This window comes from Cupressus sempervirens, chromosome 4 (assembly GCF_028749045.1).
Source record: "Cupressus sempervirens isolate cs-2001-9-10 chromosome 4, ASM2874904v1, whole genome shotgun sequence".
Lineage (NCBI taxonomy): Eukaryota > Viridiplantae > Streptophyta > Pinopsida > Cupressales > Cupressaceae > Cupressus > Cupressus sempervirens.
In genome coordinates this window covers 442751560-442823648 of record NC_143121.1, presented here as the reverse complement: position 1 = coordinate 442823648, position 72089 = coordinate 442751560, and the positions used below count along the sequence as shown (strand labels likewise).

The following is a 72089-nucleotide window of genomic DNA, read 5'->3' as shown; positions in this document are numbered from 1 at the left end:
TTAAAATACAATATACACAAACCATAATATTAAACTACAAAAATTTAACATCTATTACCAAACCCAAACATTTTAACTAATGTACCCTTACCCCTTCCTAGCACCTAACCCTTCCTACCTACTTCCTAAACCGCTTGGCAAGTGGTTGCCCCCTTCCCCATGCTCATGAGCACTTGTCTACACCAAAACCCATGCTCTTGTTGCATTCCCCAAGGAGAGTTGTGTTTTTGAAGGACATTATTGTGTTCCCCAAGTCTGCATAACCTTTCTTGGAGTATGGTATGCATTTTAGGGAATATGGAATGGAGTTAGGAATATGGGGAGGGTCCACCACCAAAAGGAACCTTTTAACAAGGTTCTGAGGTCAAAAGAATTAAATGCCAACTCAGCCTCATGCCCATTCAACGTACATGCAAGCTTGGTACACACAGAAAGGAGAAGATGGAGTGTTGAAGGAGATGATGAAAAAGGTAGTGGGTCCCACTGAGAACAAAGGGAGAAATTGTAACCGACCAAGTGACATTCAAAATCCAACACCAGGACATAACATACAATTCTCATCCAAGGTATGCACAACAAGATTTATCTTGAACCTATGACAAGGGTGAAGGTGGATCTTTCATATAGGAGAGGCCAATGTCAAAAAATACAAAAACATGCCCCTTCCAAGGCTAGGACCTCACATGGATTCTCATTTTTTCATACTCATTTTCTCTACAAACAAAATCAACATGTGGTGGAAAGCAAGGGCCCATACACCTTACATTTCATCCTTCTTCTCATCATGAGAAGAGACTCTGTACTAGCATGAAGTCTAACTAACTCTTTCCCCTTACATGGTCACTTCTACCCTATCCGAGGGATAGTAATACCAATGCTCCCTTCACAGTTTTCCCAAAAAATCAAGGAAAAGAACATGAAAATAAAAGCAAGTAAAAACCCAAAATACCCATCCCTCACTAGATAACAACACAAAAAACAACTCTAAACATGCAAGAGATTTACACGCACACTAAAACAATGAACAAAATGAACATATCCATGGCAACAGAGAAACCTACCTTCATAGAGGTTATGGAAAGAATGAGTTTTGAGATGCGCTTAATCTTTTCCTCCTTATAATTCCAAAGCTTGACTTCTCTAAAATATAGCGAGTGGGTGAAGACCCTCCAACTCTTCAAAGGGACTCTAAATAGCTTCTAAACTCACCCACCCAAAAATAGCAATAACTCCAACTTTAATCTAAGCCTCCTTTGCTCTCCCCACTTTCCCCTACCATAAAGGCAACCTCTTAGCAAGCGTATAAACTTGGATAACCTCATGGAGATGATCCATTTTAGCAACAAAGGGAAATTGGGATATCTTAGGGGTCATAAATGTTGCAAAGAAATTCTAAAAGGGTGAAAAAGGTTCATAACCCATACCCCTACCACTTGGGCACTTGGATTACATTAAATTTGGCTTCTAGGATCAATTCATAACCTATACAAGTGGCTTGAAATATTTGATCTCCAAAACCTAAGGATGTAACATTTCAACTAAACCATAATCAAGGGAAATTAATTTAGGTTATTAACTAAATTATTCCTAGGTTAATGGGTTACATTGTCAACCTTAATTGACATGTCAGTGCACATATGCATATAATGAGTGTTAAGTGACACCATAAGATTTACTTTTACATAACATTCAACACATCACAAAATACAAAATGATACACATACATTCAGATTATGATACAAATTAAACACTTGACAACGAGGTTAGAATCACCTTATTGGATTAAACTTTGGTCTTATAGTTTGCACATAGGGTCAGATATTGTTTCTTTGATTAATTTCATAGTTAAATTTCTTGTACACTCAATGTGAATATTAGTAGTTCAATAAAATAACATTTATATATAAACCAAATTTACATAATCAAATTGATCAAAATATTATAACTTTTATTTAAATAAACTTTTATCAATTATGCACATAGATTAACATCACTAATCTCACAATCAACAAGTGAGATTTATTGGATACCACTCTAGCTCAATGCTCTACAAATTCTACTCTCGGTCGGTGCTGTTATTCCACTCTATGCTCTAGCCATGGTCCCTCCTAGCATTTCATCAATGGATCCTCTTGTTTTTGGGGATCTGTTTACCCAACCAGCTTCTTCTAGAGTCTGTTCAAGGTTTAGGGTTACTCTTGGTGCTGGGAGAAAATATTTTGCAGATGTGGTAGCTTTCAAGGTTGCAGTCCATGGTTTGGGGATTCCAATTGTGGATCGTCTAATCTTGTCCTTGGTTGCAAATCTCATCTTAGTTTGTAGTCTGATCCATTTAGTTTTGGATGGCATTATCGTTGATGAAATTTCTCTTACGGTAGAGGACTTCTCTCGGAGGGTCACTATCTTTAGATTTCATGGATTTTGGCCTTCACTATAGGCTCTTCATGCTTGGATATCTAAGCACTAGGACCCTTTGATTTCTAAATCTATCTAGATTTTCCCTATGGCTAGGGGTTTTTTCACAGTAAAATTTGATTTTGTTGATAATAGGAGAGCTATTTTATGTAGTTGCTTAGCTGGGAGGATCATTACTCTTTGTTGGCCAAACCTTGGCATGAGGGTTTCGATCTTGTAATGGAATCTTTTTCTCATATGCCTCTTTGGGTTAGACTCCCTAATCTCCCCCTTCATCTATGGTTGGATTTGGTTCTCAAAGCTGTGGGAGATGCCATTGGTGACTTTCAAATGGTGGACTCTAAATCATCTGATGTCTTGCATACTACTTATGCTCACATCCTTATGGTGGTGGATATGTTGAAGGGACTACCTATGAAGATCAAACTTCAGGTCCCTAATGGTTTTGAGATTCAAACTCTAGACTATGAAGGAATTCCTTTCTATTGTAGGGTCTGCTCTAGGTCTGGGCATATTGTTGCGCGTTGTCTTGTGGGAGTTGGGAAATCAAAGAAAATAACTTCTTGGTGGTCTGGGGCTTTGGTTCAGCATTACTTTGTACTTAAAGATGATTCTATTAAGGATGCCCCCTAGTTTGTGGATGCTAATGGTGCCAGCCCTACACCAGCTGAACCATATCTTGATCCACCATTGGATATGGATGATGCAATTACCGCTCCCTCTACAGTTTGAGTTCTGTTGGACAAAGTTTTCGATGTGATCTTTATCTAGTTCTCTGGTTGGGTCAAATGGTGAAGCTTTGGTTTGGGAGAAGGAGGCTTCTCGAGTGGAGGAAGGTTGGACAAAGGTTAAAGGTAAAAAAATACAAACATTCCCAACAATCCTTGGACTGTCTTCTTACATCTCACTCTTTTGGGAGTAGGAAGTCTTAACTGTTTTGAGTTGTAATTGGTGGCAGAAATGTATTGTGATATATGTAGGGCCCTAGTCACCTTTTGTTGATTGGTGACCTATTTCTTCTTTTTGTGTGGTATCTCTTGGTCAGGCTCAATTGAAAATCTTTTGCGTAAAGGGTTTTAGGCACCCTTCAAAACCTATTTTCCTTAATCAAAAACATCACTAATCTCATAAGTGAATCATCAATGGAGTGTACTGAACTATCTGAATGCATATAACATAACCATCAAGGCACCATAAGTAAACATTATCATCATAAGGTGAAACACCTCATAACATCATTAGTACAAATCAATGTTTAAACAATCAAACAATGTAGTAAGTCTTGGATCATGGGGTATCAAAATATAAACATATCAACTAATCTCAATTTCCATTAGGACACCTAAACCATAAATCCTTAATTCATATCCATCATCACAATCATATAAATCCATAACTTTCTATTGCCTAGTTATGCAGATGTATCCTAGAAAACTCACAAAATGTTTATGATTTAAACCATAATGTTCAGTAACCGAATAACTCATCTCAATACAAAAGTATAACCTCTTGCACATGATGCCCTAACAACCTTAACACATCATAATGTGCTTTTCATATTTAGAATTAAGATACTTAAGGGCACTTCCAATGAGTTGAAAATCTTTGTCTTTGAATTTATAATGATTCAAGAGAGGGTAAATATTAATTTATGTTATTACATAATCATCAATTCATTATACGTAAGATAGCCAAAATTTATCATAATGTCCTCCACATGGTTTCCACCAAGAACATCACTATTATCCCATACCATTGTCTTGTCATACTCAAATATCCATTCAAATCTCCTATAAAGGATTCAATAGAGAAATTCATATTTAAATAAATACATATGAGGAGGGGTCTTACACCTAAGTGATAATTTGGATGAGTAGTTAGTCGTGATCAAGATAGATCCTTGCTTCTATATGACATCATAGTACATTCTAGTTGACAAAACCATTGATTACTCAGGGCTATATAGGAAGGGAAGCATGCAAGATGCAAATACTTGGTCCTATGTAGTATACACACAATTGGTAAAGAAGCTTACACTAAAAAGTGTGTAATACAGGGTAGTCAATTAGGAATTTATTTTCACCATCATTAGGTTCATTGAGGGAGATTATCCTAAACGAATGTCAGTAGAGGCAACAACAAGGATAACTAAAGTAGGAGCCTACTACATTCAGTTTAAGACATTCACATATCTCTGAATAGTTGGTACTCTTTTGTGCCCCAAAAATCTCCCAAGGTGCCCTTTAGATTAGCTTATGCTTTTGGAGATAGCCCACCAACATACTCCTGCATATGACAGACAGAGGAAACAACACAAGAAGACCTTGGTCTAGCCAATCACCATCGGGAATTTGAGGTAAAGCAAAAACAGGACATTGCTACCTTTGATTCAAAGTGGGATTAGTATCCCCTAGAAGACTATTAGGCTCCTTGCCTATATTTTGATAATATTGGGATGGTTCAGCATCTTCTAAGAAAACAGTTTGTCCATGAGGAAGCCTGTAACACCCTACTAGGAAACCCAAAAGAAATTTAACCTATAATGTAACTAAGTTTGCTATAAAAAAAATTTTGAAAGTTTAAAACAAGCAAGATATAACATAGAGGAAGCAATAACTCATATACATACATAAGCAATACAATAACAGTAACATCTCTCAAGGGTTCCATGAAGTTGAATCAAACATGAGTTTTATTAAGATTATATTGGATATATAACAAAGTACGCATCACAGAATAACCACATGTACAAAAACACACTTGAAAAATATACAAGTACATAAGATGTCACATAACATAACCAAAATGCATAATCATCCTTTGTACAAGTCACAAGGTATGAAATGCTAAAAGAATATACATCATGATAAGGTACAACGTCTCATAAGACCTCAAATAATCAAAGTACAATAAACTAGAATATAGCCATAGAACAAAATCACAAGATTAGAGGAATGAAAAAAATTGTACAAGTACATCCAGCAACCACATACAGCTATCAGATCTCAATGGTATAAGAAACACTACCACCTGACCTCATGGAACCTAAATGGCTCACTCTCACCATTTGAGGTGATAATCTCAAGTCCCAAATAGATAACAATTCAAAATCATAACAAGAATATAGGTCAAGGAATTTTGATAGCAATCTATGTCAAAGGTACCAAGTACACTAGTAACTTCTAATCCCAAAGGAAACAAAGACACGTAGGAAACCTAATGGGAAAGTGTCATTACATGAGCCAACTCTAAGGTCACCCTGGCACCCTCTTTAGACTCTGACCCCCTAATGATTCTATGCGGCATCAGTATCCTTTCTTATAAACAAGGCATACTAACAAGGCTAGGTTGTAACCAAGCACCCTCTCTACTCTCATCCTAGCATGTACTAGCACTCGAGGCATGGGCGAGGTAAAGAATTGGATTTTGTTAATTCATTTTAAACCATTTAATGAAATGTTTTGATTAAGTAAAAACAAGTTTTAAAGGACCTAAAACCTTTACATCAGCAGAGTTCTAGAGAAAAGCACGAGAGAAGAACAACAGAGAAAAGAAACTAAAAATAACATGAAACAAAACCTCAAAAAACAAACAAGAGGTCATACAAGATAGAGCTAGAAAAGATAGCAAAAGTCCAACAAAGGAACAACAACCGACCAGCTAAGGATTATTTATCAGGTTCACAACCTGGTCCACTAGATTATGCATGGTTTCAGCAGTAGTCTTCACCTCATTTTTCTTACTGATTTCCTCAATATTCTTTGAATGGGCCCAAGTACATTTGCTTGGTTCTTGAGAAGCAACCCCCAGAGGGGAATCCTAGCCCTTATTTGCCTCATTCTTCTTCAGAAAAATAGTTACATTATCCACCAATTGTTTAAGTTGTTTATCGATGTTACCCATCCTGGTTTCAAGTTTGGACACCTTCCCCTGAATGTTGTTGATATCCTTTTCCATTTAATAAAATTTTATTATTACAACTTACAATGGGTTACCTAGGAAGCCTCTTTAGGGCTTTGGCCTCCATTACAAGCCACTTCCTAGCATACACATGGATAACCTATCCTAAGCTCATAAAAAGTATATCTCATAAAACCACAATATTCATCTTAGTCCTATACAAGAAACTAGAAAAAATCAATAGATAAATCACAATATTCACCTTAGTCCTATACAAGCAACTAGAAAGCACCAATAGATAAATCACAATATTGACCTCAGTCCTATACAAGCAACTAGAAAGAACCAATAGATAAATCACAATACAAGCAACTAGAAAGCAACAATAGATAACTGATTGAAAACCTCATAGGTTATACCAAGAAAATCACAATACACAAGCTTACAAAAAATAACTCAATCTCATCACACAAACATGTAGATATTACTCATTGGTTGGGAATAAAATAATCAGGACTAAACAACATCACATAAAAGCATCACAAAAACAACCACTTCCCAAGCCTTTGGCAAACATGCTTATCTAGTCAAACTACTAGGTTTCCTCCAAACACACCACAAAATAAAACATGACCTCTCAACATGCATTTAAAACAAGTGTAGTTATTTAATTTTTTTAAAATATAATTCCATAAAAGTTGATTTGCGTCAAATTCAAGTTTACATTTCATAATCGTATCATAGTTGGATAAAGGTTATCAATTATGCAATATTATCATGTTATTAATTTAAATAATCTCAAATCATGAATGATTTAATTAATAACATAAACGTATATTATTAGATTGAATTTTAATATCAATTTCATTTCTAAAATATAAATTTGACTTTTATTTAAGTCTAATATATTACTTTTCATTTAATTCATAATTCAACTCGAGATAACTCAAACTTATAATTATAATTATAACTAAGTTATTTGCAGTTTCTCTCATAATATTAAATATTCATAACTAAATGATTATTTAGTGAACTCCCCTATATCTTCTCTTAAAATATAACTAAATTACAATTATTAATTTGTTGACTTCACTTGCATTAATAAATATAAAATTATTTATATGCAACTAATAGTTTAACTAAACTTAAAAATTATTTAATACCAACATCCACTTTATTTCTAAATGAGTAGTATTAATTTAATTTTTTAAATTAATAAATATTTTTTTTAAAAATTAAAAATTATCAATTTTTGTCTAAATAAATAAATCCAAAAAGTATATTATATTTTTATAAAATAAAAATAAATATACAATTAGTATTTTTGCATGCATTTGATCTCTCAAATCATGCAACCATACTATACTTAGTTTATTTTTATCTTTAGTATAATTGTTTTCACATGCATGCATAAGTTTAGTTACAACATGCTTTCCTCTCAATTAATCTTTTGCTTTTTTAATAAATTTTGTAATTAAATTATTTTAGATATAAGAAGAATATTTTTCTTTATTTAGAAAACTTATGATAATCACATGACAAATTTAGAGTTCAAAACCTAGCCATTCAATTTGTTATTTTCTTCCAATTTTCTATAATCAAATTAGAAAGGGTTTTTAAAAAATACAGTCATAATAATTTTCTAAAATTTTATGCAATTTTCTTAGAGTCGCGTCTTCTTGATTATTGAGTTTTCCTTTTTTAAAATCTACAACATAATTATTTATCCAAACCACAATTAAAATCTTAGACAATTTGTGAACGCATGCAAATCCAAACCCTCTGAAACTTTCAACAATTCTTTTGATCTAATTCTGAATTTTGATCCCAAAAACTTATGTAGAGAAATGAGCTCTAATCTCCTAATAAAGAATTTCTCAACCTAGGGTTCTGATTTTACGAATATGCAAGAGTCTTTCTTTCTATTAAATTAACTAAACTAATTCTTTGTGCATACTTTTGGTGTTTTAATTATATAAAGTTTATTTAAATTTTATCACTAACATTTTTTAATAAAACATGACATAAATAGAAAGTATATTTATTAATTTAACAAATAATAATATTTAGAGTTCATTTTAAAATAAAACTTCTAAGTTAATTATTATTAAATTAAATAAATATAATTATGTCAAATTTGGACTTTTAATTAAATCTTTAAATGTATTCCCTCTAAATTTCTCAATTAATTAAGTATTAAAAAAAATTATAAATATTTTTGTGAAGGTAAATCATTTAATAACATCTTTAATTGATTTAATTATAATTGAAAATCACAACAGACCCACAAATTGAATAAGAAAACCCATTTAAAAGGCAAAGTATGAATTCAAACTCAAAGGGTCAAAATCTCGAATTCATGTCACTTGACAAATTCAGAAGGATACACAACTCAAATACTTGTCATGTATTTTACAACAATTGGCTCAGAGTTTAGGATTTGGACTTGAGAACTATCTCCCCCCTTTACCATTGAGATGCTGCAATAGGGCACACTCATCCTAGCAATTCAAGGAAGTCGATGTGTGGTACCTACAATTTTCATAAAAGCTGAACATGTACATATATATATATATATATATATATATATATATATATATATATATATATATATATATATATATATATATATATATATATATATATATAAACTAAATAGGAAATGGCAGGGAGTGGCACATTGCGCAGATCTCAACTAGCACTTGACTACGACTCCCTCCCTCAACCACATTAGAAATGTCAAACATAAAGTAAAACACAAATGTACAACATACACATGCAAATATAGGGTAAGTAACCATAAAAATCATATATACATCATTCATCTAACTGTCATCTTGAAACCACTGAAATCACTATATAAAACATACAAAGCATCATCATTGAAATAATAACCATGAACACATGAAATAAACGAGTATCAAGTAGCTCATCAAATAAATAAGTATGAAATAACATCAATCAAATTAGGGAACCAAGTACCACTAAATCAAATCACATAACTATGAAAACTAGCCTAAAAAAATCGACAATACAACCAAAAAAAACTAGGAGTAGGCACTACATGCTCCCCCCAAACTTAGGCATACTCTTGGAAGATGACTATAGCTACTAAGATGACAAAAATGAAATATACAGTGACAAAATAACGTTTGAAACACAAGTTTTTTGAATCCGAATTTTAATATTCATAGTTCCATTATTTCCATTTTTTTGTTTATATTTTTGGTTGATAAGTCTTGTTTAATCGTATTGCAAGTTTAACTATTTTTTAACTAATGGTGCACAGTATGCTCAGAGTTCCCAATGTTGAAACTTAGACTCTGATACCAGATGTAATGCCTCGCCAAGGAACTCAAAAGAAATTTAACCTATAATACCACTAAGTTTGTTAAACATTTATTTTTTAAGATTTAAACAAACAAGATATAACATAGTAGAAGCAATAACTCATATACATACATAAGCAATACAATAATAGTTACATCTCTCGCAGGTTCAATGACGTTGAATCACACACATAAGTTTTATTAAGATTAAATCAAATACATAACAAAGTCCATGTCATAGAATAACCACATGTACAAAAATACACCTGAAAGAATATACAAGTACATAAAATGTCACATGGCATAACCAAAATGCATAATCATCGTTTGAACAAGTCATAGGCTATGAAATATTAAAAGAATATACATCATTGTAAGGTACAACATCTCATAAGACCTCAAATAATCAAAGTACAATAAATCAGAATATGACCATAGAACAAAATCACAAGATCAGAAGAATAGAACTACACAAGTACATCCAGCAATGACATCCAACTGTCAGATCTCAATGGTATAAGAAACACTACCACCCGACGTCGTAGAGCCTAAATGGCCCACTCTCACCATGCTGAGGAGATACTCTCAAGTCCCAAACAAATAACAATCTAAAATCATAACAAGAATCTAGGTCAACGAATTGTGATAGCAATCTATCTCAAAGGTACCAAGTACACTAATAACCTCTAATCCCAAAAGAAACAAAGACACGTAGGAAACCTAATATGCATGTAAACAAGTGTCATCACATGAGCTAACTCTAAGGTTACCCTAGGAGCCTCTTTGGACTCTAGACCCCTAATGACTCTATGCGATATCAATATTATTTCTTACAAACAAGGCATACTAACAAGGCAATGTTGCAACCAAGCATCCTCTCTACTCTCATCCTAGCATGTACTAGCACTCGAGGCATGGGCGAGGTAAAACATTGACTTGTAAATGAAATGTTATCACTTATTATTGCAACTTACAATGCATTACCCAGGTAGCCTCTTTAGGGCTTCGGCCTCCATTGCAAGTCACTTCCCAGAATACACATAGATAACCTACCCTAAGCTTATAAAAAGTATATCGCATAAAACCACAATATTCAACTCAGTCTTATACAAGCAACTAGAAAGTACTAATAGATAAATCACAATATTCACCCTAGTCTTATACAAGCAACTAGAAAGCACCAATAGATAAATCACAATATTCACCTCAATCATATACAAGCAACTAGAAAGCATCAATAGATAATTGATCAAAACCTCATAGGTTACACCAAGAAAATCACAATACATGAGCTTACAAAAAAGAATTCGATCTCATCACACAAACACATGGATATAGTGCATTGGTTGGAAATAAAAATAATCAAGACTAAACAACATCACAAAAACAACCACTTCCCAAGCCTCTGGTAAATATGCATATCTGGTCAAACTACTAGGTTTCCTCCAAACCCATCACAAAATATAACACGACATCTCAGCATGCATTTAAAACAAGTGTAGTTATTTAGTCTTTTTTTAAATATAATTCCATAAAAATTGATTTGTGTCAAATTCAAGTATACATTTCATAATCCTATCATAGTTGGATAAAGGTTATCAATCATGCAATATTACCATGTTATTAAATTAAATACTCTTAAATCATGAACGATTTAATTAATAACATAAATGTATATTATTCGATTAAATTTTAATATCAATTTCATTTCTAAAATATTAATTTGAGTTTTATTTAAGTCTAACATTAATATTCATTTTCCTTTAATTCATAATGCAACTCAAAATAACTCAAACTTAAAATTATAATTAAGTTATATATAATTTCTCTCATAATATTAAATATTCATAACTAGATGATTATATAGCGAACTTCATTATATCTTCTCTTAAAATATAACTATATTACAATTATTTATTTATTAACTTTTCACTTGTATTAATAAATATAAAATTATTTATATGCTACTAATAGTTTAACTAAAATTAAAGATTATTGAATACCAACATCCACTTTATAGCTAAATGAGTAGTATTAATTTAATTTTTGAAACTAATAAATAATACATTCTTATGTTTAAAATAATTTCTTTTAATTATTATTTTATTTTATTTTGAAATTAACAAATAATTCCAAAAAAAGTTTTTTTAAATAATAAATCTGAAAATTGAATTATCAAAATAAATAAATAATCATTAAAAAAAAAATTTAAATAAATAAATCTGAAAAAGTATATTATATTTTTATATAATTAAATAAACATACAATTAGTATTTTTGCATTCATTTGATCTATCAAATTATGCAATCATACTATACTTAGTTGTGTTATCTGTAATATATATTTGTTTTCACATGAATGCATAAGTTTAGTTACAACATGCTTTCCTCTCAATGAATCTTTTGTTTTTCTAATAAATTTTGCAATTAAATTATTTTAGATATATGAAGAATATTTATCTTTATTTAGAAAACTCATGATAATCACATGACAAATTTAAAGTTCAAACTCTAATTGTTCAATTTGTTGTTTTCTTCCAATTTTCTATAATCAAATTAGAAGAGGTTTTAAAAAATATAGTCATAATAAATTTCTAAAATTTTCTACAATTTTCCTCAATCATATTTTCTTGATTAATAAGTTTTCCTTTTCAAAATCTACTACATAATTACTTATCCAAATATTAATACAATAAATTAATAAGTATTATGCAAGTACCCAAGAAGACACAAAGTAGACAGATCTTTTTATAAAATTCTACAATGGGTTTTCAAGCCCTAGTTCAAAACTACAATTAAAATCTAAGACAATTTATGAACGCATACAAATCCAAACCCTCTGAAACTTTCAATTCTTTTGATCTAATTCCAAATTTTGCTCCCCAAAACCTGTGTGTGGAGAAATAAACTCTAATCTCTTAATAAAGAATTTCTCAGCCTAGGGTTCCAGCTTTATGAACATGCAATAGCTTTTCTTTTTATTATTTTAATTAATTTAATTCTTCGTGCATACTTTTTGCATTTTAATTATAATAAAGTTTATCTAAATTTTCTCACTAACATTTTTTAATAAAACAAGATGCAATTAGAAAGTATATTTATTAATTTAACTAATAATAATATTTAAAGGTCATTTTAAAATGAAACTTCTAAATTAATTATTATTAAAGTAAATAAATATAATTATGTCAAATTTGGACTTAATTAAATCTTTAAATTTATTCCCTCTAGATTTCTCAATTAATTAAATTTAATTAAAATTTAATTTTTTCTTTATAATATTTTTGTTAAATCAAACCATTTAATAATATCTTTAAATAATTTAATTATAATTGAAAATCACAATAGAGCCACAAATTGAATAAGAAAACCAATCTAGAAAACAAAGTATGAATTCAAGTTCAAAGGGTCAAAATCTCGAGTTCAAGTCACTTGACGAATTCAAAAGAGTACACAACTCAAATACTTGTCTTATATTCTAGGACAATTGGATCAGGGTTTAAGATTTGGACTTGAGAAATGTCTCCCCTCTTTACCATTGAGATACTGCGATAGGGTGCGCTCATCCTAGCAATTCAGGGAAGTCAATGTTTGGTACCTGCAATCTGCATAAAAGTCAAACATGTACATATGCATATATATCTAAACTAGATAGGCAATGGCGAGGAGTGGTACATTGTGTAAATCCCAACTAACAGGTGACCACAACTCCCTCCCTCAACCACATCAGAAACGTCAAACATAAAGTAAAACAAACATGTACACCATACATACGGAGGTATGGGGTAGGTAACCCAAAAAATGTATATACATCATTCATGTAATTGTCATCATGAAACCACTGAAATCACTCTATGAAACATACAAAGCATCATCATCAAAAGAATAACCACAAACACATGAAATAACCAAGTATCAAATAGCTCATCAAATAAATAACTAAGTATGAAATAACATCAATCAAATTAGGGAACCAAGTACCACTAAATCAAATCACATAACCATGAAAACTAGCCAAAAAAATTCAACAATATAACCAAACAAAAAACCCTAGTCATCTGCGATAGATGACTATGATGTCCACATAAGGGACTATTGTAGGATGAGTCTATATTTAGCATAAAGTGTTCAAAAAATGAAGATCCCCCTAAAGGCCATAGAAAATGATGTCCCAGAAGTAATGGAATTTTTTTATAACAAAGATTAAATCTATGACAGGCAAATTATGAACACAAAAATAGGGCGTGATGTGAATGATGACATAGATCATTGGACTAGACATATAGTAAAGTTGACGAGGGAATGGAATTGATCCAGAAGCCATTTCAAATGGATTTAGTTCCCCGAGCCATACCTTTACAAGTTATTGCTAGGCCTCGAAAAGGAAAAGGTGCTAAGGTCACCATACCAACCTACCTTGCTAAATCACCAATGAGGCTGGAAATAGTGCATCAACATGAGCAGGAGGCTGAGTATTTCGAGGCTAACATGGGCAAAGGTAAGAGGAAGAAGGTAACCTCTAAGGTGAGAAAACAAGCAGTTGAGACCCAAACAGCACAAGCCTAGGAAGAGCCAGAGCCAATTGACAAGCCTCAAGATGAGCAAGAGCAACCACAAGTGCCATAACCAAAGTAGAAAGAGGAGGAAGTTCCAAAGGAACAAGGGGTCCCACCATCAAAAACTTCAAAGGAAGAAGCCTCCCCTTCTGTGCCAAAGAGAGCTAGAACATAAAAAATTGTAGTAGGTGTTTGAAGGAAGAGATTGAAGAAAAAAAATACTCCCTCCCCACAGGTTCCAAAGACCATCCATGAAGCAGAGGATGAGGAGGATGAGGAAGAAGGATAAGATAAGATAATATAGATTTACTAATTTCCAACAGGAGAACAACGAGGGTCTAAGGGACTAGAAATAGTGCAAAGGGAAAAATGCCAGTAGGGGGAGCACCAAATGGTGTCCACAGAAAGAACATGAAAGCAAAAAAACAAAAGAAGCAAGAAAAGGAATAACAAAAACTAAGACTTTTTCCCCTTAAGTGAGAGAACCTACTCGGCCAAGGCAATAGAGAGAGAGAAGGAGAAGTTCTACTCAAACACCTCCATCTGCTCCAAGGGAGCCTATCCACGTAGAAACTTTCGAGGATGAACAAAAAAAGTGGATAGCTGAGATGGAGAGCAAATGAGCTAATGTTTTTGACCTCTCAGATCTTGACTTTATGCTAGTGGGTATCGAGATGGTGAGTGAGAAGATAAGGCATACCCCGAGAAATGAGTCATTAGGAGAGGATTGGAATCAATTGTCTCATCTACCTCAGGGACCACTTGGCATTCCACTACCACCCCCACAAGATATGGCCACCATATTGGATAAAGGGTTAGTAGTTCCACTGCCTCAGTAGGAAATACAAGCAGAACTAGAAAGCCAAGAAATCGAGGAAGGAGAATACCAAAAGCTTCATGTTAGCGAAGTATCTAAAGAAGGGAAAATAGAAGAAGAAAATCAACAAACTCCTCTAGATACAAAGGCTAGATCCTTAGCCCAACAAAGCACAGGCTCCTTTCAAAGATCTTCCTCGGCATGAGAAGAGAGGAGTAATAAGGGAAAGGAGCTTGCTTTGAAACCAACTTCTTCAGCCAAGTACATATCACCAATGGGGACCACACTATCATGGCTAAAGGAGGTTATCTTTTGATAAAGGAAGCAATTGGAGCTAATAGAAGAGGATGGAATGAAGGAATTAATAAAAGAGATAAAGAAGCTTGAGCCACCTAAGGGTGATGCTAGAACACTTGCCTTCATTATCAAGAATCAAGATCAAGACCTTCTAGCCCATATCGCCATTCCTCCTCATGTTGACACCAAAGAACTGACTCCCAAGGATTACCAAATGAAGGAGATCATATTGGGAAAGCCCACGGTAGACATGGCTAAAGTACTGATCATGATAAGCCTCGAGAAAGTGTTCAAGCACTTGGATCAGGATGAACTAGAGTTGATGACATTGCGAAAGAAGAATGAGCTACTAAGATGCTACTTTAATAAAGTAGTGGAACTCATTGATTTGGAAATTCCTGAGATCGCTCTTGGAGATGCATTGGGAAGGAAATAGGCAAGACCACAACTGAACTAGTTTTTGGAAGCATGCCAGCAATGGCGTGACATTTTTGAGGAAAGAAGAGTGCAAATAATATAGGGTAATTTGAATCTTTTGCACAACATCCAATCAAATGCCGACAAGTTGGTTTCCATTGTAAACCAAAATTTTGGGCTAATGGATGAAATACATACCTGGGCGAATGATTTGCAAGCACTCAAATCAATAAAGGGCTAATGGATGAAGTATACTCGGTAGAGGAGCTAGATAAGCTCGATGACTGGATAGAGAAGATATCCTCAGGAAATAAAGTAGTGGAGGGATTACATGAGGAAATCCAATAGATAAAGGACAAATCTTAAGAGCAATTTTTGGAAGTGAAAAGGTACTATAACGGTGATAGCCTTGAGATTTTTGAAGATGAGTCAAAGACCAAGCTTTTTTTGGTGCCATCAATAGTTCAATAATTCATAGATACATTCAAAAATGCTTTGTCAGAAAATGATGTAGGACAAGCATTTAGATCTGAAGAGGCATTGTAAAACTAGACACCAAGCTTGAGGATTTTGTGGAGACGAGAATAGAAGTTAGTAACTACTGGAAAGTATTAAAGAATAAGTATGACGCATTAGATTTACTGGAAGCTACGAAGTTGCAGAGATAATAGAGAAATTCTAGAATAAACATTTGTTGGAAATATAGGAGTAACTGAGAGTGGGGGCGAATTAGTTACCACTAAAATAAATCCCAAATCCCTTGGATGTCAACAATAAAAGTTAGATTGATAAAATTGATCACTGTTATAGCTCGGTAAACAAACAAAAATTGTTGTAACTTGGTAAATGCAAAGTGTGAATTATTTTAGCAGATCTGAAACTGTTAGTAATTATCTTACAAACATTAGAGAAACAACATAAACACAATAGACACCAGAATTTAATGTGGAAACCCAATATGGGAAAAATTACCAATGTAACTAGTTATTGTTTTCCACTTTTCTGAAGTGAGCCGTATTAGGAGCCAACCTGGTTAAAGATTACCAAACACACTATTAAGTGTGACCTTGTTAGAGGATTTTTAATCACCCTGTTAGGAGTGGCCTTGTGAAAGGTCTTAAAACAATTCAATGGAACTTCCACCTTGTTAGAGGATTTACGAACTTGCTATTAAACCAACTATGTTAAGAGATTTTAGATCACTGCTACAATGGTTAGAGAGTAACTAAATTGTTGAATCCAGATTTCTATTCTACTTAAACTTGATCCTTCCTAATCAAATATTACTTTTCTACTCCACAAGGATATCTGCTTATCCTTCAAGCTCACTTCCACTCTTTTCTTTTCAATTCAATCAACAAAGTTGCATACACTTGAAAATCACAAGTTGACCTTATATTTATATCATCCAAATTTTCAAGTTGGCTCAATACAAATTAGAATGACCAATAATCATTACCATAGTCGGCTGAAACCAATACTTGAAATAATTAATCTTCATATGTCAAAACAAGAAAATCCTTCATTAGCCGACCTTGCTCAGTAAACACTGATTCTGAGATGATTTCTTGTATTAACCAATAGAGGCTCAATTAACACTGCGAACTTGCAAAAATCCTTTAGTAACTGAGTGAACCTCATTAGCACTAACTCTGTCCAACTTTCTCTTTGTTAACCAAGTGAGCTTAGTTAACACTCTTTTTTGCCTAAATTTCCTTCAATGCCCGAGTGAGCTTGATAGACACTATCTGTGCAAAATAAACTCAGGAACGCTCGGTAGACGAGAAAAATTGTCTTGTTGACCAAGTGATCTTGGTAAGCACTAACTGTCAACTGATATGACATTTGTGTAACATCAAAGACAACACACAATTAAACAATTGTATCCAACAATCTCCCTCTTTGGCATTGGTGGCAACATAACATATCATAGCATAATGAAATTTGAGAACAAGACTTTTTTTAATAGAAATATTCTTCCTTTTAAATTTTACACCAAAAATTTCTCCTTTATGCAGTAGTCTCCCTCTATAAAGGAATTACATAACTTCTCCCTCTTGGAATGACAAAAACAAATTTTAAAAAGATATGATAGTATACTCCTCTCTCTTTGACAACACATACCAAATTAGTAGCAATGTACTGTTGGGCATTCATTTTGCATGAGGTCAATGGCAAGAATCCATAGTGTAATTCCTCTATTGAAAAACAAATCTTTTTAAGGATCCACTCCAAGGTTCAGTGTTTGTCTTGCGACGTACCAAAATCTGCTCAGTAGAAGATAAATGTGAATGTTCACGAGGAGGCCTTTGTTGGTTCTAAAAAACTGTCTTGGAATCGAAGTAAAATCTATTTGCTGTCTCAAAATATCACACCAAAAGAATAATATTTTTGTATTTTCTATTTTTCAATGAATGCAGCTACTATGAGGTCCTATTCTAACAGGGGTTTAGCAAAGAAAATAATGAAATTGAAAGAAAATAACATGAAATCAAATAACTTGAAATTGAAATTCCTAAACGGACATAAGCTACACAACACAACACGCTGCGAGTTAAACCCTCAAAGAAATCAATAGGAAACCAATGAAAACAAGAGCAGCGCTTCCTCAAATCTACTGATGCAATCGTCGGTGAGAATCTTTAACAGATTGAATGATGTTTCACTCTTCATCAAATCGCAAGGCTACAGAAAGTGCGCTCATGCGAGACAAAAAGCTATGTAGAAACAATCAGGTGATCTCTTCTCAAGCTTGTTATGTCAACAGAATTCATATATCTGTAGCAAACACCAGAACTAAAAGATCGCACAACCAGAAACAATGCAATAAACCTTTGGCTCAATCACAATTTGATGAATAAAATCCACAAAACAATGACACATTTAGGCAAGAATAACTACACTCTGAATGCTAGCACCAAAAGCATAACTTTATTGCATAATAACAGCGGCCCTTGTTACATTTTAAAATGGGGTATTTATAAGAAATCGTCTCCTCAATTTGTGTTGAGAGTGAGAGATATCTTAATGCAATAAAATGCTTTTAAAACATTTAAAACAAACTAAATATATACAAACTGATAATCTAACTGGTGCTTAAAGGAACTCCATCCATATTTTATTCATTAATTGGATACATGAGCCTTTTACATGTCGAAAACAATGAAAGCATGAGAGAGAAAGTAGGAGGAAGCCATCAGTCGAAGTGGAAGTGCTTGGAGGCTTCAAAAATGAAACTGGCCCTTCACTTAATGTGTGTTGGAGTTAACTTGCCGTCAAAATGCGCTCCCAATGCATGGAAAGTGCTATTTTTGGAACTGGCAGTCAATTGTAGGCGCACCTTTGAATTGCAGACCTGCATGAAAATGCAGAGCTGCAGACCTAGGGACCTGCGTACCTACAGAGCTCAATTCGCCAAAAAATCAAAGTTCTCAATTTTGAAAATGATTTCTGGGTTTTGCTCAAATGAGGTTTTAGATCACTTTTTGTATATGCTCCATGCCCCTTTCTGATGATTTACACCCTCTTTATAGCCAATTAATTTCATAAACTTGCACTCCCTCCGCTTCTTCAATCAAAAATCTCAAGGCACCTGCATTGAATCTTGTCCCCAATAGCTACATAAGATGAGGAACCTGATTTTCTTTATGTGTCCAACCTGTATCTTTGACCTTTGTCTTCTCTCCACCTATCCAATCCTTCCCGGCGAGAAACCAAGTGATCAAGATTATCCAAGACGATCAAATGTTTGCAACTTTTTCATATTTTTTCACAAATTTTCTAATCATTTTTAAATGACCTTTTTGGAGGTCTTTTGCTCAAAATTTCAAGTTAGAACCTTTCTTGGTCCCTAAAACTGGACAGTTGAAGGCTCACTATTTTAGGGATTGAAATTAGATCTTCAGCTCTTCTTTCCAACGATGTAAGTGGTTCTAAATTCTAAGGCCCGAGTCAAAAGTTATGACCTCGACAAGTTGAGGATGTCATTTTTACCTAAAAAAGAAGCAAACATTAGTCCGTAGAGTTAACAATGCATAGTAAAGACACACTAGCTACTCAAACAAAACTGGAGGTGAATCCTGAAATCTGGCTAAGTCTAAAATCCTGAAGCCCTGAAATTTGGCTAAGTCTAGATTCTTGAAGCCCTAAAATTTGGCTAAGTCTAGATTTATGAAGCCCTGAAATTTTCTAGAATCTTTCCCTTATCTCGGGGAGGTCTAAAACCTATCTCAAAAGATTTGTCGCATATATTAAAATATAACTTAAGTATAAATTGACGTAAATATACATCAACTTATACTTAAAAGATATATTTTAAACCCCTTTTATGGCTATTTAGACAAAATTGGAGGTGAAAGGGCAGCTTGGCAAGGGCACATGGTGCCTTGGGAGCGCGCGGCGCAAATGCGCATGAGGCGCCTTAATCGTGCATGTGGGCACACTTTGGGTGCACGGCCCTTTATGGCAGCATGCACTTTGAGCACGCGGCCCTTGGTGAAAGCGCGCGCGTGGCCCTTTGCACTTTGGGCACGTGGCCCTTGGCAGCGCACGGGCACGCGCGTGCTCCCCTTGGCGGCCCGTGCGCTTTGGGCGCGTGGCTCTTTGTGGCAGTGCGCACGTGCTGCCCTTGGCGACGCACGCGCACGGCCTTTGGGGGCGTGCGCGCGCTTGGGGCACACGGCCCTTTGTGGCGTGCATCTGATTTGTTTTTTTTTTTTAATTTCAAATTTTTTTATTTTTTGTGTTTTTCAATTTTTCAATTTTTTTTGTGATTTTTTCGAATATTTGACTCTAAAATTCTAAGGTCTAATAAAACTCTTCTTCTCCTGACTCCCGAACTATGAGTCTGAGAGTCAAAAAAAGTAGGGGGTCCTCATTCCTAGTAAGGAATAGGGCATGTGTTGTGAACACCACAACATGTACTTTGAGGACTAATTCATATGCAATATTCTCTTGACTATGCCACACCAACTAATTGATCTTCAATTTGGTTCTTGTTGATGCATCACTAAACTTCATTTAGTGAGCTTCAAATAAGGGAATGACCCCTAACTTACCTCTTAGATACAAGAATGCATCCTTAGGTAATGGCTTGGTGAATATGTTTGCAATATGTTCTTTTGTATGGACATATTCAAATCTAATTTCTTTGTCCTACACCAATTCTCTGACAAAGTGATTTTTAGGGCAATGTACTTAGTTTTGGAGTACATCACTAGGTTCTTTGATATGTGTTCTTTGATTTCAACCTTCATACCTTCCAACAATTGTTTGAACCAAACAATGTTAGAACAATTTATTGCTGCTGCAACATATTCTGCTTCTTTCGTGGCTTGGGATGTGCAATTTTGCTTCTTGCTTGTCCAAGATACCAACATTTTACCAAGAAAGAATGCTCCACCACTAGGGTTTTTTCTATCATCAAGATTTCCTACCCAATTAGCATCAGTAAACACTTTTAGGTCTGAATTTCCTCCAAGTTTGTACCATAACCCATAGTCTTCAGTACCTTTTAGATATCTCAAGATTCTTTTGATTTCCATCATATAGTTTTCTCTAGGTTTCGTCGAGAATCTTGCCACTATTTCAACTGCTAGGGCAATATCAGGTCTTGTGTGAACTACATACTATAATTTCTCAATCATTGATATGTATAAAGTCTAATCTACCTCTTTGGAGTTATCATCTTTCGTAAACTTCATTCTAGTACACATGGGGATTCCAATTGGTTTTGAGTCTTCTATTCCAAAATTCTTGAGTATCTCTTTGATATACTTAGATTGTGTAACATAGATACCATTTTTCTTTTTTTGTATTTGCAATCCAACAAAGAATTTTTTCTCACCAAACATAGACATTTCAAACTCTTTGTTCATTTGTTCTAAAAATTCTTTGCATAGGTCATCATTCCCTGTAAATAGAGTATCATCCACAAATATCTCTGCCAACACATTCTTGTTATTTGGTCCTTCCTTGATGTACAAACTATTGTTATCATTTGTTCTTTGAAAACCAATTTGTATTAGGTAGTTATGCAATCTTTCATACCATACTCTAGGAGTTTGTTTGAGACCATACAAAACTTTGTGTAATTTGCAAACCATGTCCCTTTTGTCTGGATCAACTAAACCTTATAGTTGTTCAATGTAGACATTTTCATCAAGAATTTCATTGAGAAATGCAGATTTAACATCCATCTGATATACTTTGAATCCTTTGTGTGCTACATATGCAAGTAAAGTCCTAACACCTTCCAATCTTGCAACAGGGGCGAAAGTTTCTCCATAATCAATGCCTTCTTCTTGAGAGTAGCCTTTACATACCAGTCTTCTTTTATTTCTTAATACTTTACCGTCTTTAGTCAACTTATTCCTGAATACCCATTTTGTTCCAATCACATTTTTATCCTTAGGTCTAGGTACAAAGTTCCAAGTTTTGTTCTTTTCTATTTGTTTTATTTCTTCATTCATAGCCTCAACCCAACTTTCATTTTCCAATGCATCTTTAACACTTCTAGGTTCAAATTTAGTAAGTAGACATGTACCTTTTAGCTTATTTCTTGTCATAGTACCTTCTGATTTATCTCCAATAATCTAATCAGGTGTATGATGCCTTCTGACATACTTTTCCAATACAAGTTATTACCTTTTGAATGAATTGCATTATCTTCCTTCTGAATTTCAACTTAAGACTTAGGTTGTTCAGTCTATGACTTGGGTCCTTCAGACTCGATAGGGGTTAACTCGGTAGCTTCAAAATGTAACTTGGGTCCCTCTGACTTGGTTTGTACTTCTTACAGCTTGGTAACTATAGAGGGCTCGGGAGATGAACCCTCCTTATTATCAGATATGCTTAGGAATGTATCAGATTCAAAGTAGACAAATCTTCTATAGTTTTTTGGTTCTTTCTTGCTTTCTTCTTCAACCTTTTCTGCAAACTCATCAATTCTCACATGTGCACTTACTATGATTTTGTGTGTAGACAAATTCAAATATTTATATGCTTTTTTTTTGCAAGAGTATCCTAAAAATATACCTTTGTCACCTTTTACATCAAACTTGCCTTTTTTAGAGTCTTTCAAGATATAAGACTTGCTTTCAAACACTTTCAGGTAACTTACATTGGGTTTATAACCATACCATAGTTCATAGGGAGTTTTGTCTAAATCCCTCTTCAACTGAACTCGGTTCAAAGTATGAATTGCAATGTTGATAGCTTCCTTCCAATATTTGATAACAACATTCTTTTCAATCATTACAGTCCTTGCACAATCCATGATGGATCTGTTTCTTCTTTCAACTATCCCATTCTGCTTAGGAGTACTAGGGGTTGATACCTGTCTTTTGATTAATCTTTCATTGCAGAAGTTATTGAACTCGTTGGAGATAAACTCACCACTTATGTCTGATCTTAAGCATTTCAATCTTTTTCTTGTTATCTTCTCTACTCTTGCCAGATATCATTTGAATTTCTCAAATGCTTCTGACTTTTCTTTTAGATACATGACAGTCATCATTCTAAAGTAGTCATCAACAAAAAGAATAAAGAATTTTTCTCCACTATAACTTTGTACACCAATTGGTCCACACAGGTCAGTATGCACAATTTCCAAGACATCTTCAAATTGATAGTTTTTGCTTTTAAAACTAGTCTTCCCCACTTTTACCAAATTGACAGTTCTTGCATAAAGCCAACATCTGGTTTCTTCAAACTAGGGATACCTCTTACTTTTCTAAATTTTCTTATTTCGACTATATTATCAAAGTTCACAGACATAGCCTTCTATGCCATAACCAACTTTCTTCTAGTTGAGCAATGAAACATGAGCAATCACCAAGATCAAGATAAACTAGGTTACCTTTTGTTTGTTTGCCTGATCCAATTAGACTCCCTTTGTCATCCAGCAGTCTTACCTTGTCATGCATGAATTCTACCTTGAATCCAATGTTGATTAGTTGTGCCACACTCAGCAGATTATGCTTTGGTCCTTCAACCCAATAAGCATTGTCACATACAAGTTTATTAGTTAATGAGATACAGTGTTTTCCTTTGATGCAAAAAGGTTCATTGTTTCCAAATCTTACACTACCTCCATCATAATGTTCAAAATGTTTAAACTTTGTTCTATCTCCAATCATGGTGTGAACATCCACTATCTATGATCCATGTATCATTTTTACTAACATAAGAGATAAATGTTATCTTATCACCTTCATCATTAAATTCATCTTTTATAGCAATGTACAATATTTCATTCTCACTGTTATCAGAATCTTTAGCCATAAAACAAGTTTTCTTACTTTTGTCTTTGTATGATTTGTGACTTTTGAAATCCTTTTTGCCTTTGTACGTGTGGCTCTTCTTCTCATCCTTGCTATCATTGTTTAGGCACCTGGCAACAATATGACCAATTTTTTCACATGAAAAATAGATTAGGGGAACTTTACCTTTGTATTTTCCTCTACTTCTAGAATATTTCTTTGCAAGTAAGGCTTCAACAACTTCAAGATCACTATATGAGCTTTCATCAGTTTCTTTTTCACTGTTTGACTAATTTTCTTTTATCTTCTTGCCTTTATCTTTGAGTGAAAGTTTGGCCTCAAATGCAGACTCAATATTTTTGGAAGCTAGAACATAATTGTCAAAGTTGTCTAGCTCAAAAGCTATCGATCTTCCTACTAGGGCATCCAAACCTAACTTGTTATTTGAATCACATCTCACTTCTTGAATAGCAGATACTCTTATTGCATAGATGGGAAGCAAAGTTTTAAGAATATTACTTACAACAGCTTCTTCTTTGATCTCTCCTCTAGATGCTCTAATTGCACTGACACTAGCTTTGATTCTTTCCACATATTTGACAACATTTTCATCTTCTCTCATTCTCATCTGATCAAATTATCTTCTAAAGCTTTCTTCTTTGGCTCTACTTACATTGTAATCACCACCATAGATGTCCTTGAGTTTGTTCCACATTTCAAAAGCAGTTTTACAGTCTTTGACCTCATCAAAACCTTCATAGCTGAGAGCAGATGCAATGTCAATCATCATAATGTTATGGTTCTTTTTCTCAGCAAGATTTCCAACGAATAATGTACCAGCAAGAGTTTTGTATTCTGTATCAAGGTATTTGCAACCTCAATCACTGATGGTAGCCAGATGAAGCCTCATGAGTCCCTGCCATGCTAAAAAGTTGTCTCTGTTTAGCTTAGGGATTTCTCTCTTGTAAGACATCCTGATCTTTTGCTTAGGTCCTTGAAACCTTCCCGCAAGCACCAAAAGCTCTTATACCAATTGTTGGAAATATAGGAGTAATTAAGAGGGGGGGTGAATCAATTACCACTAAAATAAATCTCAGATCCTTTGGATGTCAAGAACAAAAGTTACACTGATAAAACTGATTACTGTTGCAGCTCAATAAACAAACATAAACTATTGTAACTTAGTAAATACAGAGTGTGAATTACTTTAGCAGATCTAAAACTATTAATAATTATTTTGCAAACATGAGAGAAACAACATGAACACAATAGACTCTAGAATTTAATGTGGAAATCTAATATGGGAAAAACCACCAATGTAACTAGTTATTAATTTTCACTCTTCTGAAGTGAGCCATGTTAGGAGCCAACCCGGTTAAATGTTACAAAACACATTGTAAGGTGTGACCTTGTCAAAGGATTTAATTACCCTGTTAGGAGTGTCCTTGTGAAAGGTCTTAAAACAATTCAATGGAACTACCACCTTGTTAGAGGAGTTATAACTGGTTGTTAAACCAACTCTATTAAGAGATTTTAGATCATTGCTACAATGGCTAGAGAGTAACAATATAATGACCTGATTGTGATGCAACAGAATTGCTGAATCCAGATTTTTCTTTTTGTTAAACTTGATCCTTCCTAATCGAATATTACTTTCCTGCTCCATAAGGATATTTGCTTATCCTTCAAGTTCGCTTCCACTCTTTTCTTTTCAATTCAATCAACACACTTGCACACACTTGAAAATCACAACTTGACCTTATATTTATATCATCGAGTGAAAGTACATAACTGTGTCACCCTTTGTGATATCACGAAGGGTTACTACTGTACCAGTTTCAATCATACTTACGTGGCAGATTCAGTTGCCTACGTGTCAGGTACCATTTCGGCCGAAAGGGTTTCGGCCAAAACCCCTAAGTTTTGTAAAAGCACCAAAAAACCCTTTGTAGCTATCATTTTGACTATTATGGTTCCCAACTTCTCAGAGAGCAGTCTAGGTGTCTCGGTCGTAATAGGTTAGTGGATTTTTTTTTTTCCATTTTTAAATTTTTTTTGTGTTTTTTGATTAGTAAATGTTAATGGTACTCAAATTAATTATTTTTTTATGTATTTTATGAGTGAAATATTTAGATTTGTTAATTTTTTAATATATTTAAATTATTTTTTAGATTTGTTAGTAAATTATTTAAAACATAAGCAAGAATGTAGTCAAACATTAGGTAAAAATGTAGAAAAAAATTAGTTAAAAATGTAAAAAAATTAGGTAAAAATGTAAAAAAAATTAGTTAAAAAATGTAGAAAAACATTAGGTAAAAATGTAAAAAAATATTAGTGAAAAAATGCAGAAAAACATTAGGTAAAAATGTAAAAAAAATTAGATAAAATGTACGTTTATATGAAACTTAGAAACACTTTTACATTTATATGAAATTTAAAACAATTGTTAAACCCTGTAGTTAAATCAAAATCTAATTTAATCAAGAATTTTATTTTTTTATCCCATATACATGTGTACACTTAGTTATAATTTAATCAAGAATTTTTATTTTTTAATCGCATATACATGTACATGTACAAATATTTATTTTTCACATTTGCATGAGCACGTTAAAATACATTAGATATGGTCTCTAAGATAATTTGTTTTAAAATACATACATTACATGATTGAATAGCACTATACATTTAATGTTGTGTATTTATATGTACGTGTGTTTCAAGTTAAATTTAACTTTTAATTATTTTAATTTATACACTTGTATGTTTATGTGTGTGTGTGTGTGTGTGTGTGTGTGTGCGTGCGTGTGCGTGCGCAGATCTCTAGATATTTATCAGTCTTGTAGCTTCACACTCATATCCTCATACATATATACATTATGGCATCTAGTTATGGGGATCGTGGTCATGCATCCTCAGGGGATGCTAGTGTCCATAAAGGGGGTCAAAGTGTTGAGTTTGGCACAGCACACAGATCGACATCCTCCAATGAGGATAGAGAGTGATTATTTAGAGATACACTTGCGAGATTATCTCGTGCTATAGAGGTTTTGAAGTCCTCACTTTCCTCTTCTACTACTCTCCCTAATAGGGAGAAGATAATAGTGATGTGAGAGGAGTTGTTTCGTATGATTCAGACCATTGAATCATACAAGTTCCCTTTTGATGATATTAACATTGAGACATTTTATTCTTCTTTATCTCGTAGTGTCACTAGCACTATGAAGTATAGATAGGTTGACATTGAGGTCTCCACTACCATGGTGAAGACCATGTTTCCATTTTATACAGATGGCACTAGAGTTAGAGGCTACTCTGCAACGAAGTGTACTAATGAGCTCGTCACACCATTCAAATATTCTCACTGGTTGGCTACTCATCATAGATGGCCACGGAAGGATGAGTTCCCTCTGTATTTCTACAAACAATTGTTTGCAAAATTTCATTTACACCATGATGTTGATTACACGGATTATCCAGGTCATGTTGGGCAGAGTCTGAGGAGATTTTTAGACAAATTTAGACCCGCAGACACTCCTATGCCCATTAACAAATGGGCAAAGGTGGATCCAAACCTTTTGGCTATGCCAAGAGGTCCATAGATGGTTGCTACAGGCTAGAGTGTTCTTGATGACACAATCAAGACAGATTTTTTCGAGCATCGCCACTGTCGCCACATAGTTGCACGAGATTTCTTCTTATTGGTGTGGCAGATATATATTACAGTCTCAAGGTACCATTCCCACAGCTGCATCATCTAGCGTGTAGGTGTTGATGATGCATATGGAGTAGCAGGCATACCTTCTCCACTAGAGGTTTTTGCAGTCTCAGATGTGGATGCATTGCGGCATTTGGGATCATGTTTAGCATTTGATCTTTTGGATTCATATCAAGCATTATCTACAGTCATAGGGATTCCACTTTGTGACATCAGCTCTCAGATTAGTCATATTTTGTCACGTAAAGCAGGATCAGAGGGTTCACAGAGGCAAGAGGACATTCCTGCACCTTCTATTGCTCCTATTGCTACACAAGCCCAGGCTACAACACCAGCCCTAGCTACTTAGGACCCTACAACACCCCTCCCCGACTCAGGATTTCAGTACTAGACAGCCTGGTCTATTTACCTCCATGCTTTCAAATTAGGGCACTATCAACTTGGACACTGATAGTGTTTTTTCATTACATGATTCATATATTAGTCAAATCGACAGAGCATTACATGATGCTATGGTAAATATCTCTATATGTTTAAATTTATTTTAATTATGGTAAATATGTCTATATGTTTAAATTTATATATATGTGTGTGTTTCTGTATGTGTTATAGGGTCTGAGTGATAGTATGTTACGTTTTGTTGATCTGCAAACATCGATAGATCCTACACGTCCTAAGTCTCAGGTATGTTACAATTTAAATATATATTTGATTTATATGTATGATATAATTTGTCTATACATAATTTGACACTATCATTTGACACAAGGTTCAGACACAGCTGATAGACCCTTTTTGTGACATCTAGGATCAGGAGGGGGATGTAGCTGATTAGATCATGGCCTTTTATTTTATACACATGTTATTTTGGCGACATTTGATATAATATTTTGGATTTACATATTTATACGGACACTTTGATGTTTTATATGTTATTTTCAGATACATGTTTATATGGACACTTTGATGTTTTATATGTTATTTCTAGATACATATTTATATGGAGACTTTGATGTTTTATATATATTATTTGGAGACATTTGATACATGATATTTTTATACATTTGATATGTGTAAATTATTCTCTAGATATATATACATGTATATTATTGATCTTTTAATGTACATGTATGTTATTGAGCTTTTAATGTCTTAATATTTTATGTTTATGTATGTGTTATTCAAGTTTTTGTATATGTTATTCATCTTAATGCCTTAATCTAAGTGTAATTAACTATATTTAATGACATGTCTTAAGGGGAGATCCTAAATTATACATAAGAATGTAGGTTAATGTATATTTTATTTCATAGATGTATGTAAATATGTTTATGTTAAATGTAAACATGTATATTTTCGATAATCATGTTTATGTATATGTTATTGTGTTTAATGCATTAATCTAAGTATAATTCACTATATTTAATGACATGTCTTAAGGGGAGATCCTAAATTATACATAAGAATGTAGATTAATGTATATTTTATTTCATAGATGTATGTAAATATGTTCATGTTAAATGTATACACATGTATGTTTTCAATAATCATGTTTATGTATATGTAATTATTTTTAATGCCTTAATCTAAGTATAATTAACTATATTTAATGACATTTCTTAAGGGGAGATCCTAAACTTAATATGTTATAAGAATGTAGATTAATGCACAGGTAAGAATATAACATATACATGTACATAAGAACATATAAAGACTATGACCTAAAGAATGCATGTTACAACATTTAATTAATAAAAGTTAATACATATAAGAACATAACTCAGATTTTATACAAACATAAAGAATGTATATTTTATTTCATAAATGTATGTAAATATGTTCATGTTAGATGTAGACATGTATATGTTTTCAATATTCATGTTTATGTTATTGTTTTTAATGCCTTAATGTAAGCATAATTGACTATATTTAATGACATGTCTTAAGGGGAGATCCTAAATTAAATATGTTATAAGAATGCTAGATTAATGCACAAGTAAGAATATAACATATACATGTACATAAGAACATATAAAGAACTGTATGACCTAAAGAATGCATGCTACAACATTTAATTAATAAAAGTTAATACATATAAGAACATAACTTAGATTATTTACTTAGATTATATACAAACATAAAGAACATGTATCATATAAAGAACAAAAAGATTATATACACATAGATACATAAGAGCAATAACAATCAATAAGAAAACATAAACAATGTATATAAATACATACAAATTTACTAAAGGGATTGTCTTAAGGAGAGGTCCTAAAAGGTTGTACTAAGGGGATGTCCTAATAGGTGGTCTTAAAGGGAGATTAGGTAATAAGTAGTCCTAAGGGGAGGTCTTAAGAGGTTTTCTTAAGGGTAGGTCCTAAGAGGTTGTCTTAAATGAGATATCCATGTCTAATTTAAATAAACATAACAAAACATGTCTAATTTCGCATGTCCACTTGATAAATGATCCAATGCATACAAATGTATAAAACAAATATCCTATCAACATTAAATGTGAAAATATAATCTAGCTATATAGACATAGTTGAACTAGAGCTCTAGAATAAGTACATAGGTAAACTAGAGCTCCACAAACATTGTATTGTTAGGATCCTCTCTAGTTTTTATTATCTCTAGAAGTTTTTCATATTCTTCAATAGATAGTTTCCACTTTTGATTTCCACGACATCCTCTTCTTTGTATTGCTTCAAATTGTAACTTGGTTGCTATAACATGGTTACTGTAATGTAAAACCTTTGCTTTAGTCTTGTATTCAATAAATTCAATACCACCCTTGTTTGTTGATAATATGTTCTTTCAATAACAACTGATCCAATTGGATATGACTGTTCATCAGCATCTATAGTTCCTTCTAGCAACTTGTGTTTTGCTTTTGTGCATCTTAAAAGATAATAGTCCACATTTTTCACATTATTTGGTAAAACTTGAACTGCAAAAATATCTCCTGCATGTATATAAAAATAGATAAATATAAATTAATTTTAAAATGAATGTGTGTGTGTGTGCACAAACCTACCATAACTAAATCAGAAATGTGTTCATAATCAGCTGAATATATAGGATCATGAATGTCAATGTCAATGTCAGCATCTTTTGTAACGCCCCGCCAAGGGATCCAAAGAATTAACCTAAAGTTTTACTAAGTTTGTGAAACAATTTTTTTTTTCTTTAATCATGATAGATAAACCATTGACATCAACACATAGTAGCAGAAGCAATAACATACAATCAACTGTAAGCATACATAACAGGTTACATTCCTTAAGGATCCCAAGACGTTGAGTCACATTTAATCTAACTAATACTAAGTCTAACAACTACCACATCCACATGAAAGAATAGTTAAAAAGTCCAATGTCCATAATATACATTTGTTTTGAATTCCTGTTGGCAATTAAATTCGGAATGCTCTATCATCCACTGTACATGTCACAAGGTATGAAAAGCTTAAAAGACTAAATATATGTATAAATAAAGAAAAATCATCCTTATTGAATCCATGATACAAGTACAATAAAGTAAATGAAACCAATAACATACATGATACATCCATCCATCAATAAAGATATAACAACCATCGTAAAAGATATCCATTCAACATAAAACACATCTAATCTAAGTGTGTGGTTCCTCCCAACCGTCAATAGCATCATTAGACCATCATGGGCCCTAGCCATCCCTCCGTGCGTAACATCTCAAGTCACCGAAGAGATCATCGGCATTATCATAGTAGGGATGTCACTCCTAAAACATTCTACAACATATGCAAAAAGAAATCTAACATGCTACAACATATGCATAAAGAAATCTAAAATGCAAGAATAAAGCATAAGATGATCCTACAAAGTAGATAACATCATCTATCACATGCTAATCTTCAATATAAAGAAACATATCAATAAATAACATCCATCACAAGATCCAAGAGCAGAATGAAGATAAATACCAAGAATGCTCTAGCCACGGTGTCTTAGACGAACCTCAAATGGTAAAAGTGAAAATACACTACCACCCGACCGCATGGAACCTAAATGGTCCACTCCCACCGTGCTGAGGAGATAGTCTCAAGTCCCAAATAGGATATCAAATCACATAACACAAGATAACAAATCACATAACACAAGTACTCTCTAAGTCCAGGTATCCTAAAAGTATACTAACTCAAAGGTTTCAACATAAACTGACATTTAATTCCCAGAGGCACAACAAAGACACGTAAGAAACCTACTATGTAAGCGGGAAAGTGTCATCGCATGAATCATGCTAGAGTTACCTCAGTAGTCTCTCAATAGACCCCGGCCCCCTAATGATCCCTGTGTGGCCACTAGTATCCTCTCGTACTGACAAGACATACTATGAAATACAAGGTTGCAACCAAGTGTTCTCTCTACTCCCATCCTAGTTTGTTCTAGCACTCGAGGCATAGGCGAGAACATACAATTATCTTATTAGGTTCATTTTAATCCTCATTTAGTGTAATGTTTTCACTTATTAATACAATTTACAATGAGTTACCCTGGCAGCCACTTATGGCCCCGGCCCCCATTGCAAGCCACTTCCTGACACTACAAGTAGATAACCTACCTTAGGCTCTAGAAATCACAAATCACAAAATCACCTCAATCCTAAACAAGCGACTACAAAAGCATCAGAAAGATAATCAAACTAATCACATCAGTTCTCCACGAGCAACTGAAAAGCATCCAATGATAATCATAATATCCATCGGTGCTCAACGAGCAACTGAAAACTATCTCAAAGTAATACTGATCGAAAACCCCAAAATGGTCAAGTCAAAACATGTCACAACATAACATCATCAAGATCAAAACAAGCACTTTAGTCCCATCAAAGCGACTGGAAAGTAAACCAAGTATAACTGATCGATGACTCAAAAATGGTTAAGTCAAGTGTCTCATATACATATAACTCAACTTCACCTAAGAAGACTGATGAGCATCAACGCACAGCAAATACAAACATCTCATAGAGCATACCATCACATAACCATGGTTGGGTTATAAAAAGATCGAGATCAAATAACATCAGCATGCCATCACATTCGCATAACTCCCAAGCCTGTAGTAGATGTCCTAACTGGTCAACACTCTAGGACCACCCAAAACCCAGACATATCGCATAAAGAACAAGATACAAACACATATTTTAGTTTTCTTTTGCAATCACATGGTTAAGCCAAATATGAGGTTTCAAAAAAAAAATTCAAGTATACTTCAAGTGTATAAGATTCTTCATTTAATCTCCAAGTCAAACCATTTATCTTTTCGAATAAAACATAGAATTATCCCTCCATTATTTTAAACAATTTTCTAAAATAATCAACAGATAACTATTTACTTATTTAAATCATTGAACTAGTTCCCATTGACTTTTAGATAAAATCGTTCACATTATTCAAAACATTAGAATTATACTTATCAACTTTTAAATAATTAGTTTACAATTTCCTTAAAACACTTCAAGGACAATCATTTAAAATAATCTTCATTGATTTTAAGTAAAATCAATCTCATTAATAATTTAATTATTTAATTCTACTAAACACTTATTAATATCTCTTTTCTTTTAATTTGCTTTCATTTAAAAAATCCATTTACTAAAATTGACTAATAATTAATTAAACTCTTACTATTAACTAATCTTAATTAAATTAAATTTAATTAGATTAGTTAATAAATCATATAAAACTAATGCATAATAATAAGATTATATTTTAATTCGAACACAAACCCGAATCAATTTTCAAATCTTGATTCTACTAAGGGAAGATTGTAATAATATTTTTAATTCTCATAACTGGATGAAACAATATGCATGCCCAAATTACAAAATTGAAGATTCATTCATAGAGAATTATTCAGATACACATAACAGACATGATGAAGACAGGAAGAGAAAAAGCATAATAAAAATATGTGAAATAATCACGAGTGCCTACCTGAACACTGATGCTAATTTGCTACACTTCAGAAAATTGTATAGAAGCTCCTCCCCTTAGAACCTTCTCTTTTCTGAAAATTCCTTCCTTCTCCAACATTCGCAATTCCTCCAAGAAGCGAAACCCCCCAAGTGACTAGGAGTGCTTGTAGAAGCATATGAGGATGTAGAAGCCTATGAGCTTGTAGAAGCATATGAGGATGTAGAAGCATATGAGAATGTCTATACACACTATGAGAGCCTCTATATAAAGGCCTCTAAGATGCATCTAGAATGTGTCTAGAAAGAACTAGGAGATAAGCATAACAACTAAGCACATAACTTCCACGATAAGAAGATAAACATGATGAGGTGTCCAAAATGTTGTAGACACCATGTGCTCAAATAATATGCTAACTCCTAAGTGTAGACAACATGTGCATAATTAAAGTGCAAACTCCTGTGTTGTCAACATGACAACTCCCAAGAGCTCGCATACTCCTATATGAATAACTATTAGAATAATGCATATTAATTTATTTAATATTCACTTTACTCTTTTTAAATTATAAATCTCTTGCACTCACTTTATTAAATCCACTTGTTTTATCTTAATATATTTTTAATCACATGCGCGCATCATGCAATCTAGAATCTTTTAATAGTTTTAATATCTTTTCCACTTTTAAATTTATTTTCGAAACTTAATTGATAAAATATTTATTAACTTAAATAATAATATTATTTAGCATTTATTTAAAAATGTACTCTAAATATATTAGTATTAAATTAAATAAATATTATCACATTCCAAATCTAAACTTATAACTTTTATCTTCAAATTTAATTCTTTTATTTAATTAATTTTCCAATTAATTAATTAAAATAAAAATTAAAATATCATATTAATTTTTCATTAAATTAAACCATTAATTAAATCTTTTGATTAGGCTTAATTAATAGAAAATTCACTGAGAAAGAGTGCAGCAACAATAGCAAAATGCAAACTAGGGCAGGCACTACATCTTCAAAAAGAGGTTTTCTAACTATCTCCTTTATATCCCAATATGAAACATATCCATTCACAATATTTTCACATGCACTCACTCGATTGTCCTTAATGCAGTCATCACAAAAACATGTTTTCTCTCTCTTACTTTAATTACTGGAGGTTTATGGTTTCTTATAGTCATCACTTGATGTAAACTTCTAATACCAGGAATCGTTTGACAATTGTAAGGATTAGATCGATCTATATCTGTTACAAATACAAAAAGTAATTGTCGTATTTCAAAATAAATATTTAATAAAAAAATCAAGAATTTGAAAAATACATTAAAAATAAATATAATTTAGTTCACCTTTCACTTCCCAAAAGTAACGCTTATTGTATTCAGTATCTCGAGTAGCAAAATGAACTTTGCACCATTCAACAATTTGATTTGCACTCTCTGTCCTATTCCCTATATGTACATACAACATGCATATATATAATTTAAAATACATGCTACTAGTATTAAACATACACATTAAATGCATATATTTACCTGCAAGTTCATGTTGTTGAAGCGCATGCTTTATACATGCTCCTGCTCCATCATGCTCCCTTTCTTCTTGTCCACTTTCAAAGAAATTTCATAAAAACCTAACATTGGTTCTAACATGTTGCATTGCTAACCAATTAAATGCTTTTGCAAATTTGATTTATCCTGTGAACATGAAACATGATAAGTATCTACAATTATTCGTGTACATGTATCAAATCGAAATAGATAAGTTAAAATAAAGTTAAATAAATGTGTAAGTTCATGTATACTAATCTACACATCCATCAGACCAAATCCAGTGCTTTGAAATATTTATTCCACAATTTCTAAGATCTTCAAAGAACATTGCAAAACAATGAGTCACATAACTCCTATCATGAACTCTATCATCACTAATATAGAAATGAACCTCTTTGATGATGATGTGTTCATTTTCTTCCAAACTTTCTATCTCATCCACCTCAAATTGTGCATGTCTATAGGTCACTTGTACAAATATTGCAACTTGTTCAGAATGATAATATTGCCCTTGAAGCTCTGTTTGAGGTGCAAATGTATAATTATCAGAAAAATCTACAATTGAAAGTATACAACCATGTGAAAAACAATTTTTGGAATCACGAAACTATTTAGCTTGCCATTGTGCACCATGACAATGTTGGATATGTGAATATATCAATGGACGAAACTTGGTCATAAACTCATCATAACGCAATTCACTCTCTTTCGATACAATTTTTCTAGATTCATCTCTTGTCTTATTTTGATATGTCTCATATTCATATCTCATCCATGAAACTGGTGTGGATTCATTAATATTCTCAATTTGTGTTTTAAAAAATTTGCGTAAATCTCCACAATTTTCACACTGATTTTTGATGCATTGCACTTTGAACTCATCTGAATCTTTTAATTTATCACATAATATGGACTTCATGAATTGTGTTGTACTGCTAGGGATGACCAAATTAGGATCAACTACTGCCATAACTTTTTTATATGATTGCAAGTGTAAACCAAATCCAACATGATTTCAACAACAAGTTTCACGCATCTTATTTATGCGTACAAAGAAAGGACGTAAACTCTCAAACATTCTCTAACATATTTTGACATTTGAAAATTCTTGCTCGAATGTTTGAAATAATTCACTTTAAGTTATATCTATGAAATGTTTTGAATGTTCAATTTTGGCCCCTGTCTCTTGATCTTTAATTTGTATAGTATCAGGTCTGTTGGAAGAAACACGAGAATGTGAAGTCCAAAATTCAATAACTTGTCTTTTTACATCTTCATAAATTTTGTCTTTTCAAGGAACTCTACAAATATTTACTCAGTTATTCTCAATGTTATCATCTAGCATATTTCTCCTCTTGATGTATCTCTGGACAGTTCTTCTAGATATATGTAGTACATTAGAAATTGCACGTACCTATTTTCTGTGTCAATTTTCTACTAGATATAGTAGTCATCAATATTTTATGTGCATTACTCAAATCATCTCCTCGAGTTGTGTTATCAATTTTGTTATAAGCATTTTGCAAGTTTTCAACTATTGTTTTATTAATATTATGCACATGGCTTTTCCTGTTATCAACACCCAACAACTCTAAAATAGGTTTCATATCTTTTCTCCCAAATAACTTGACAAATAATTGTGTCTATCTAAATATACTTTTATCTTTGAAATATTCATCCCACATGTTCTGACAATACTTTCTAATGGTGTTATCATTTATCATATTTTTAAATGGAATTTGGTTTAAAAGTAATTCCTCAGCCAAATCCATCAAATTTGTTATGCTTTCTAATTTGTTTCTATCAGTAGAACTGCCAATTTCTTCCTCTTTATTACTTTCATTCTCTTCATGAATCTCATCTTGTTCAAGAATTTCAGTAGGTTGGTTTTGGTTACATTTTGTATGACCTTTCATTTTGTCATCTCTTATTCTATCATATTTCCTTGATCTTTTCCTTTTACTACCCATTGAATATTTTAATCTATAGAAACAAAAAAAATTAAATTAAATTAAATTTCACTAAATACCAGCTAATGGTTCAATATAGAATACATAAAAATAAAAATAAGGAGACAAGAAAAAAACACCTTAAAAAAATTCGATCCTTTGCAATTCTTGATTAAATCCGTGAAATAGTTGTTGAAAATGGCTTCAAAATTCATTGTTTTTCGAAAATGGCTTCAAAATTCGTTGCTTTCCAAAAATGCTCTTCTATTTTTTGATGTTTTGTATATTTATTAAAAAAAAAAGTAAAAACAAACTTTATTTTATATGGAATAGCCACATTAACCATTGGCGGTTTTCTTGTCCGATAGGGGTTTCCGCTGAAACTAGTTCGGTCGAAAGGGTTACGACCGAAACTATTTCAGCCGTAACTGTCTATGTGGCACCCTAGGTGGCAGCCACACAAGCAAGAATAAGAACTTTTGTAAACATCTCACTTTGAAGGCCAATTTGACCTACTAAATTGAAGTTTTTCTTTTAACTAAAAATATACTTTTGTAGATCTCAGAGTCAAGATTATGATCATATAATTTTTATTTTTATTTGATTATGGATAATATGTTATAATTTGAAAATATTACAAGTAGGTATTTTAAGATTCAGGAAAATGTCTATTCAAAAATAGGAAAAAAAATAGTAAGTCATGTTCAAAAATTATTATTTTTTAATGTTGCACTAGGGGAGAGAGTCTTCTTCAAGAATATGTAATTTGTTTTTAAAAATATGTAGATTTGATGGAAAAAGTTTGACGGGAGAAAAAAACTGTCAATTTCTGATAACTTTGACATTAACCAATTATAACTTGAAAAATATTAGCCGAATTTCAATTTTTCTTTTTTGTTACACTAGGTATACATGTCAACTCTAACATATTCCAAAATCATACCAAAATATGAACATTTGCATATATTTGTTTGACGGGAAAAAAAAAACTCTATATTTTCAACATTTTAAAAAAATTATAAAATAGACTATAAAAATTTAAAAATAAATAAAATTTTCACTCAATTTTTAAAAAAAAATTATAGATATAAACTTCATCCAATTTTACACATTTCATTAGCGTACATCATCTTTAAATTCTAAACACAAATGCCACTTTTATGTCGTTAAAATTGAAGAGTTTAAATTCTGATATCACTTTTCCTTTATAAAAGGTGACACAAGTTTGTGCTTTTACCCCATCTAGATTGTTAAGTCGGCTCAGTACAAATTAGAATGATCAATAATCATTACCATAGTTGGCTGGAACCAATACTTGAAATAATTAATCTTCATATGTCAAAACAACAAAACCCTTCATTAGCCGACCCTGCTTGATACACACTAATTCTGAGATGATTTCCTGTGTTAACCAACAAAGGCTTGGTTAACACTACAAACTGGCGAAAATCCTTTGGTGACCGAGTGAACTCGGTTAGCACTAACTCTGTCCAACTTTCTCTTTGTTAACCAAGTGAGCTCAGTTAACACTCTTTTCTACCTAAATTTCCTTCAACGCTTGAGTGAGCTCGGTAGACAATGTCTTCGCAAGATAAACTCAAGAACGCTTGGTAGACAAGAAAAATTGTCTTGCTGACCAAGTGCGCTTAGTAAGCACTAACTGTCAACTAATATGGCATTTGTGTAACATCAAAGACAACGCACAATTAAACAATTGCATCCAAAAATATCTAGACATCATTTTGGTATCAAGGGAAAGAAAACCCAGATGCCGGAAATTCAGTTTTGAAATTCATTTTGCTCAAGTTTTGCAATACCTCCTCTACCAATCTCAAGCAACAAAGCATGAAGAAAACTAATTTTTCCAACATTTCCATGAAAAAAAATAAAAGCCAACTATAGGCTACATAGAAGACATCTTACAAAACATGAACATATTGTGGATCAATATACAAATAAACTATGAACAACATAAATTCTAAAGATCTCAAAAATCATCACTAAACTTTACAAAAGAATTATATAAAATTGAATACTAAGACAAAAGCCCAAATGTAAAAATTACTACTCAATCCTACAAGGCATAAAATTAGGCAGCCACTTTAATTGAGGCTACACCTAAGTGCACAAAACTCCATTACATCAAAAGAGAATGTGAAATCATGAACAGGGTTCTATGAAATAGAGGATGGATGTCCAAAGATCTCATTTTACTTTTAATTTGAAATAAAAAGAAGGATTAAAATACAAAGAGACATTTAAGCTTCCTCAATTTTCCAAGCAAGTGACTAATTTAATAGGTTAACCCAATTGGTTTTAATTGCAGAGGTCTCAATTCATTTCTCTGGAGAATAACGGTGCCTTGTATACTAGGAATAATTTTATGTGATTAACTGGTTAGGTTTTGTCAACTTAATTGGTTTACCTACAAGGACATCTAGAAAAGAGGAAATCCCTCTAACAATTTCATGGAAAATATAGTTAAAGAATTGTAGTTGCAGGATTAAATGAAAATGCCCTATCATAAATTAAAGCATGCATACAAAATCAGCTTTGCCTGCACAGAATCCAAAAGAAAGTAAGTTTTAGACTGAGAAGGCCTCATGATAGCCATTGAGGAAATCCATCAAATAATTTTATGAAACCCACAGGGAAAACCTTGCCTTTGCAATATTAAATGAAAATGCTTTACCATAAAATTAAAGCATACAGAGCATTGATTTTACCTCCACAAACATCCCGAAAAAAGAGCTTTGAGTTTTTTCAATACCCAATGAGGGAAACCCTCAAACAATTTCATGAAACCCACAACAAGCTCCTTCCTTTTCAGGACTGCAACAAAAACGGTCTATCATACATTAAAAAGTGCCACAACAAAGTTAAGTGCATAGGAAATGGAGTTGTTGCAACTCATCCCTCATGCAGTTGCAATTGAATGACATGCTTGGAGTAGAGGGGAAATATAGCATGGTGCATATAAATTTTAGTTTGCTTGACATGAATTGAACTCCACTTCACAATTTCAGCCAAACAACTCAACAACACACATTGACGGAGGGTACTTTGGTTGGAACTCATTTTTTATGTCATCTGCCTTGCAACTCATCCATCTGAGCTGGTGACTAGAGAAGACACATCTAAGCTCTCTTCATTTTTAGTTTCATTACATAGGAAGACAACAGTATACTAAAAGCTCTGATATTTGAAATGTGGATCCCATCATTGCCAAACTTATTGCTAACCGTGACCAAAACTGGCATTAGAACAAAACATCAAGTTAATGACTATTGTGTCTCCCATGATCAGAGTTGACAATTCGTCATGTTATGATATTGCTATTACGCATGCTATTTTTGATTTTATGGAGAATAGCCGCTGCAATGATGAGGTGCTTGACTTCAAAGTATGAAATCAGCCAACCATTCTCAATTCACAATGATCAATCTAGCTCATTCAAGGTAAAAATATTTAGCCAAATTGACATCAATAAACCAATCTTGTAGGAAAAACTGAGGAAAATGGAATCGAAATCTTCAAATTGAGAATTTTCTAAAAATCTATAACTGTTGCTCAGCTTGGAGCATCAAGTTCTTTTAATACATCAGCATGTGGCAAGACAGATGCCATGCACCACACTATATGAGCATATTGTCTTCTCTCCCAATAAAGAGGTGCTCAACTTGAAGGTAGGAAATAGCCAAACATTCTTTATTTGGAATTATCAATCCATTATGTGGAGGTATTGCTGCTATACTTGAACAATTATCATTGAGTGGTAGTTCAGTTTATCATTGAGCAGTAGTTTGCCAAAATTCACCTAGACAAACCAAAACAGTTCCACTTGGTCTTTGGAAGACATTGCGACAAGAGAAGAGATATGAACTAACTTCCCGATTCTGCTCCCAAGATGACCAAGAACTAAAGGTTTCGATAGATGATCCTTGCAACTATTAAATGGCTCAACACCCAAGGCTCAAATGCTAGCTTTTCTAACTTTCATAAAACAAAGTTTTCCATATAATTCTTACACTAACATAATATAGCTAACATGATGTTTGTGTAATATTAACAAGCAGTTGCATGTCTTTTTCATGTAGCAGTAAGCCGATAGGTTCAGGCTTTTTATCTTCAGGAAGAGATTAAGTAGGAAGTGATGGAGCCTAAAAATTTAGGTCTCCATTTGTGAAATGATGTTGAAAAGTTGATGAAGTATTCCCATATGAAGAATCTGAAAATGTATATTTAGCTGTACTTGACTGATGAGAAGTTAGTGAAGGTCTTCTTGAAAGCTAAGTCTAAGAAAGAACGATATCTTTCAAACAAAGCCCTAGGCTCTCACATGCATTACAACAGGGTCCCAGCGAAGACTAGGATTGAATGAGATTACTGTGACTGGGTTCAAATAGTATTTGTCTTCCATTTTTAATCACTTTGAAGTTGTGGTATAATGAAGGGGTGTAAATGATTTTATAATGCTTCTCTAATCAGCAAAGGTGACCTGCTGAAGTCTCTTAGATCTGAGACAGTCACAGTATTTGTTTAAATGGTCACTATCATTTGGAATTTACTCTTATTTCGTAATCATTCTAAAGATTGTAATATTTGCTTATTATTCCAGCATTTTTCCAACCATTGGGCAGGATTTTCAAGTTAATCTTTTTGTTCTTTTATTAAGGCATTATTCGAATTATCATGTCAGTAAGTGTCAGAGGAAAGGAATTTTGAGGGCAAATGCATATTATATCAAGATATGATGGAAAGTTTCCAGACTAGTATCCAAGATGTACGAGGAACGTTTTCAGAACAGAGGAATGCATTCAAAGTAATACATAATGAATATTGACAGTGAGAAACACATTAGATATAAATGCTACAGAAAATCTGATACAAGAAGAGCCTGTTAGGGAATATGTATAGTAAAACTTGCCTTGTGTGTACTGACAGCAGTAAAATATGTGCAGACTTAAGGAGCATAATAATTTCTAAATTGTTTTTATTCACCAAGGAACATTTATCTATGCAGACAAGTTGGTGCTTCAAGGGGTTGCTTTCACCATGAGACACTCGAGTATTCCTTTATATGCTCCAACTTGCAAAGATTTAGAATGTCGGGCTCCTTATATTAGAGGATGAAGCAGATATCTTTGACAAGCGGAGTATGTAATCCATTTGTTGTTCATGTCAGACGTCATGATTGGAGTTGTAGAAGGAATTTTTTCTAGAAATCACAATGAAGTCTTATCATCCAATACGGTTTTTTTTTTTTTTAGGTAACTTGCATCTGATAAATGTTTAATGTGCTACAGGTGTGTGTGTGTGTGTGTGTATCACGTATCCCGGATGAAAGTGATCTCCGCCTGAAGGGACATGCGCAGGATGAATCACTGGAAGCTTATCAGATGTTACAACTGCACGTAGAGGATGGAAAGATTGAAGTTAATCATTCTGGATCGAACAAATGCGTACCAACTCTTGTCAACAGGAGATTCTGACATTATGCATCAAGGCACAACCAGATAACGGTGTATGGTTGAGTCCTTTCTCTCGCGGCAGGGCATAGTTATCGAGAGAAGCCAATTTGTCTTTTTCTTGATATGAAAGAAATTGTATACGATGCTAGCAGGAAGTATGTAGTGGAGAAAGCGAGGATTTATGATCACCTTCAATACAGGTAAGCTTCTGATGGATGAAGAGAATGCACGTGATGAAGGATATGCAATTAAAGTCAAGTGTTGCGGGTTTATAATAAAGGGCCATCCGGAGTTGCATCTTCGATTATATGCAATCAAATTAACCATTTAAAGTATATAAGCACTTGCCCGTAAATGAAGATTTTAAAGGAGTAATTAATGGCCGGTTGTTACTATCATATTAAAAAATCTCAGCATTGTTTAGTTTTTCACAAAGAGATGCAATGTTTGGGGAGGTCACCGATGCCTTTAGGTCTTCTATAAATCTGAAATGTAAAACAAAGACAAGGTGAGACAATTCAATATTCATTATTATATTTTTTGAAAAAAATTTATCTATCTTATGCTCTATGATGTATTATATTTTCCAATTTGCGGAGAAATGAATTTTTTAACTAAGCCTTTGGATTTGAGTTTTTGGGTGGATTTTGTGCGATTCGGATATATTCGCAATAGATGAATCATTTATAAAGAATGTCTTTATTGTGATTCTATTTCCGACATTATTATTTACTTGAAATTTTTGGAGTTCTAATTTATTATTAATAAGTTGTGTCCTTTTATTATTTTCTATAAATATTTTAATATTCGGATAAGTGGACTGGGTCATTATTGCATTTAAAATTAGATAAATATAAATATTGTGAAATATTTAATTATTTTTTGTATTTATGTCTAATTTGTCTCCGCAGGAGTTAAAGTGCATTTTAGACTAGTTTAAATTGCGTTTATATAATTGATCCGTCGCATCAGAATTATTAAAATTGTTTATAGTTTAAATATATTAAACTTTATAAAGTTGTATATCTCAACTTATAATATTGACTCCGATTGCCCATTTAATTGTCTTTTACTCTTGATTCATAATCCATATGCTGGCAACTGTTTCATTTCTTTCCATTGTGGAAATAATATATTCATTTGCTGTAATCCATTTATAATAATCATTTTTATTTAAAAAACTCTCATATACTCTTTTATTATTCTTAATTCGTAATTTGCAAATTTGAAGTTTTCTATATTTCTTGCCGATTAAGAAAACTTTTGTCGCATTCGTATTCTAATCGATCTACCTTAAGCATTTTGGATTTAAGGTTGTTGCTTAGGATCAAGTACACCCGCCTCGGTTTTGCAGAGCCGGAAGCACAGGGGATTTAGATCACATTGATCAATCCCGTCAAGTTGGCCTTAACCAGTTGGATATCCCAATATCGAGCAGGCAAGGCTCGTAGGATTCCAAACTGCGGTTTTGGGATCCAACAGGGAGATTGAAAACATATAAAAAATAGTTTGTTTCCAGAATACAAAGCAAAACTTCAGAGTTTGTAAAGGCAGCTAGAAAAAAGGATTTTTCCCATGAATGCACTTAGCCCTGGCATAAAAAGTATTCTGCACACTGCAAGATGGTCATTTTGAGCATGGGCATGGAGAATGACACAGTTAAGTTTTTAATCCAGACAAACAACACAAATGCTGAAAAGCACAACATAAGGACTTGCATGGAGGGTATCTAAGAAGATGTATGTGGATATGTTTTTTTGTAAGTTCAGAAAATACAAAACATAAACATACAATTTCTGAATATAAATTCAGACACTCAGAAATATTTAGTGTAACAAAGATCAAAACAGCTAGAGATGAAAATATGAAGATAAATGAACACAAATACAATTACTCAGAGTTGATAAGCTACAAAAATCAAAACAGCTACATATGAAAATCTTAAGACAAATGAACAAAAATACAATAACTTAGAGTTGATAAGCTAGTCAAAACAGGTGAAGATGAAATTATGAAAACAAATGAACACAAATATAGTTACTCGGAGTTGATAAACTATCAAAAAAGTTATGTATATGGTGTTGATGGAGCTCCAAGCTTTTAAGCTTTTACAGTGTACAGAAAAGAGACATAAAATTTCCAAATATAACTTTTTTATGAGTACAAAACTCTTCAATAGTTGCTCTGAGTTTATTCAGATCCGATTTTATTGCATTCCAACTGAATTGGATTTACAGTCAACTCTGCTTCTACCATTTATTGATCTTACTATGTTTGACATATTTCAGGCTGTATGTTTAAGATAAATGCAAAAAACTGCCCGAAAACTTCATGTTTCAGATAGATGCAAGAAAAACAGTCTTAGAGCTTGTTAAAAAAAATCCCCTATGGTGTACCACACTAATTACAAAAGAGTTGATTTCCAATTGAATTTAAAATAGTCTTCAAAAGCACAGAGTTCCATTGAAACAGCTGAAATAATCTTATGGATGTAGGTCTTTGAGAACATAGATTTACAGAAAGAAAAATAAAAGTTCAAGTATGATGGTTTCATAGCTAGGTGGTATTGAGAGTGTATATGCTATGCACAGTATAGCAGAGTATGAAATGAGATATAATTAATAGAAAAGCTAATTCAAACATTTGCGAGAATATTAAAAAGCATTAATAGTCTTCAACAAAAAACACTCTTCTCTATGGTCTTCTGTAACTGCAACAACAGAAGTTTGACAAATATAAAATGATGGAACATAGTCTAGTTGGATGAAGCCATCGCATTTTGATTTTAGGAAGTTTCTCTTAGTCCAAGCATGGCACATGGCTATCTTAGAAACAAACTAAAAATGTCTTATTTGCAGGTTGGAGACCTCATCTGGTGTAGCCGAGTCTTTTTTAAAGATTGCAGAGTGTCTCTTTTTACCAGGTCTAAATTGGCTTAATGCAGTGGGCTAGTGGGCTTGCCAAGCAGTGAGCATCTTTGGTCAATAATGGATGAAACAGAGCATTTTTGGGCATTGAAACAAAAGTTTTTGTAGTTGCCATTGTTAAGTTTTTAGCCCAGAAATCAATGGTGATAAACAACAATAAGGAGCCAAAACTGAACCAATAAATACCAGAAATATCCTGGAAAACCCTTCGAGAATGAAAAGATAAACCCAGCCACACAACAAAAAATATATCTTTATTGATAATGAAATGTTCAAGTGTACAATTTCCTTTGGTTGATGTGAATATATAACTAAGTTACTATATTCGCTCCTGAAGGGGCAAAATTGAAATTCGATTCGCATCAAATCGAAGTCGGTCCTGGTTCGATCCAAATTCGCCGACTGTCTGCTAAATTCCCTGTGGGTTCTTCATTTCGCACCCTGGACGAATGTTAGCGAATTTCGAGCGAATTTGGGAGTTGAAAAAAGAACCTGGATGGAATGACAATGAATTTCGAGCGAATCTGGTCATACGACAAAAAATTTGAAAAAACGTTTTGACTTTTTAATCGTTTAGAAAGGCATTTTACTTTATTATAGTCGATTTTTTATCTCATATTCACACCAAACCCTAAAACAACGCCCTCACCCGTATTCTGCGTTCACACTTCTTTTTACGGCAGCTTGTTTTTGGGTTTCAACTTTCTACTTGCAATATGTTTTTTCATTTGTTTTTGTGTGGTTGACTCACCTTCAGGCTTCAGCTGTGTGCATTGCTTCTTGAACCAAAGGTCCAAATTTCCAAAACGTTGACTCCAAAGGCAGCAATTGCAGATTGCAGAGGTAGCAGTTTGACAGTTTGTATTTGATACATTTTCAGATTTTCTTCTCCAACTCTAGAGATAAAAAAAGAGGTAGGTAAAAATCAAAAATTGCATGCAACTACTTAGATTTGAATTGTTCTAACTTCTTACAAATTGTTCTTAGTTTTTAAATTTTCATTATGAACTTAATGATATATGTTAAGTATCCATTACAGTTTAGTTTGAGTAGATAAATAAGCTTTTTCCATATTTAATTTTTGTTTTAAACTTTTATGTATTGTGTAATTTTTAAATTTTTTTGTAGATTCTATCATGGCTGCAAGTGATTCGGTTGGCAATAATCCCAACTTCAAAATCGACAAATGTTCCCCACTTTGGAAACATGTGCAAATGATTCGATCAATGCTGGGTGGAAGAGGTTATGTGTGGATTTGTAGCCATTGCAAGGAGGAATTTAGCAGCTCTTATAGTAGAGTAAAAGGACATTTGTGCTTTATTCCTCAAAAAGGCATCAAATTTTGTTGTAATGGGACCCCTTGGATGTCCCAACTAACTAAACCAAATTGCTGAAAGGAATTATGTCAAACAGTTTGCATTCAACTTCTTAAAACCCCTTATAACTCTGAAAATCAAACGTTTATTTGTTTGTTGTGTTTCGTGCATGAAATTGGTGTCATACAACATAAACAAGAAAGAAACTACAACAATATGCAAAGTGGAAATGAACTGCTGCTAATAAAATGTTATTTTCAGAATTCATAAAACCAAATACATGGCAGATTTATCAACTCACTAATTACTTCAGCAATATTGTCATAATACTCCAGCCCATGCTTACGAACTTGCTGCTACAATACTTTGTCCTCCAATCAGTCCACTACCTTCATAATACCATTCCCTCCAAGCGGCATAAGCGTCGGACAAGTAGTGAAGAAGATATGAGCAAAATATCAAATCTGCCTGTAGCCGGAAATGCAACTAAACTGCCTGATAATGAAGCCAATAAGAAAGAATTCCAAAGGCCAAACCCCAAGGGAATGATGTCTAGAATGTTACAAGAGAGGATAGACGTCCTCAAATGCCAAGAACAAAGCTGCAACTCGCACACCAATTTCTTCTCATATTCAACCTACCTAATGAAGCCACAGATGCTTCCTTTTATTCTATTCCCACGGGTCCGCTCAACTCATATGGGCAATGTGGAATAAAAGATGTGTAATATAAAACATATATTAAAATACCCCTTATGTCTCCCTTGGGTACACATCACCATAAAATAAATATTAAAGTAACACTTTAATATTTTACAATTAAATTAGACGTTACTTTAATAAAACTTCAGGCATTAAAATGTATTAGCAATCGAACTCCGAATAATGCGAGTGATAGCTCATCGGAAAGCTCTCACCGAGGAGTATCGAATCCAATCACCAAAATTGACCTGCACTGTGTCCTGCCGACTTACTAAAAATAGTAAGTATGCCTGAAACTGAGTAAATCAACTTCGTTTTGGCCCAAACTGGAAATGACTAGGCCAAAACACTCCAAGATCCCATTAAACCCTTCGTTAGCCCTCGGGACCATGTAGAACAAGGCTAACGCACACACACTTGGTCAACTGCTAAAATGGGGACATTACAGTCCGCCCCCCTTGAAATTGCTTGTCCTCAAGCAATCTCAGTCCAGCCTGCTGAATAACCTGCTCACTCTCCCATGTAGAATCTTCCTCCAGCAGGTCTTTCCATCTGACCAAATACTCCTTCACTATCCTGCTTCTAAGCTTCCTCTCTCTGGTATCCAGAATAGCCTCAGGTACTAACACAAGCTTCCCCTCCTCATCCAAAGGGGGTAAATCTGCAGAAGGCACTACACTCTGACCAATGGCTTTCTTAAGCCTAGACACATGAAACACATTGTGCACTCGATTGCCTTCTGGAAGCTCAAGCTCATAGGCGACTTTGCCCACTTTGTGAATCACCCTGTATGGACCATAAAATCTAGGTTTCAACTTTTCAGCTCCGCTCTTCTTGAGTGATGACTGTCTATATGGTTGTAGCCTCAAGTAAACCATATCCCCTACCTCGAAGCTGCGCTCTATTCCGTGCTGATCAGCATACAATTTCTGTTGATTCTGGGCCTGTTGTATATTCTCTTTGAGCACTTTCAGGATGTCCTGACTATCCTACAATAAGTTTTTGGCTTTGGGCACTCTACTGTCCCCCAAAACTAAATCCATGAAGCTAGGTGCTTCATAACCATAGAGTGCCATGAAAGGAGTCATCTTGATGGACATATGATAAGTGGTGTTATAACAATACTCTCCCATATGCAACCATCTGATCCAAGCCTTTTGTTGTGTAGTTACATAGTTCTTCAAATATCCTTCCGCCCATTTATTGACAATCTCTATTTGCCCATCTGTTTGCGGATGATAACTAGTGCTAGGTGTAAGATCTGTACCACACAACCTAAACAACTCTTGCCAAAAAACACTCATAAACTTACTATCCCGGTCGCTGACAATGAATCTGGGCAACCCATGTAACCTGAATATCTCTTTAAAGAAAAGCTCTGCCACCTGTGCTGCTGTGTAAGTGGACGGAATAGCAATGAAGTGAGCAAACTTCGTCAAGCGGTCCACCACCACATAGATGCAATCCCTTCCCTGTACTCGTGGTAAACCAGTGATGAAGTCCATCGAAATACTTTCCCATTTCCTATCAGGAATGGGCAAGGGCTGTAATAAACCTGCAGGAAATGTGTGTTCTCCCTTATTCTGTTGACAAACCACACACTCCCTGACATACCTCTGAACATCATCCTTGAGCCCTTTCCATGAAAACCGCTCTCGGATCTACCTGTAGGTCTTGAAGACCCCCGAATGTCCAGCTGTGGGTGCATCATGAAATGCCTTCAGTATCGCCTCTCTCAAATGTGATGATGGAATCAAATAAACCCTGTCCTGAACTCTGATCAATCCATCTATCACCTCATAGCGATCATCCTGTATGGTACCTGAAATCAATCCAGAAGCCCAAGCATCTCCGACATACTTTGCTATAATCCGATCTCTCCAATCTCCTGAAATCTCTGCCAGAGCACATAAGTGAGGTCTCTGAGATAAGGCATCAGCCACCACATTTTTCTTACCTTTGACAAACTCTATGTCAAAGTCATAAGCCTGCAATTTAGTCACCCATTTTTGTTGCCGGTCATTAAGATCACGCTGGCTCATGAAGTATTTAATACTGTTGTGATCAGTCTTGATCACAAAACGTCCACCTACCAAATATGATCGAAATTTGGCCAATGCATGCATTATGGCCAACATCTCCCGGTCATAGACAGAATAACTTTTCTGAACTCCTCGGAGCTTCCTACTCTCGAATGCAATGGGATGCTTCTCCTGCATCAATACTGCTCCAATCCCATCACCAGATGCATCACAATGAAGCTCAAAAGGCTTCGTGAAATCCGGTAGAGCTAGAACTGGACATGAAGACATTACCTGCTTGAAATGCTCAAAACACCTCTGTGCTGCCCCTGTCCACACGAAGGCTCCTTTCCTGGTAAGATCTGTCAAGGGTGTAGCAATCTGTGAGAATCCCTTAACAAACCTCCTATAAAAACCACATAAACCAAAGAATCCCTTAAGCTGTGTAAGGTTTGTGGGAGTAGGCCATTCTACAATAGCTCTAATCTTTTCGGGATCAACCCGAACGCCATCTGCACTAATGATATGCCCCAGGTAAAGGAGCTCAGTCATGCCAAACTCACATTTAGATTCCTTGGCATACAATGACTCTCTCTCCAGAATAGATAACACCTCCTCTAGATGATGTAAGTGCTCCTCCCAGGTCTTACTGAAGACCAAGATGTCATCAAAGAAGATCAAGACAAATCTCCTCAGCTGCTTCCTGAATACCTGGTTCATACAACTTTGAAATGTAGCAGGTGCATTGGTTAGACCAAATGGCATAACCATGAACTCAAAGTGGCCATAGTGACATCGGAAGGCTGTTTTCTCAATGTCCTTTGCTCTCATCCTGATCTGATGGTATCCGGATCGCAAATCAATTTTGGTGAGGAAGCATGCCCCATGCAACTCATCAATCAGCTCATCAATCCTAGGAATGGGATACCTGTTTTTAATTGTTTTCTTATTTAGTGCCCTGTAATCGATGCACATGCGCATCGTCCCATCCTTCTTCTTTACCAATACTACTGCTGAAGCAAAAGGGCTCTTACTGGGCCTGATATGCCCCATCTCCAACAAATCCTTAATCGCCTTCTCTATCTCATCCTTGTGTTTCTTAGGATGACGATAGGGAGTAATCATAACTGGTTTGGCTCCCTCCTCGAGCTCAATAACATGTTCCATCCCTCTGTCAGGAGGAACCCCATGAGGAATATCGCTAAATACTTTAGCGTGTCTATCGAGTATCTTCTGGACATCTAGTGGATGACTCTTTTCTTGTGGCTCTGGTGAAGTTGGCATAATGTGGCACTCTGCCGCCCACTCTATGTCATCATGACGAAAAAGTCTCTGCATTCTCCTCAAGGACACTATTCTGCAACCTCCATCTGAAAGCCCTCTAAGTACCACAGTTCTCCCCTCATGCTGGAATCTCATCTCCAATTTCGCTAGATTGAGTGTGAACTCAACTAGTGAAGCCATCCATGTCATGCCGAGGATGACATCATAATCTCCCATGTCCACAACATAGAACTCATCCTCCAACTCGTAGCCATCTCCAAACCTGATGCGAAGATTAGATATCTTCTGAGTGCATAATAACTTATCACCGTTAGCCACCATGACTCTAAACCCATCATGCTCCTCTGTCTGTAACCCTCTCCTGGCTACCAACTGTGCATCTATGAAGTTATGTGTAGCCCCAGTGTCAATAAGAGATATCACTTTCTGCCCCTGGATAGTACCCCTGACCTTAAATGTGATTGCCTTTTGGGCCCCTGTCAAGCGTGACAACGATCTATCATCCTTAGGAATGTTGCTCTCCTCTATAGTGTTACCCTCATCTGAATCGGAGTGCTGATCCTCCCCTTCTGACTCTGACTCTTCTGCTGAAAAATACTCCATTTGATTTGCCTTAGCCTTGAGAGAACATTTATGAGATAAGTCCCAAGGCTCTCTACAATGGAAGCACAGCTTCTTCTTTCGAAGTTCATTCAAGGTTTCATTGTCTAGTCCTTTTGATCCTTCTTTGGGTTTGCTATACTCTTTCTGAAATGATTTTTTGTCTTTGTCCTTGCGGTAGGAAGAATCTGTTGAATGGTTTTTTCCTTTGTATACCGAAGGGGCTAAATCTCGTGCCTTTTTAGTTGCTTCAGCTAACGTGAGTGGATCATGTCCCTTCACCCAACCTCGTAATGGATTAGCAAGACCATCACAAAATAACACCACCAATCTCCTAGGAGAGATATCAGTAACAAGTACAGACAAGCGCTGAAACTCGGCAATGTAAGCATCCACAGAACCTGACTGTTTTAACTGTGCTAGCTCCTTGAAATGTAACTCGGGATCCTTAGTGTCAAATCTCCCAATCAATGTTTCGGTGAATTCCTCATAGGATGTAATCTGATTATGCCCCAAAGTCACCATGCCATGATGCCACCATTCATGTGCAACGCCATCCAAGTGCATAGCCGCATACTTGATAGCCTCCTCCTTAGGCATAGGATTAAGCTGCAAGTATGTATCTACCTTCTGCACCCAAGCTCGTGCAGTCATCTTCCCTGAAGCATCATAATAAGGTAAAGAAAGTTTTCCAACTTTCTTCCTCAGCTCAAAGTTTTGATTCCTCCCTCCTGCTTTAGGCATGTGTCTCATCCCCAAGTCCATATAATCTCTAAGAGAAATATCCGCCTGAAACTCTGGTCCACTAGCCTCCCAGTCCCTCCTGAACTGATCCTGTAACTCGGTAATCTGCGGTTCGTTTACTGGATGAACTGGATCTCTGGGTGGAAAAGTGGGTAGAAGAGGTCTCGAGCTCACAGTCCGTGCTGGGCGTGCAACGTGTCTAAAGTTATCAGCCTCATTCCCATTGTTGCCGTGTCCATTATTACCATTAATGTTATTCTCAAGACCATTGTTGTTGCCTTGGCCTTCATGGTTATTGTTTCCCCTGTTGTTATTGTTTCCCTCGTTGTTATTGTTTCTGTTGTTGGCATCACCTGGATTAATATTGACACCCATCTGTCTAGCCATGAGCTGCAACATCATGTCCATTCGCCTATTCTGCTCCTGCTGCATACGCTGCCCCTGCTCTAATGTATCCCGTAACTGTCGGAACAGTACCTCCCCTTGATCTGGACCAACATTTCTGCCACCGCCTAATCCTGTTTTCCTGTCATCTCGATCACCCATATTATTGTCCTGATCACAGAATATCTCCTCTGTGTCTGTATGGTTGAATTCAATGTCCCCCTGCACGGATGTACTAGACTGTTTGCTTTGCAAGTCTGAAATCCTATTTTGTCTTGCTCTGGTATCGCGGAAATTATAAGACCCCTGTCGCATGCTCAAACATAAATGCTTAGCCTGTGTTTTTTTTTACTTACTTTTTCCCTCTATCCGGCTGTTCCAAATTCCCTATAAGACCTCCACAGGATGGCAGGACTTATAGCTCTGATACCACTGTAATGGGACCCCTTGGATGTCCCAACTAACTAAACCAAATTGCTGAAAGGAATTATGTCAAACAGTTTGCATTCAACTTCTTAAAACCCCTTATAACTCTGAAAATCAAACGTTTATTTGTTTGTTGTGTTTCGTGCATGAAATTGGTGTCATACAACATAAACAAGAAAGAAACTACAACAATATGCAAAGTGGAAATGAACTGCTGCTAATAAAATGTTATTTTCAGAATTCATAAAACCAAATACATGGCAGATTTATCAACTCACTAATTACTTCAGCAATATTGTCATAATACTCCAGCCCATGCTTACGAACTTGCTGCTACAATACTTTGTCCTCCAATCAGTCCACTACCTTCATAATACCATTCCCTCCAAGCGGCATAAGCGTCGGACAAGTAGTGAAGAAGATATGAGCAAAATATCAAATCTACCTGTAGCCGGAAATGCAACTAAACTGCCTGATAATGAAGCCAATAAGAAAGAATTCCAAAGGCCAAACCCCAAGGGAATGACGTCTAGAATGTTACAAGAGAGGATAGACGTCCTCAAATGCCAAGAACAAAGCTGCAACTCGCACACCAATTTCTTCTCATATTCAACCTGCCTAATGAAGCCACAGATGCTTCCTTTTATTCTATTCCCACGGGTCCGCTCAACTCATATGGGCAATGTGGGATAAAAGATGTGTAATATAAAACATATATTAAAATACCCCTTATGTCTCCCTTGGGTACACATCACCATAAAATAAATATTAAAGTAACACTTTAATATTTTACAATTAAATTAGACGTTACTTTAATAAAACTTCAGGCATTAAAATGTATTAGCAATCGAACTCCGAATAATGCAAGTGATAGCTCATCGGAAAGCTCTCACCGAGGAGTATCGAATCCAATCACCAAAATTGACCTACACTGTGTCCTGCCAACTTACTAAAAATAGTAAGTATGCCTGAAACTGAGTAAATCAACTTCGTTTTGGCCCAAACTGGAAATGACTAGGCCAAAACACTCCAAGATCCCATTAAACCCTTCGTTAGCCCTCGGGACCATGTAGAACAAGGCTAACGCACACACACTTGGTCAACTGCTAAAATGGGGACATTACATTTGCACCGGGAAGCCAAGAGCAAACAGACTACTACCTAAAACCTTTCTTCCAAATCACATCGTAAACAAATATATTCAAGAGCAGAAGCAAGCAGAGGAAGCTGATGGGAGGGCAAATGCTTCACATCCATTGGAAAGTGGTAGGCCTCTAAAGAAAGGAAAAACATCATCTATGTCTTCAACTACCACTCCTAGTGAGCCACCTGCAGAGGGCCATCCATTCTTGCGCCCTCCTCAACAACAGATTGTAAGTAAAACAGTGGTTGGACCCTTGGAATCATCATTCCAAAATGAAGCTAGAGACATTGCTGATCAAGCCATAGCCAGATGTGTTTATGCAAATGGATTGTCATTTAATGTTGTTCGCTCACCGTATTGGCAATACATGGCGAGGGCAATTAATGTGGCTCCAAATGGATTCAAGGGCCCTGAGTATGAGAAGGTACGCACCCCTTTATTGGATGATGAGGTGGCCCGTGTAGAGAATGCCATGTTGCCCATCAAGGATGCATGAGTTGAAACAGGTGTAACAATAGTATTAGATGGATGGAAAGATGCAAGGAACGGTCCTTTGGTGAATGTTCTTACAGTGTCTACAAGAGGTGCAATGTTTCTAAAAGCAGTGGATTGTGAAGGAGAGGTAAAGGATGGTCCTTTCATTGCAAACATTCTCATCCAAGCTATCGAGCAAGTTGGCCCTCAGAATGTTGTTCAAGTAATAACCGACAATGCGAAGAATTGTAGGGCTGCCGACTTATTGGTTGAGGAGTGGTATGAACTCATTTTTTGGACACCTTGTGCAGTGCACTCACTCAACCTAATGCTGAAAAAAATTGGCACTAAGGTTGAGTGGATAAAAAAAATGCATGAAGCGGCACAAGAGATCCAAATGTTTGTCACAAACCACCATATGACGCAAGCCATATTCAAACAATTCTTGAAATTGGAGCTCTTGAAGGTAAGTTGAATTGTTTAAAATTTAAACATGTTTTAGAAATCTAGCCACTTTAGTAAACTTTCTATGTTTTCAAATTTTTAATCTATTACTGTTTTGATTTTAAAATAGGTTGTTGAGACCCGCTTTGCCTCCAACACCATTGTTTTGAGGCACCTTATCAAGGTTAAAGACGCATTGACTAGAATGGTAACTAGTGCTAATTGGACCGTATGGAGGCAATCTAATAGTGATAAAGCAACTGCCATAAGGGGATTGATACTAAATGAATCTTGGTGGGATTGTGTTGAGTACCTTCTGAAGATCACCGAGCCTATATTGAGCATGATCCGATACATTGACATGGATAGGCCTTGCTTGGGTGAGGTATATGATGGCATTGACTCCATGATTGAGGACATTAGAAATATCGTAAATGAGAAAGAGCAAGATCTTGATGAAAAGTTCTTCAAGGAGCTACAGTTAATCATGATAGAGAGATGGAACAAAATGACTACCCCTTTGCATCTACTTGCCTTTGAATTGAGCCCCAAGTTCTATAGCCAATCGGTCCTCAAGGGGAGTACCACTAGAGTTCCATACAGAGATCCTAAAGTTGAGCAAGGGTACAAGGCAGCCCTTCGAAGACTCTTTCCTAAGCACCTACGACCTGCAGTGAGGTCTGAATTTATGAGTTTTGCGAGCACCGATGATTGTGGTATTGAGGCTCTTGAAGACAAGAACAATGCTAATGCTCATAAATGGTGGTACTACCATGGTCAAAAATACCAACACTTGCAGCCCATTGCCATCAAAATTTTATCACAGGTTAGTTTTTTAATCTTAACATTCTAATTACTAGTTTCTTGTTCGTAAATACTAAATATTCAAAACTCTAATTTCTAGTTTATTGTTGGTAAATTTGCAAATCTTGATAGGTTGCTAGTTCATCATCATCTGAGAGGAATTGGAGCACATACTCCTTCATCCACTCAATAAAACGCAACCGACTAAACTCCAAGAAAGCAGATAACTTGGTGTTTGTGCATTCAAACTTGAGGCTCACAACTCACAAAGAGAATATGTACAAAAAGGGGGAGGCAAAACAATGGGATGTCGAACCAGAGGCCACGGAGTTGAAGTCCACTTTGATGCACTTGCAATTGAAGATGGCGATCCTAAGATACATAGTACTAATGGAGCCGATCTTGAGGCTACAGCTGAGACTATAGTTGAGACTGCTGACACTAGTGGCACTAATTGTGCTTCTAATCAGCAATTGCCTAATGATGATGAATTCTTTGATGATTTTTGATGATACATTGATATTTGTCATTTGATCACATATGAGTCTATGACTGATTACTGATTACTAATCTAGTCATTAGTAATGTTGATATTGTTGTTTTAAAGACTAAAGTTTTGAACTGAAACATTCATATGGTATTATGGTGGTATATTTTAACATTTTGTCATGCCAATCGAACAAATCATTAATATATGTGGTGGTTGAATTTGCTAAATTGCTTTAGATTAGCATAGTGGTGTATGAATTGGTATGCTGTAGCATATTTTTACATATATATTTTTTATTTTATTTTTTAAAAATTCTTGTACGGACGAACCCAAAACGAACCCGAACCCAGCCCAAAAATTTTTTGATTGAATTTCAAACCCGAATGTCGAACCCACATCCGAACCGACAACTTAGATATATAACAATAGGAGAGACCCTTCACATTATAACTAAAGGTCTATTGAGATTCTCATAACTCCTATAATTAATTATAGCTCTTTGGATATTCATGCCTCAATGCATGTGAATGACACATGTTATTTAAATTTAATATTACAAATTAAACATAAGTGACCTTTTTGGCTAAAGATGACAATAACGGTAATAACATTCATATTTCCAGAGATAAAGATCTCTATCACAGATACCATCTTCAACACTCCCACTTAGCCAAAGAGAGATCTTTAGCTGAACAATCATACAAGACTGCAACCAAAATGTCAATGATAAAATCTCATCCCATATATCCTATAAGATTCATGAAAAACCTGTGACAATTACTCATATTCATGGAATCACTCAACATGAAAACCTATAACAAATACTCATATTCATGGAATCACTCAACATGAAACTTGTAACAAATACTCATATTCATGGAATCACTCAACATGAAAATATTTGTAAGACTCGAAGCTAAGCCTTTGATCACGGACTCTCTCAACGTGAATTGTCATGGAATCTCTCAACATGACATCCAACCCCCATCACAGAATCTGTCAACGTGATGACATCATGGACTCTCTAAACACGATTTTCACTATCGCATAGTGAAAGAGTTATCATAGCTAATCTTACAATCTCATTTATTCACACAAAAAACAAGATTTAGTTCTATTGAAATCTCAAGTATTTACAAATACCACAAGCATCACAAGCATATATGCGAATGAAAGGGATTCCGTAAGTACTCCCTCTTAATTATAAAGCCTTCCTCTGAAGCTAAAACATCTCCCTCTTAGTCAAAAGCTCTCTCTTAATGCAAAAATATCTCCCCATGATTGCAACCAACATTCTCATGTTCATTAATCTCTCATCAATCAAAATGCACCCTATAACCACGAAAGATTAGTCAATTCATCATAAATATTAATGACTTATAATATCCACTCTAATAGAGATAAAAGTTATGCACTGTTCCTAGTAAAATGATCACAAAATACTTATCTCTTTCACATAGACTTCCTTTCATATGATGATCAAAGCACTTGCTAAACTGGATGTGACCATAACAATCTGGTTACCTCATAGTCATACAGAAATCATAATTTTTTATTTTTGACTCTTCATTCTTCAGTTCAACATTATAGAGCATGAACAAAAATAGGATCATTCAAGCCTTTAACATTCCAAATTCTTACACCATATTATACGCTCATCCAAAAATAAAGGATAATGATGTTTATAAATATCAAAGGTAATAAGACACTAGAATACAATGAATACCAATTGACTGCAGTTACCAAGAGAAGGAAGAAAATATGAGCTTGACAGTGAGAGAAAAGAAACATTACTACTAGAGCCACTCAATGCCACCGTGAAGGAAGAATGCAAGACGAAAATGAAAGAAGAAAATGACAAAAGAAACGAAGAAGATCATAGCCAAACAAGCTCACCAACGGTCATCGGCAAGATGTGACATTACAAGAACTCGAAAATCTCCATTAAAAATAAATAGATGAAAAACCAACCATGTCGTTGAATATTTTATAGTGGATAACAAAAAGTTATCTTAAGGCTCTTTGACTAGAAGCGTCCACTGCTCACGATAGAGAAGGATGACGATTTTGGTTATGTGGCATCATATACACATCCGATGTCAAGCACAATATGTCCAAGCAATAGAACTTTGATACACACAAAGATACTGAATGAAAGCACAATTAAAACTGAAAAACTGGAAGCACATCTCGCCAAAGACAAACATGCAAGCAGTAGAAACGAGCGCAATGCTCCAGACACGGCGTTATCGCAAATTTTGAGGAAAAATGTATTAAATATCTTTAATCAGTATTACCTTAAATGCACAGCTTAAAAAGAAAAACTATTCTGCAGACCAAAACACTTTTATGCAAATTACATTTTTAGCATGCGGAGATGGCCTTTACTAGTGACTCAGTTCTTGTCGCATACCATAACCGATGTGACAAAAAAAAATTAATTAAGAAAAACTAATATATATATAATGCCAATAAGGAATTGAAGCGGCAAAATCTTAGAAAGAAACCAACAATGCCTAGAATGGACATAAACTGACGTGTCTCAAAATAAATAATAATAATAATGGCACATAAAATAAATGACATGCTTAAAATATCATGAGAACAATAAAAAAATACTCAACGGTTACACACAAGAATGCTCACAGTAGACATAAGTAGAAGCATCACTGCACGTCTTCAATTCATTTCAATTCATTCCCTAAATCGATTAAAACTGTATATGGTATAAACAACTTCGGTATGAACCATAGAAGCCATTATAATAAAAACATCGAAAGACAACATCAATAGAAACTCGGCACATCTTGCCACAATTCTTTGAAATATTCAAGTAACTGAACACATAGATGACAATTATACCTTTAGATTACTGCGACATCAACATGATAGGGAGCACAATGATAATAATTTAACAATCACTAAACCGTTGAAGATTAATTATCCACGCTAGAGAAGATATGATGGAAGCTATCTTTACCGTAACTGACCTAAGAAAAATAAAATACAGTGCCAAGACATGAAATAGCCGTCTTGAAAGAGGCATCCAAAATAAAAGAAACAAAAGGTGATCACATTACGCTAATATAACTAGAAATAAAGAAGAGATGCAAGTAACTGAATTCTACTTGCAGCTATCTAAAATTAACTCAAAACCAAATGTCAACGAGTACATAAAAAAAAAACTTCCTTCATTGTTGTAATCAACCTAACCTGGCTCTGATACCATGTTAAGTTTTTAGCCCAGAAATCAATGGTGATAAACAACAATAAAGAGCCAAAACTGAACCAATAAACACCAAAAATATCCTGGAAAACCCTTCGAGAATGAAGGGAAAAACCCAGCCACACAACAAAAAATATATCTTCATTGATAATAAAATGTTCAAGTGTACAATATCCTTTGGTCGATGCAAATATATAACAATAGGAGAGACCCTTCACGTTATAACTGAAGGTCTCTTGGAATTCTCATAACTCCTATAATTAATTATAGCTCTTCGGATATTCATGCCTCAATGCATGTGAATGACACATGTTATTTACATTTAATATTACAAATTAAATATAAGTGACCTTTTCAGCTGAAGATGACAATAACAGTAATAACGTCCATATTTCCAAAGATAAAGATCTTTATCATAGCTACCATCTTCAACAGCCATTATAGACTACTGGCTGCTAGGAGTGGTAGGGCTAGTAGGTGCAAAAAGAACTTAACTAATAGTTAAATATTGTAAACCAAGGGAAAACATTCAATTTGTTGAATTGTTGCCCTATTCAATTAGCCCAATGCATGTACAAGTAATATTTAGAACTTAAAAAGTTGCCTTTGTAGTTCTTTATTTTTAACCAACAACAATGATAACTTGTTCGCATTTTACTTCAGCATTGATGTAATTTCTTATTGACTGTAATCCAGCAACATTCTTGTTCCTTTACAACACCCCTAAATTTCTTTAACTGTGTGACCTTTAGTACTTCCTCCCACTTGCCCACTGCTGCATACATGCTTGACAATATCACTTAGTTCCCCCAGCTCAGTTTTATCATTAATTATACAGACAAAAAGTGTTCTTCTCCACAGTATTGCATTAGGTTAAAATGATATTTTTATTTTAAAATTGTATGCCTCCTCAAAAGCCCAGCATGACCAAGAAGTCAATCATGCATCCATGGTGCTCAGCTCATGGAGATATATAATGCTCCCTACATATTGTCTATAGGTATTGCTAGACATCATCTACAAAATCTGCATAGTTGCAAGGAGTTAAATCAGCTAGAAAGAAGCTCGGTCCATTTTCATGTCACTCTCCTGCATTTTCTCAGAGATTTGAATGGCTTCCCTCCCAAGACCACATTTACCAAATCCAATAATAATTAAGGTTCATGAGATAACACTTCTTTCAGGCATTTCCTCAAGCACTTGACTTGCAACCTCAATGCTCCCACACATGATATACTTAATAAGAAGAAATTTTTTACAATAGCATCCAATTTGAGTCAGATCAAGGTGATACCTCCTTGTTACATTTGATGGAAGACTACTAAAGCTTCCTCTCCCAGATCACTCCAAGAATTTGCCATTATAATTGTGTTCCCTGAACCATACTATGACTAAATATTTCATCAAAACTAGAGGCTGCATACTTAAGTTCCCACATTTGGAAAACATGATAATGACACATTCCAAAACCTCTTGAAACTCTATATTTTGGAATTTCTCTGATTATATCTTATTTACAAAGACTATGCATGGCCTAAGAGAGCTTCTGAATACGATTTTGGCTGCCTTTATATTTGTTTCTTGCATTTAGCGAAAAATCCCAAAGCTTCATTCTAATGACCTTGCTGTGGATATCCACCAATCACCCTATCATGTCAGCTCTATGCAGCAATTCGTCAAACAATTGGGAGGCATTCTTCAGTCTCTCGAATTTCTTTCTACAACCTCCTGCTGGTGAATTCTTCAGCAACTCAAACATGGATGTATTGATCAAAGTGTGGTAAGTGTTTAAGCAATCAACTTACTTCCTGCCTATTCCCAATTTACAAAACTATGTTAGGAGAATCTAAACACCTTCCAAATAAAAATAACTCTGATTCAAACAATTTATTGTCATGAATCTTCAACTTAATAATATGAACACGTTTCATTAATAAAACACACAATGGTGCAAATACAGAAAATAAATGTAATGGAAAAAATATGAGTACATGCATGGAGGACGAGTACCCAAAGAGAAGATTATTCTTGAAGAGGCTAAATGGACATTGTACTCGAAACCTTGAGCACACAATTTTTAGGTGTGTCTGAATTCTTGAGGCATTGCAGTTCAAACATCTCATTTGAAATAGCCTAGTCTTTTTATAAGTATTGGTGTTGTCTCTTTACCAAGTCTATATTGGCTTAATGTAGTGAGCTTGCCAAACAATTATCTACTGTTAACACCGGATGAAACAGAGCTTCTTGGGAATTGAAACAGAGCATCTTGGAAACTGAACCTGGGCAAGTTTCTGAAGTTGCAATTTTAAACTAATGGCTGCTAGGAGTTGCAGGGCCATTAAGTGCAAACAGAGCTTAACTAATAGTTAAACATTGTAAACCAAGGAACAATACATAGTGGATACAAACGCCAGGGTTTCAACCAGAAAAAATGCAAAGGGGAAAAGTGCAGAGAGCATAAATAGATTTCCAGACAAGAAGAAATACCTGGTAATCTTCAGAAGCGTCCATGTAGTTGCCAAGGTAATGTGCAAAACCTTCGTACGCATGATAGAAGAATGAATTTGTGCAAAAGCCTCCTTTTGCCGCTCTTCCCCCAATAATTCTATATGTATGGGTGTTTCTCATTGTGGCGGTGGGTAGAGGGAAAAAAACTCACCATGAATCTGATTCCGTTTGCCAACAAGCACCCTCGGTAATCTCAACGCGGCAGGATGTGTGCAGTGACAAAAGAGCTGCTCAGTTTCAGACCGCCAATAAGCAGCCCAGCTGACATATTTCTGGCAAAAAAGGCCAAGGAAATAACCTGATCCCTCACAGACACCCTACATCTGGCAATAGATGCATCTTGCTATGCCATATTATGTTAATGTTTTTTGGGTTACTCTACAGAGAATCGCAACAGGATGACTCTCCATGTTTGAGTTTTTTGAAACAGAGAGCATCTTTCACAATTATTTCTTGTCCAGCAATTTGGGAGATAAACCTAGTGGTTGAATAGCAATCACCACATGCACAAGCAACTCTTCAAGTTTTATACGTGTGAGGTGGAGACTTTTACATAAACCTAAATTAATTTGATTTGATTTTGAACTGGTGACACCTGAGGCTCAAACGCTTGCACTTGTTTATTAGACATCTGGATTCCACGCATGAGCAGCAGGGACATAAACTGACCCCATCATTCACATCAATGTATCCAACTTTGCATTAAGATTTTCAATCTGTTGTTTATCATTTATACCCTGTGAAGAAAGCCTGTAACTGATTATTAATCTCTATCCAACTAGACCCGGGTACTCTTAGTACCTTCCTATCCTTCATCATTTTCCTTATCCTTTTCACATCATCCCACCTACCAGCTGCTGCATACATATTAGATAACGCAATATAATGTGAACCATTTGTAGGATCTAGCTCTATTAGATGTTTTGCTGCATATTCTCCAACCTCTACATTTATATGGATTCCACAAGCACCAAGCAGAGATCCCCAAACAGCAACGTCAGGTTTCATTGGCATTCTGCTGATCAAATCTCGAGCCTCATCCAGTTGCCCAGCACGTCCAAGGAGATCAACCATGCAGCCATAGTGCTTCAATGCAGGCTTTATTTGGTAATCCCGAGTCATGCGATCAAAATATTTCCTTCCATCATCCACAAAGCCTCCATGGCAGCACGCAGTGAGAATACCAAGAAAGGTGATATCATCTGGTCTCTCGCCATGGCACTCCATAGTATCAAAAAGTTGGAGGGCGTCATTGCCATAACCATGCATGGCATACCCTGCAAGCATCACATTCCACACAACTATGTCACGAATAGGCATTTTGTCAAACATCTTGCGTGCCTTGTCTATTCTCCCACATTTGGAATACATGTCTACAAGAGCACTGCCAACATACACATCTGAGTGAAAACCAATCCTAATTATATGCTCGTGGACCTCCTCACCCCAGCGGAGAGATGCCAGATTTCCACAAGCTGGAAGGATACTAGCAAAAGTGTTAGAATTTGGCTCTGTAATATTTAATTGCATATGTTGAAAACTTTCCAAAGCCTTTTCAAATTGCCCACTCTGTGCATAGCCTGCAATCATTACATTCCAAGAGACAACATCCTGCCATGACATTTCAATAAACACTCTGCAAGCCTCTTCTATTGTTCCTAGTTTAACATACATGTCTAGAAGAGCATTTCCTACAAACAAATCAGACTGTAAACCAAGCTTAACTATTAGATTATGAAACTCCATTCCCATAGGGAGAACTTTCAAATTGGTACAAGCTGGAAGAACGCCAGCAAAAGTTTCAGCATTTGCCTTCACGCCAGACGTGTGCATTTGCTGAAACAACTCGACGGATTCATGAAAACGCCCATTCTGTGCATGTCCAACAATCATTGCACTCCAAGAAATAACATCTCTTTCAGGCATTTTCTGAAAGAGTTTCAAAGCTTCATCCACAAACCCATTCTGTAAATACCCTGAAATCATGGCAGTCCATGACATGACATTAGAATCTGGTGTTTCCTCAAAGAGCTTGACCGCTTCGCACATCCGCCCGCTCTGTGTAAGGCCTGAAATCATTGAAGTGTAGGTGATAATATTCCTCTCGGTCATTCTATCAAATACATTGCGTGCATCCTCAATGCTACCACATTTGCAATACATGTCAACGAGCGAATTCCCCACAGAGACATCTGATTCATATCCACCTGAAGTGACTTCTTCATGGATTTTCTTGCCCAGTTCCAACATCCTCAAGGTGGCACAACAATGTAGAACTCTGGTGAAGATAAATGTGTTGGCCTTGGTGTCTACCATTTGCATTTCTTCATAAAGTCCCAGGGCTTCTTCAAAACATCCATTCTGCATATAACCTCCAATCATAATACCCCATGTGACTGCATCCAAGACGGGCATACTATCAAAAATAATACGTGCTTCCTCTAAGCTACCACATTTTAAATACATATCCACCAGGGCACTCCCCACAAATACATCAGATTTGAAACCCCTTTCAACTATCTCCCTATGAATGTCCCTCCCACGCTCTAATGCCGCTTTATTGGCACATGCCATAAGTACGCTCGCAAAAGTATGCTGATCAGGCTGAATTCCTGCTCCTTGCAATTGATCAAACAGAGCAAATACCTCCTCGGACTGTCTCTGCCTTGCATAAGCTGCGATCATAGCAGTCCAAGTGATAACATTGCGCTCTGGCATCTTGTCAAACAGTTGGTGAGCATATTCCAAACACCCGTATTTAGTATACAAGATAACAAGTTTCGTTTCCAGATAAACGGTGAGGTTAAATCCTGTTTGAATGATGTGGGCATGGACTAATTTACCCTGGCCAAGGGCTTTGATGCCGATGCAGCATTGCAGGAGAGAGGCGTAAGTAAATTTATCTGTTGAAATGCCTTGTTGGTTGCATAGCTGTAAGGCTTCTAGTGCTTGTTTTAGCAGGCCTTGCTTGGACAGAGATTTCACGCAGTAGTTACTAATGTCTTTCATTGTCAATTGTTTATTAGCAACGCGTCCTTCCTATTTATTTTCACTAGTTCTGAGATTAGTACTGTCATACCCGATACAGTAATAGAAACTTCCTGAAAAGCAAGATGTATCTGTTTAGTGCATTTAATCCATCCCAAACTATTGATCTTGACTCCCAGTTCAGAAGGGTTGCTTCTGCAACTATTTGGAAGAGGCAACCTCCTTAAAAATGAAAAATATGAATGGAAAATACAGATTTCCAGATCTCCAATTAGTTCAATGAGATCATCAAAGTTATTGCATTTTAGGGTGCAATTGATGATTAACTTAGGTGTCAAAAATTGGTTTCTTCTTTTGCACATATTTTTTTATAGACTATTTAATGTACTTTATTATCTTAAATTTTGAGAGAAACATTAAATTGCAATAGTAATTTTAATTTTAATTGTATTCTTTTACTCTTTCCATTATTTTTAATGTTCATATCTAAAATAATCATCTTATTCTTAAGAAATATTCAACAATTAAATTCTACCTTTTTTGAAATATTTTAAATTGATTTATCTATTTTTTAATTAATATATATATTTTTAAAACAAATTATATTTAAAAATAATTAAAGTATTAAATAGAAAATATATTAAAAAATTAATATTAGTACTAAATATGTTATATATTTAAGTTGAGAAATAAAAAATTTAGGTGAAAATTTGTGATTCTTTTGAATTGATTTCTTTTCTACTAATTATTTTCCAAATTACTATTCTCATCTACTTTGGTCCAACTCATTCTCTTATCTTTCTTTCCTTCCAACTCATTTTCAAATCTATCTCTATCTCTATTTTTTTTGGATGCTTATGTGTGTATCTAATATTCATCATCATAATATTGAACCTTAATCCTCTTAAAATAAGATATGTATCTAATATTGACCATCATAATATTGAACCTTAATCCTCTCAAAATAAGATATATGTGCACGATAGATTAAAAATTTATTATAGGGAAGTGAGGAAGAGGACATGAGATCAATTCATAGCAGAGATCATAGATTTGGCCAAGAAACAAAGACCTTGGCTCTAATCTTTCAATAGAGTTTTCTGTGTCATTTGTTGTCAAACCCCATGGAGCTTCATTTTCTATTTCAAATCATTATCATGGTGCACATGATGGCGCCTATAAAGTAGCAAATATTGATTTGTTTGACGATAAGTAGATGTTTTGTAAGAAGATTGAGAAAATTATGATAACAAATGGTCGATTTGAGTCGGGATCTTTGTTACTTGTTGTGGATGTCAAAATGAAGCATAGCTTCATTTGCTAAAGGACATTCCTCCATTATTTGATCTCAACCTTGTTGAGTGAGAATTTTATTGTAGTGTTTGTTATTGAGTTTGTAATCAGCATTAAGTTTGCAATCAATTAGTCATTTTGGTACTGTGTGTTATTTCAATGAGAATTTTTTTTCTTACCTCAGAAATATTTTCGATTAGAAATTCAAATAAATTAAAATTCAATTTTTTATATTAAGAAAGATAGTCAAATTAGAAAATTGAAGAATTTATACCATTCACTACAAGTTTACAAGGAAAAATAGATAAAGGTATTCCTCAAAATTAAAATCACAAAATATATATGGATATCAAATCATGATTTAAGAGAGAATAGTACAAGTTTTATAATACTTCAAATATTTTTAAGATTATAAGGCATAACCTAGAATTCAATGGGTATATGCTTAAAGTGGGTTCCAAAGACGTTAGATAAAAAAATAGAGCAAAGCATAACTTTAAAATGTTTCCCACTTCATGGTGATCATATACAAATTTCTTTACTAAATCAATATTTTTTCTTTTATAAGGGTTGCATCTTGTGCATAGTAATATGTATAATAACATATTATTATCATTTTCTTAAATTTTGTTTTCACTTCATTTAGATCAATTTTGTACTATGCAGTTATAGCAATATTTTTTTACAATAAATTTAAGTATAGTTGATAATAGTGTTAAATATCTTGATATACTCAAAAAAATCATATAAACCCTAGAAAATAAAGTTTAATAAAATGAAAATTTAACATTTTTGTTTGTATTCACCATATGAGCAATAGACTAAAGTTTTTTCCCTTTTTATCAATAATATTCATTTGTTAACGACTTTTTCTTGTTAGTCTCTACCATTAAGGCAGGAGACTATAGTTTCTCGATGTCTCTCTTCTTAATAATGTCCTTTAAATTTTGATTTTTTATTATGTTATTTCTATTTTCTTAATGGTTCAAACTATTTTTACTAGTAGGATTTTCTTTTATCAATCAACAAAATTTGATGAAAATCTATGGTTTGCAACTGGCATTCAAAAAACTCTTCATGTGCATCGTCGGTGCTTTGTCACTTAGTATGCATGCAAAGATAGGTGGCAATAATGGCTTGCTTCCCTAACCAGTATTTTCTTGAGGCATAAGCATTTTGGTTCATTGTATTATGGAAAATGTAGTGGGGAAGAGGGGGGGAGTATAGTACAAGTCACCTTTCACTACTACATTTGGGCATGAATTGCGACAGTCACCCATTGCCCAAGCGATAGTAGCATAAATTAGCTCTTGTCAGACGGGCATCAAACTATTTCCATCACAAATTGCAATGGCAAGGGCATTCGTCACAATTGTGACAGATAGAGTTGTCGTAACTTGGAACAAGCAAGGGCAAGAGTTCATCTTCTTATCGTCCCAAATGCGATAATAGACCATCACAATTGAGATGGTCTAAGCTTTCAGTCTGTCATTGGACTAACAGCTAGTCGTCGAAGCTGTCTGTCGCAAGTGTGACAAGTATGCAACAACCATGTTGTGGGAGCAATGGTTATCCATTGGAAAAGTCCATTGCAATTATGATGGGTATGTAACAACAATGTTGTAAGTGTGATTGCTATCCATTGGAACAAGCTATCGCAATTATGATGGCTTACTAAATTATTATTTTTAAAAAGAATTAGCGACAAATGTTGAATAAGCATTTCCAAATTCCCCTCAAGGACATCACAAAGAGGCTCAAAGCTAGCTATGATGCTCTACGGAAGCAAGAGAAGGAGATGTTCTTGGATGCAGCATGTTTCTTCATTGGAAAAAGAAGATGTGTGGCCATTGAACTATGGTGTCCTTTTGCATTGCCTGAAACCAATAGATTCATACAATTAGTTGTCATGCAATCATAGGTTAATGTTGAGCTTCACTTGGTTTCGAGAATAATATTCTCTACTAATTAGGGCCAACCATGTGAAGGTGGAAGCTCATTTCCCCCCCCCCCCCCCCCCCCCCAACATCTAAATTCCCCATTAACGTATAAAACCTAAGAAAGGATCAATCTTTAAAGTACCTGGAATGTCCTCATCACCTTTTGCTACTCACGGGGGAAGTTCATCTTCATTGCTCACAAGCAATTCATCACAATTCTTTAGTGATTCTCATACATCTAACACAGTTACATCCAGGAATGTCCTCATCACCTCCTACATAAAATGAATCCAATATTATAAAATGGCCCCTAAGAAATAATAGTTCAAGTGAAATAAACACATAAAAAAATGAGAGAGAAAAAGAGGAATATACTTACCAATAGGCATTGCCATCGCATCGGTGGCCATGCTATGTGTTGAGTGAGTTTTATTTATTTTTATATTGTGTCAAGATCTCTTTGTTTATATACATACATACATACATACATACACACATGTGTGTATGTATGCATATATACATAAATATATGTATATACATACATGCATACATATACAAAGATCATAAGGGCACAACAATGAGATGTAGAGATCACAAGGGAACAACAACAAAATGTAGCGATCACAAGGGCATGGTAACAAAATCCTAGAACTCTACTGATCTCCACAATCCACGGGATCTCTCTATATACATATATACATACACATACATACATACATCTTTTGCATGGTTTAGAGGTAATATCATTGTGTTAGAGGCTTATGCAGGGGAATGAGCCGCGTAATTATGGCATTTACAAAGAAGTAGAACTTGCTTCTCCAACTCCTTACACTCAAGTCTTCACTAAAGTTATTCTTCCAACAATGAGAATAGCTACTAAAAATTACTAGGAGCCAATGAACCCTAAACCTATGCTACATTTTTCTGGAGACATGGGAGAAGTTACTACCAGCTTCAGTACATCATAACATTTTGGATCATATAGTGATGCCCAAATTAGCAGCATTAGTAGATGCTTGGAATCCTCGTAGGGAGAGCGTGACAATACATGCATGGTTACATCCTTGGCTTCCATTGTTGGGCTAGTGTATGGAGCCTTTATATCCAACCAATTGTTATAAATTGAGGAATGTGCTTCATGCCTGGCATTCAAGTGATACATCTACATATGCACTTTTATCACCTTGGAAAACTATATTTGATCCTGATAGCTAGGAACAACTGATTGTTCATTTTATCGTACCTAATCAGATGACAATTCTACATAAATTTGTAAATCAACCCAACTAATCAGAAACTAGACCAATTTAACTAGGTTATGGCTTGTTTCTTTCTAAAAATATCTTTTATTATATTTATTGTAAAATTTCTTACGAACTTTGCCCATTTTTCCTATTTGCATTATTTTTGTGCAGGATCTTGAGGTAAGTCACTTAGCATGGGTTGAGTGAGTTTTATTGTTTTATTATTTGGATTCTGGAAGATGTATGCATTTGGATCAATTTTTCTATTGTGTCAAGATCTCTTTGTATATATACATATATAGGCACACACACGTGTGTGTGTGTGTGTGTGTGTGTGTGTGTGTGTGTGTGTGTGTGTGTGTACATACATATGTACATATATGTATATACATACATACATACATATACATAAATAATAGTAATATATGTATTGTATCTGCATTTTCTTTGCCATTACTTATAAGAGTGTTTCAAGGTTGGGAACCACTTCAACATCCTTTGCATGGTTTAGAGGTAATGTCATTGTGGTAGAGGATTCTACAAGGGAATGAGCCTCATGAGTTAACATATAATGTCTTAAAATAGTTAAGTGCTATCTACCTATGTCTAAGGCATCTACACACTAGAGGCATACTTCACCTACCATGTTGCCTACATAGTCGTATCCACAAGATCAAGACCCTTGAAATACTCACTCTAACGAATATATAGTTCTAGTTTCTAATTGTTTTGATGTAGGTCTATTCCTATAACCACTGGTGAGCTTTACTCACCTAATACAACTCTTCGTCGTCATACACCCACTCGGGTGGATTAGGTAGTTTTCTATAATTACAATATTGTAATACCCTAGTGCAACCTTTGTGTTGTAGTTTATAGTTAATGTAAGGTTAACCTATATATGTCCTAACTCACTCATTATATAGTTATTTTTAAAAGCTTGTGACAATAATCAATGGGTCTAAATAGACCAATCAAGCTAATGATGAAACTTAGAGTTTAGTCTTATATATATATATATATATTCTCAAAAGCCAGGTAGACTAGGTTGCATCTACTAAAATGTCTTAAGATAAACAACAAGTATAGATTCTTTATTCTATAAAGGGACCCTTTATTCAAATGTAAAAGCAGTTATGCATGTATGATTCTTTTGTTTAATGCAAAGCTAGTTTTGAAGCACATATTCCTTTTATTAAATGTAAGGTTGATTACCTAAACATCCATACATGTATAAGCATGGTAAGTTACCTAGAATTTCATGAGATCAATCTCTAAAGTACTTGGAATGTCCTCATTGCCTCCTGCTACTCTCAAGGGACAAGTAATTCATCACACAGGTACATCCAGGAGTGTCTTCATCCTGCCCTGCATAAAATGTATTCAATATTACAAAATGCCCCTAAGAAATAATAGTTAAATTGAAATAAACACATGAAAAATGAGAGAGAAAAAGAGGAATCTACTTACCAATAGGCATTTCCATCGCATCTGTGGCCATGCTACCTATTGAGTGAGTTTTATTGTTTTCTTGTTGTGCCAAGATCTCTCGGTTATATGCATACATACATACATATATAAACACACACATATATACACATATACATATGTATACATACATACATACATATATAGAGATCACAAGGGCATGACAATGAGATGCAGAGATCACAAGGGCACAACAACGAAATGCAATGATCACAAGGGCACAACAATGAAATTGTACATCTCCACTAATCTCCAAAATCCACAAGATCTCTCTCTCTATATATACATACATAGACACACACACACACATATATATATATATATAGAGAGAGAGAGAGAGACACACACACACATGCATAAATATATACATACATACATCTACATATACAATTTTATCGCATTGGAAAATTGTATTTGATCTTGCTAGCTAGGAACAACTAAGTGTTTGTTTTATTGTACCTAATCTGATGATAGGTCTACTGGAATTTGTAATAAACCCAGCTAATCAGCAACTAGACCAATTTAACTAGGTTATGGGTTGTTTCCTTTTTAAAATATCTACTATGATATATTTTTTCTAAAATTTCTTGCAAACTCTGCCCATTTTTCCCAGTCTACATTATTTTTGTGCAGGATCTTGAGCTAAGTCATTTGTCAAGGGTTGATTGAGTTTTATTATTTTATTATCTAGATTTTGGAATATGTATGCAACTGGATCAATTTTTATCTTGTGCTAATATGTAACAAGCACCTTAAAAAAGATCTCTCTGTATATATAAAGACTACAAGTTGTGCAATTTGTCATGTATTGCATCTGCATTTTCTTTCTCATTACTTATAAGAGTGTTTCAAGGTTGGGAATCACTTTAACACCCTTTGCATGGTTTAGAGGTAATGTCATTTTGGTAGTGAGAATAAGTTTAGTGAAGAGTTAAGTGCAAGGAGTTACTACCCTGAACCTATGCTACAAATTCTTGGGAGCCAA

The 72089-nt window shown here is 34.6% G+C and overlaps 1 protein-coding gene across 4 annotated transcripts; it reads right to left on the bottom strand.

Moving 5' to 3' along the window:
• Positions 1-30171: 30171 nt before the first annotated feature.
• Positions 30172-65397, bottom strand: LOC149561905 (pentatricopeptide repeat-containing protein At3g16610-like). 4 transcript variants are annotated; one of them, XM_089825424.1, is made up of 2 exons: positions 62131-65397; positions 30172-30680 (listed from the first exon to the last, which is right to left on the bottom strand). In XM_089825424.1, exon 1 carries the CDS (start codon positions 65158-65160, stop codon positions 62878-62880), a length of 2283 nt encoding a protein of 760 aa, XP_089681550.1. In that variant the 5' UTR covers positions 65161-65397; the 3' UTR covers positions 30172-30680; positions 62131-62877. The 4 variants fall into 4 exon arrangements, with proteins under 4 accessions (XP_089681550.1, XP_089681548.1, XP_089681546.1 ...); XM_089825422.1 differs by lacking the exon at positions 30172-30680 and adding an exon at positions 35159-35382; XM_089825420.1 differs by lacking the exon at positions 30172-30680 and adding an exon at positions 60512-61455.
• Between the last annotated feature and the right edge of the window lie 6692 nt (positions 65398-72089).

What these genes read in the sequence shown, in the direction of transcription:
- LOC149561905 (XM_089825424.1), bottom strand. Translation starts at nt 65,160, where the DNA reads ATGAAAGACATTAGTAACTACTGCGTGAAATCTCTGTCCAAGCAAGGC.